Below are 71,741 nucleotides of genomic sequence, written 5' to 3'. Positions count from 1 at the left end.
GTGTTAGTTCGCTTTTTGTGTCGCTATAAATACATGAGGTTGGGTCATTTATGAAGAAAAGAGGTTTAATTGTCTCACAGTTCTGCAGGCTGTACAGGAAACATGGTGCTGGCATCTGCTTCTGTTGAGGGCCTCAGGAAGCTCACAATCATGGAAGAAGGTGAAGGGGGGCAGGTGCATCACATGGCAAAAGTGAGAGCAAGAGAGAGAGGGGGGCAGGTACCATAATCTTTTAAATGACCGGATCTTGCCTGAACTTAGAATGAAAACTCATTATTGTTGTGAGGACAGCACCAAGACATCCATGAGGGATCTGCCCCCATGACCCAAATACCTCCCACCAGGCCCCACTTCCAACATTGGGAATCATATTTCAACATGAGATTTGGAGGGGACAAACATCTAAACCATAGTACTTCCTGAGGGCAAAGCTAGTGCCTCAGACGACTGTAGACTGAGGAGTTATTTCCAGCGGGCCAGGGAGTTATTAACATACCGGAGGCAGCCGGACTAACCATGAAAATTTTCCACTCTGAGAGCAGGGCGCATTTCCAATTCATGCCTATCAGGATTCAATCATTTCTGTGAAAGTGATTGCTGTGTTTTCCATTCCTCCTTTTTTCCAATGGGGGCTTGATGGAAGTTACGTTGTTCTTGCTCCACTATTGGCTATTGGGCATCGTACAGTCATGGTTCACTAGACTATAAAGAACCACATTTGGACGCAATCAAAAGGGTTGAGCTATGCTTAAAGATCCTGGAATTTTAAGTTGGATGTAGGTGGTTGCCTCCCTTGGGAAAGGACATAGACATATGTTCTATGTCTGGGAAGGATGGGAATTTGCTAGCCAGAGGGGCAGACTGTGGTAGCAATTGTCATTTGCCCACCAAATCTTCTTCCTCCACAGTTATATGTAGTTAGAATGTAGTTTCCCAGGTGGGGACTGTATTTACCAGCTCTTCGTGCACCTAGACATGCCTTTTGTGGAAGTTCTCATCAATGGAATGTGAACAGAAGGGATGCAACTTCTGCCCCATTTGTTAAGATGAAATATTTGTCCCTCAACTGCTTTGACCTTTCCTGCTAACTTGGATGGCAACAACTAGAGCACCCTTGGCAGCCCTATGTTGAAGACAGAAAGCTGGGTACCAACATGTACTCTTATAAGAGTGAGGACTGAGCTTCTATCTTGTTTGAGCCATTGTATTTTTGGGTCCTTTTGTTAAAGTAGCTTACTGTCCCCTACTATACCTTAGAGCAGTTACTTTAGAAAGCTTGAAATTATAAACCCTTCCTCTGCTACTTGGACATGTAAATCTTTGACACAACAATCAGCACTCTGTAGAAACACACCAATCAGCACCCTGTGTCTAGCTAAAGGAATGTAAATGCACCAATTAGTACTCTGTGGCTAGCTAAAGGATTGTAAATGCACCAATCGGCACGCTGTAAAATGGACCAATCAGCAGGACATGGGCGGGGACAAATAAGGGAATAAAAGCTGGCCACCCCCAGCCAGCAGCGGCAACCCACTCAGGTCCCCTTCCACACTGTGGAAGCTTTGTTCTTTTGCTCTACACAATAAATCTTGCTGCTACTCACTCTTTGGGTCCGTGCCACCTTTAAGAGCTGTAACACTTACCACAAAGGTCTGTGGCTTCATTCTTGAAGTCAGCGAGACCAAGAACCCACCGGAAGGAGCCAACTCGGGACACATCTTGGCGACCACGAAGGGACTATTACCAAGCGGTGAGTACCATCGGACCCCTTTCGCTTGCTATACTGTCCTATTTTTCCTTAGAATTCGGGGGCTAAATACTGGGCACCTGTTGGCCAGTTAAAACCAACTAGCATGGCTGCCAGACTAAAGACATAGGTGTCAGGCTTTCTGGGAAAGGGCTCTCTAACAACCCCCAACTCTTTGGAGTTGGGACCATTGTTTTGCCTGGAACCAGCTTCCACTTTTCCTGTACTTCTGGGCTGAGCTGAGGGTCAACAGAGAGGAAGGCCTTTCAGCTCTGGGGTCCTGACAAAAAGTTGGTTGACCCTGTAGCCATGAGCGGAACTCCCAAAGTCCCATGCCCAAGCGAGACTCGCCCATCTATCCTATCTATCCTGATTCTTGCCTCCTGGGTCCTAACGCCTGTCAGACAAACTTCCTCTCACCTCTCTTATCTGAGGCTAGTCCTGCTTCTAAAAACCACTCCCTGTCTCTGGTGCTTTTCTAGTTTCTCCTATAAGAATGATTTCTAGTATGAACTTCAGGACTCTGTTCCCTTCTTTAGGCACCTGGGCTCACCAATCAGAAAGACATAATTTTTGCCCAAAGTGCCGTTGAGTGGGGAGACCAACTATCCTTTTAGGATCCCTCCTCAGACAAGCAGGCCTAACAAAGCCTATTCCTGAAGCTAGGATATGGGGAGCCTCAGAAATGATATCCTTCCTATTCACATGATGATAAGTGAGGACAAAAGACACTCTTCCAACCCTGGGAAAATCCTTTCCCTCCCTCAGGGTATGGCCTTCCACTTCATTTTTGGGGTATAACATCTTTATAGGGCAGGGGTAAGGTCCCAATACTAACAAGAGAACACTTAGGAGTCTAACAGGTTTTCGAGAATGTGTCAGTAAGGGCCACTAAATCCGATCTTCCTTGGTCCTCTTTGTGGTCTAAGAGGAAAATTGGGGTTTCTGCTGCTGCGTCAGTGAGCACAACTATTCTGATCAGCAGGGTCCAGGGACTGTTGCGGGCTCTTGGGAAAGAGGTTTCTGCTGCTGCGTCGGTGAGCATGACTATTCTGATCAGCGGGATCCAGGGACCATTGCGGGTTCTTGGGAAAGAGGGGTTTCTGCTGCATCAGTGAGCACAACTATTTTGATCAGCAGGCTCCAGAGACCGTTGCAGGTTCTTGGGCAAGAGGGGTTTCTGCTGCTGCGTTGGTGAGCGCAACTATTCTGATCAGCAGGGTCCAGGGACCATTGCGGGTTCTTGGGCAAGGGGAGAAAACAAACAAACCAAAACTCTGGGCAGTTTTTTCTTTCAGATGGAAAACACTCAGGCATCAACAGGCTCATCCTTGAAATGCATCCTAAGCTGTTGGGAGCAATTTGACCCACAAACCCCGAAAAAGAAGTGGCTCATTTTTTTTCTGCACTATGGCCTGGCCCCAATATTCTCTCTCTGGTGGGGAAAAATGGCCACCTGAGGGAAGTATAAATTACAATACTATCCTGCAGGTTGATCTTTTTTTTAAGAGGCAAGGCAAATGGAGTGAAATACCTTATGTCTAAGCTTTCTTTTCATTGAAGGAGAATCCACAACTATGCAAAACTTGCAATTTACATGCTGCAAGAGGACCTCTCAGCTTACCCCTATATCCTAGCCTCCCTATAGCTCCCCTTCCTAGTAATGATAAGCCTCCTCTAATCTCCCCTGCCAGAAGGAAATAAGCAAAGAAATCTCTAAAGGACCACAAAACCACCTGGGCTATCAGTTATGTCCCCTTCAAGCTGTTGGGGGAGGGAAGTTTGGCCCAACCAGGGTACATGTCTCTTTCTCCCTCTCTGATTTAAAGCAGATCAAGACAGACCTGGGAAACTTTTCAGATAATCCTGATAGGTATATAGATGTCCTACAGGGTCTAGGGCAAACCTTCAATCTCACTTGGAGAGATATCATGCTATTGTTAGATCAAACCCTGGCCTTTAATGAAAAGAATGCGGCTTTAGCTGCGCCTGAGAGTCTGGAGATACCCGGAAAGGTACAAATTCCCTACCGTTCAGCAAGCCATCCCCAGTGTGGATCTCCACTGGGACCTCAACTCAGATCATGGGGACTGGAGTCGCAAACATCTGTTGACCTGTGTTCTGGAAGGATTAAGGAGAATTAGGAAAAAGCCCACGAATTATTCAATGATGTCCACCAAACTCAGGGAAAGGAAGAAAATTCTTCTGCCTTCCTCGAGCGGCTATGGGAGGCCTTAAGAAAACATACTCCCCTGTCACCCAACACACTCGAGGGTCAATTGATCCTAAAAAATAAATTTATTACCCAATCAGCTGCAGATATCAGCAGAAAGCTCCAAAAGTGAGCCCTGTTCCCTGAACAAAATCTGGAGACATTATTAAACTTGGCAACCTCAGTGTTCTATAATAGGGACCAAGAGGAACAGGCCAAAAAGGAAAAGCGATATCAGAGGAATCCGCAGCCTTAGTCATGGCCCTCAGACAAACAAACTTTGGTGGTTCAGAAAGGACAGAAAATGGAGCAGACCAATCACCTCGTAGGGCTTGTTACCAGTGTGGTTTGCAAGGACACCTTAAAAAAGATTGTCCAACAAGAAACAAGCTGCCCCCTCACCCATGTCCACTATTTCGAGGCAATCACTGGAAGGTGACTGCCCCAGAAGACAAAGGTTCTCTGGGCCAGAAACCCCCAACCAGATGATCCAACAACAGGCCTGAGGGTACCCAGGGCAAGCGCCAGTTCATGTCATCACCCTCACTGAGCCCCGGGTATGTTTAACCATTGAGGGCCAGGAAATTGACTTCCTCCTGGACACTGGTGTGGCTTTCTCAGTGTTAATCTCCTGTCCTGGAAGGCTGTGCTCAAGGTCCATTACCATCCAAGGAATCCTGGGACAGCCTGTAACCAGGTATTTCTCCCACCTCCTCAATTATAATTGGGAGACTTTGCTCTTTTCACATGCCTTTCTTGTTATACCTGAAATTCCCATACCCTTATTAGGGAGGGACATATCAGCCAAAGCTGGAGCTACTATCTACAGGAATATGGGGAACAAGTTACCCATTTGTTGTCCTCTGCTTGAGGAGGGAATCAACCCTGAAATCTGGGCATTGGAAGGACAATTTGGAAGGGCAAAAAATGCCCGCCCAGTCCCCAAATCAGGCTAAAAGACCTCACCACTTTTCCTTATCAAAGGCAATATCCCTTACGGCCTGAAGCTCATAAAGGATTACAGGATATTGTTAGACATTTAACAGCTCAAGAATTAGCAATCAAATGCAACAGTCCCTGCAACACCCCAATTCTAGGAGTACAAAAACTGAATGGTCAGTGGAGACTAGTGCAAGATCTTAGACTCATCAATGAGGCAGTAATTCCTCTATATCCAGTTGTACCCAACCCCTATACCCTGCTCTCTTAAATACCATGGGAAGCAGAATGGTTCACTGTTCTGGACCTCAAGGATGCCTTCTTCTGTATTCCCCTGCACTCTGACTGCCAGTTTCTCTTTGCCTTTGAGGATCCTACAGACCACACGTCCCAATTTATGTGGACAGTCTTGTCCCAGGGGTTTAGGGATAGCCCTCATCTGTTTGGTCAGGAACTGCCCAAGATCTAGGCCACTTCTCAAGTCCAGGCACTCTAGTCTTTCAGTATGTGGATGATTTACTTTTGGTTACCAGTTTGGAAGCCTCATACCAGCAGGCCACTCTAGATCTCTTGAACTTTCCAGCTAATCAAGGGTACAAGGCATCTAAATCGAAGGCCCAGCTCTGCCTATAACAAGTCAAATATCTAGACCTAATTTTAGCCAGAGGAACCAGGGCCCTCAGCAAGGAACGAATACAGCCTATACTGGCTTATTCTTGCCCTAAGACATTAAAACAGTTACAGGGGTTCCTTGGAATCACTGGTTTTTGCCGACTACGGATCCCTGGATACAGCGAGATGACCAGACCCCTCTATACTCTAATCAAGGAGACCCAGCGGCAAATACTCATCTAGTAGAATGGGAACCAGAGGCAGAAACAACCTTCAAAACCTTAAAGCAGGCCCTAGTACAAGCTCTAGCCTTAAGCCTTCCCACAGGACAAAACTTCTCTTTATACATTACAGAGAAAGCAGGAATATCTCTTGGAGTCCTTACTCACACTAGTGGGACAACCCCACAACCAGTGGCATACCTAAGTAAGGAAACTGATACAGTTGCAAAAGCCTGGTCTAACTGTTTACAGGTAGTTGCAGTGGTGGCCATCTTACTGTCAGAGGCTATGAAAATAATACAAGAAAAGGATCTCACTGTCTGGACTACTCACGATGTAAATGGCATACTAGGTGCCAAAGGAAGTTTATGGCTATCAGACAACCACCTGCTCAGATACCAGGTGCTACTCCTTGAGGGACTGGTGCTTCAAATATGCACATGTGCTGCCCTCAATCCTGTCACTTTTCTCCCAGAGGATGGAGAACCAATCAAGCATGACAGCCAACAAATTACAGTCCAGACTTTCGCCGCCCGAGAGGATCTCTTAGAAGTCCCCTTAGCTAATCCTAACCTTAACCTATACACTGATGGAAGTTCATCTGTGGAGAATGGGATATGAAGGGCAGGTTATGCCATAGTTAGTGATGTAACAGTACTTGAAAGTAAGCCTCTTCCCCCAGGGACTAGCACCCAGTTAGCAGAACTAGTGGCACTTACCTGAGCCTTAGAAAGGGAAAAAGAATAAGTGTGTATACAGATAGCAAGTATGCTTACCTAATCCTACATGCCCATGCTGCAATATGGAAAGAAAGGGAGTTCCTAACCTCTGGAGGAACCCCCATTAAATACCACAAGGAAATCATGGAGTTGTTGCATGCAGTGCAAAAACCCAAGGAGGTGGCAGTCTTACACTGCCAAAGACATCAAAAAGGGGAAGGAGAGGGGAGAACAGCAGCATAAGCAGCTGGCAGAAGCAGGGAAAGACCAGCAGAGAGCAGGAAAGAAAGAGAGAGAGAGGGAGAGAGAGAGAGAGAGAGAGAAAATCAAGGAGAGAAGGAAAGATGGAGAAAGACAGAAAGTCAAAGAGATAGAGAGGAAGAGACAGAGACAAAGAAGGAGTCAAAGAGAGAAAGAGATAGAAAGTCAAAGAGAAAGAGAGAAACATAGTAAAGAAAAAACAGTGTACCCTATTCCTTTAAAAGTCAGAGGAAATTTAAAACCTATAATTGATAATTGAAGGTCTTTTCTGTGACTCTATAACACTCCAACACCACCTGGTTGTCAGTGTAAACAAAGGCATAGCCTGAAAGCAGTGAGGCCACTGACAACCCATAGCCTTCCTATCAAAAATCCTTAACCTAGCAGGTTTCCTAACAGGGGACCTAATATTAATTATCATACAAAGGTCCGACCAGAGCTAGGGGGAACTCCCTTCAGGACAGGACTGATAGATGGTTCCTCCCCAGTGATTAAGGGAGAAAGACATAATGAGTATTCAGTAAATGATAAGGAAACTCTTGAATAAGCAGAGTTAGGAAAATTGCCTAATAATTGGTCTGTTGAAATGTGCTTGAGCTGTTTGCACTCAGCCAAACCTTAAAGTACTCACAGAATCAGGAAGGAGCCATCTATACCAATTCTAAGTTAATATGGACTGAAGGGGTCTTATTAATGCAAAGAATAATTGAAATCCCAAACCTACAAGGTTTTCAACAAAAGTAAAGTTTGCTAAAAGTTAACAGTGTACCATGTATTATCCTACTACCACACACTCTCAAAGGATTTCTCAGACAGTTTGCAAGAAATAACAAAATCTATGCTTATTCTACAATCCCTAATAGACTCTTTGGCAGCAGTGACTCTCCAAAACTGCCAAGGCCTAGACCTCCTCACTGATGACAAAGGAGGACTTTGCACCTTCTTAGGGGAACAGTGTTGTTTTTACACTAACCAGTCAGGTATAGTATGAGATGCCACTTGGCATTTACAGAAAAAGGCTTCTGAAATCAGACAATGCCTTTCAAATGCTTATATCAACCTCTGGAGTTGAGCGATATGGCTTCTCCCCTTTCTAGTTCCCATGACAGCCATCTTGCGATTACTCGCCTTCGGGCCCTGTATTTTTAACCTCCTTGTCAAAGTTGTTTCCTCTAAGATCAAGGCCATCAAGCTACAGATGGTCTTACAAATGGAACCCCAAATGAGCTCAACTAACAACTTCTACTGAGGACCCCTGGACCAACCCACTTAGGCCCTTTGACTGGCCTAAAGAGTTCCCCTCTGGAGGACACTACAACTGTAGGGCTCCTTCTTCACCCCTATCCAGCAGGAAGTAGCTATACCAGTCATCGCCCAATTCTCAACAGCAGTTGGGGTGTCCTGTTTAGAGGCGGGATTGAGAGGTGAAGCCAGCTGGACTTCCTGGGTTGAGTGGGGACTTGAAGAACTTGTCTGTCTAGCTAGAGAACTGTAAATGCACCAATCAGCGCTCTGTGTCTAGCTAGAGGATTGTAAATGCACCAATCAGCACTCTGTAAAAATGTACCAATCAGTGCTCTGTGTCTAGCTAGAGGACTGTAAATGCACCAATCACACTCTGCAAAAACGCACCAATCAGTGCTCTGTGTCTAGCTAGAGGACTGTAAATGCACCAATCATACTCTGCAAAAACGCACCAATCAGCGCTCTGTGTCTAGCTAGAGGATTGTAAATGCGCCAATCAGCACTCTGTAAAAATGCACCAATCAGCACTCTGTGCCTAGCTAAAGGACTGTAAATGCACCAATCAGCACTCTGTAAAATGGACCAATCAGCAGGATGTGGGGGGGGGGACACAAATAAGGGAATAAAAGCTGGCCACCCCCCCAGCGAGCAGAGGCAACCTGGGTCCCCTTCCATGCTGTGGAAGCTTTGTTCTTTTGCTCTTCACAATAAATCTTGCTGCTGCTCATTCTTTGGGTCTATGCCCCATCTAAGAGCTGTAACACTGCGAAGGTCCGAGGCTTCATTCTTGAAGTTAGCGAGACCAAGAACCCACTGGAAGGAACCAATTCCGGACACATGACCACCAAGAACTGTCTTCTCAAGGACCTGGGGGTTTGTCTCTTCAACTGCAAACATTCAAGGAGGTGCTTCTCATTCTCATTCCCAGTCCCTATGGCTACCTTGCTCTTACACCACTGCTTGTCATGAAAACAGAAGAATTATGTGTCTCCTCTGGATAAGCATGGATTAACACACCCAGGTGGCCTAGTCGCAGGACCAACCACCTCTTCACACTCCTCAGTGCCTTTCCCTTAGCACACCACAGCCTCTAAAAAGTTTCCAATCTTTTGTTTCAGCAAAGTTGTGTTCAGTTCATGCTGGACCCACTTCCCTACTGCAATAGTTTTCATTAAATAAAATCTAATTTACTGCTTTAATGAGTGTCCCACTTAAAAATTTTTTTTTGACAGTAAGCACATGAAATCATTATTGAATTAATAAATTTAGGTTCTACATAGGTGTAAACAGCTGGGGAGAGTTTCATTATCTTTTTTTTTTTTTTTTTTTTTTTTTTGGCGGGGTCTTCCTCTGTCCCCCCGGCTGGGGGGGGGTGGGCGGGTCCCCGCTCCCTGCAAGCTCCGCCTCCCGGGTGCCGCCATTCTCCTGCCTCAGCCTCCCGAGTAGCTGGGACTACGACCGCCTCGCCCGGCTAAGTTTTGTATTTTAGTAGAGCGAGTTTCACTGTATTAGCCAGGATGGTCTCGATCTCCTGACCTCTCGTGATCCAGCCCGTCTCGGCCTCCCAAAGTGCTGGAACCCAGGCTTGAGCCACAGCGCCCGGCCTGAAGTTTCATTATCTTGAGTGTTTTTTTTTTTTTTTTTTTGAAGGAGTCTGGCTCTGTTGTCCGGGCTGGAGTGCAGTGGCGGATCTCCAGCTCACTGCAAGCTCCGCCTCCCAGGTTCGCCATTCTCCTACTCAGCCTCCCGGTAGCTTCTGGGACTACAGGCCGCCACCTAGCCCAGCTAGTTTTTTAGCCATTTTAGTAGAGGCGGGGTTTCACCGTGTTAGCCAGGATGGTCTCGATCTCCTGACCTCGTGATCCGCCCGTCTCGGCCCCTCCCAAAGTGCTGGGATTACAGGCTTGAGCCACCGCGCCCGGCCATTTTGAGTGTTCTTTTGGGATCTCCTCTCCCAACCTCCAAGAAGCTGAAAGATTGCTTAAGTTGTATTTTCTTTCAAAATCTCTAACTATGAAAGATGACAATTATGTCCAAGTTATCCACAGTACCTTCTGGATTGAACTAGTCAGCTTACTGTGGATATAGAAAGCTATCTAAAATGTCAGAGCTCTAATTTCAATGTCCTGGTTTCTTTTCTTTCTTTTTTTAACGAGACAGGGTCTCGCCTTGTTGCCTGGGCTGGAGCACAGTGAGTGGCAAGATCAGGGTTAATTTAGCCTCAAGCAATCTTCCCACATCAGCCTCCTGAGTAGCTGAGACTATAGGTGCCATGCCACCACGCCCGGCTAATTTTTGCATTTTTAGTAGAGACTGGGTTTCGCCATGTTGGCCAGGCCGGTCTCAACTTCCTGGGCTCAAGCTGTCCTCCCGCTCTGCCTCACAAAGTGCTGGGATTGCAGGCCTGCGCCAAGGCGTCCGATTTGATTTCTCTTTTAAATATGTGTTTTTGGCCGGGCGCAGTGGCTCATGCCTGTAATCCCAGCACTTTGTGAGGCTGAGGCGGGCGGATCACAAGGTCAGGAGATTGAGACCATCCTGGCCAACACGGTGAAACCCCATCTTTACTAAAAATACAAAAAATTAGCCAGGCGTGGTGGCAGGCGCCTGTAGTCCCAGCTACCCGGGAGGATGAGGCAGGAGAATCACTTGAACCTGGGAGGCAGAGGTTGCAGTGACCCGAGATCGCGCCACTGCACTCCAGCCTGGGTGACAGAGCGAGCCTCCTCTCAAAACAAAAAACAAAACAAAAAAACCAACCAAAAAAACCCAAAAAACAAACGAAAAACACAAAACAACAACAAAAATAAATCAAAGATGTTTTTTCTCCCTATGTATTAAACACTTAAAAACATTTTACCATTTCTATTTCTGGGTCAATGCCAAAGTTCAGTTCAGTCCAGAAAGACAAGTGGTTTTGGAGAGGGTGTTTGGTTCCGCCTTGCATGCGAATTCCCACACAACCCTCTTCCTCCTTTCCTCCTTCGGGCAGCGTCCAGCAGGATTCCGCTGTTCCTCCAAAATCTTTGTCAGGAGAGTCATCCTGACAGTACTTTTAGGAAGCCCATAGATATCAGCCACAACCTGTGACTTTCAGGGTCAATTGCGTGTCAATTCGCACGTCCATCCAGAACCTGCGGGGACCACGCCCCCACGCTCCCTCCCGGCCTTTGCCTCAGCCCCTCTCCGCCTCCAAGGGTGTCACGTGCCAGACTCGGGCTGGAAGACATTGCCGCCATGTTGATTTCTGGCGGCGCTGGCTGGGGGAAGGGAGAGGGTGGCTGACTAACTAGCTACCCGTAGTTCCGGCTCCTGTGCGCAAGTGCGGAAGTGCGCTGGCCGGGAGAGTGATCGGTTTCCGGTCAGTGGTGCGGGACTGAGTACCCGGAGACGTGTATCGGAAGGTGGGCGGCAGCCATGGCGGAGAGAAAACCTAACGGTGGCAGCGGCGGCGTCTCCACCTCCTCGTCGGGCACTAACTTACTTTTCTCCTCCTCGGCCACGGAGTTCAGCTTCAATGTGCCCTTCATTCCAGTCACCCAGGCCTCAGCTTCCCCGGCCTCCTTGCTCTTGCCCGGAGGTAATAAGGGGAGGGCGGTCCCGTGTTTGGTGGAAGGCGGGCGGGGGACGTGCTGTGACAAGGGTCAGACGGGAGATATTCCTTTTGCCTCCAGCTACCCTCTCGATAGCTTGCCAGGATCATTAGTGACCAGGTTTGAGTGGGTCGGGGGCTTTGGGGTCTTGGAGGCGGCAGGTGATGCGACTTGCTCTTCATTGCAGAAACCCACTGTTCCGAGTTGTCCAGAGTGCTGGACATTCATTCGTACACTGGCATTCCACAAATCTTTGCTGAACACCCATTGTTGTTACGCCAGGTGCTGGCAGGGAATGCAAGTAAACAGTGGCCCTCTCCTAGGGTACAGTAGTCTATCTCCCACTAGGAGACTCCTAGGATACGGTAAGATACCTCCTAGGATGGACTGTGCCCCTCTCCTGGGATACGGTACACTGTCTCCTACTAGGAGATTGTTGTGATACAGTAGGATATCTTCTAGATTACAGTAAGATATCCTGTAAGATGGACGGTGCCCCTCTTCTAGGAGAAACATGTAATATTTGTGAAGTAGACATATAAAATGCATTCCTCATCTTTTTTTTTTTTTTCGAGACGGAGTCTTGCTTTGTCGCCCAGGGTGGAATCCAGTGGCGCGATCTCGGCTCACTGCAACCTCCACATTTCGAGTTCAAGTGATTCTCCTGCCTCAGCCTCCCGAGTAGCTGGGACTACAGGCGTGCATGCCCTGCTAATTTTTGTATTTATAGTAGAGACGGGGTTTCACCATGTTGGCCAGGATGGTCTCAATCTCCGGACCTCAAGTGATCCGCCTGCCTCGGCCTCCCAAAGTGCTGGGATTACAGGTGTGAGCGCCTGGCCAATTTTCGTCTTTCAAGACAATCCATCACTTCTTCCAAGAAACTTTTTCTTGTTCTCTTAGGCTCCCACTCCTATGTGCACTCCTAGCTCTTTTTTCATATTTGTATTATTGTCCAGGGAGATTGCTTTTTGATGATAATGTAGCATAGCCCAGAGCATGGTGTTCAGGAGCACAGACTGTATTCCAGTCCTTGCCCTGCCAGTAGCTTGCTGTGTAACTGTAGGCATTTTAGTTTACTTCTCTGTGCTTCAGTTTCTATATATGTGTAGCCTCACAGAATTATAATTAGAAATGCTTTAATTTTTGAAAAGCACCAAGTATACTGCCTACCAGACAGTGTGATTTAATGTTTGTGAAATAAACACACCTGCTTCTCCATTTGGACTGCGGTCTTCTTCAGCAGCTATGACCTAATTGCCTTTTTATTTCCAGGATGTTGTTTAGGGCCTAGTAAGTAGATCCTCTTCGAATACTGAGTTTGCAGTGAGTAATTTATTCTTGTTTGAAGGACTAAAGACAGTTTCATGGAGAAGCGAGGACAGGCACGCTGCGAACAGCTGTACATAAAGGTTCCCCTGCCCATGTGTTAATGTTTCTTCTTGACGCTGGTCACTACCTGACATGTACACATACTTGTTTATTCCACTCCACTAGGATGTAAGACCATGAAAGCAAAAACTTAGTTTTATTCACGATTATATTCCCACTGCGTAGAATGATGTGTGGTATGTAGTAGACCAGTTATTCAGTGGATGTTTGTTGAATGAGTGAAAGGATGGGAGTCAAAATGATGTCTCAATTTGACCTGTGGTTGAAAGGTTAGGCGTTGCTGTCTTTGGTGAAGAACCAGCATCGTTGGAGCAGAATGCTGTGAGAGGATGCAGGAATAAATAAGGCTTTACCTGGGGTTTTCTAATCATCCTCTGCACCATTAAAGTTGTTTGGTTATGTCCATCTTCCTTGCTATGTAGTATTTGGTTTGTGTGTCACTGAATTCATGCTAAACATTTTCATTGTGAAGTCTAGTATAGCTATACCTGTCTTTAATGCTCTTGTTTCTTGGAGACAGTCTGTGTGTGTGTGTGTGAACATTAATAGTTTTTAGAACTAAAATTCATCTCTAAAAATCTCAGAAACCCATTCAGAGAATTTCCAGAGAAAAAGAAGAAACAGTCTCCTTGGAAGCAATAGTTAATCATATAAGTGAAAGAGACACAGGAAGCAATTTCATATATTCAACAGACATGGAAGGCCTGGCACAGTGGCTCACGCCTGTAATCCCAGCACTTTGGGAGGCTGAGGTGGGTGGATCACCTGAGGTCAGGAGTTCAAGACCAGCCTGGTCAACATGGCAAAACCCCATCTCAACTAAAAATACAAAAATTAATTGGACGTGGTGGTGGGCGCCTATAATCCCAGCTACTCGGGAGGCTGAGGCACAAGAATCGCTTGAGGTGGATGTTGCAGTGAGCTGAGGTCATGCCACTGCACTCCACCCTGAGCGACAGAGTGAGACTCCATCTCAAAAACGAAACAAAAACAAAAACCAGACATGGATTGAGCAGTTTCTATTTGCCAGGCACTGTTCCAGAAGCTGGGAGACACGGAAGAGCAGACAGCCCTGCCCTCAATGACTGCACAGTATATATGTATACACACACCCACCTGTGTAAGCAACTGTGATACAAGTTTAGAACAGTTAGAAAGAGGGATTGATAGATGGCTGTGAATGCTGTGGGTCTCAGGCTGGCTGAGCTGGGGAATGGATGTCCCTTAGGCCTTCAGGGCCTCTTAAGGGAGGTGATGCTTGAGCTGAGTGTTGAAGGATACATAGAAGTGAGGGAATCTGGAGAGACAGGAATATGTGAAGTCCGAAGGTGTGAGAAAATCTGCAAGTTTGGCAGGAGTTAGTGGTTGGTGGAATGGGACAGGGATGGAGCTCATCCCTCTCTCCTGTCTCTTCACCTTTGTCTCCTCTCCCGTGTGTCCTCTGCCCCCAGTAGATCACTTTGACTAGAGTGTGGACAGTGGAGTGGCCTCGGTGGTCTATGGGTCACATATACCATACTCAGGAGGAGTTTGTAGTTCATCTTGTTGGGTTTTGGGAGCCTTTGAAGGATTTTCAACAAGGCAGTGAAATTAGACGTGTGTTTCAGAAAGACTGGAGTTTTCTCTAGTTGTACTGGAATAAGGTTGACTGTAGCAAGAGGATTCGGCTGGGAGGCATAGTGAGAGGCTGGCAGTGGCGATGGCAGTCTAGCCCGAGTCAGCCACATTGGGTGTGAGGAGCAGGGAGCAGATGTGTGAGATGTGTAGACTACACACTTGTAGAGACTCACAGAAGACCAGAGTGTCAGCTCTGTCTGTCAGCACAGAGGCCCATTTTTGTTTAGTTTTAGACCCAAGACTGAGCTCTGTACCTGGCACATAATGCATCCTGAGTAAATATTTCTTGAATAAATATTTGAATGATTAAATGAAGGGTATGAGAGAGAGGGAGGAGTCTGAGAGACTTGAGGTTTCTGGTTTGAATGTCTGAATGGATGTTGGCAAACATCGGTGGATATAGTGAAATACAGAAAAGGGAGCACGGAGGTGGGTAGTTAAGATAATAAACTCTGTTTGGGGCTTACTAAGCATGAGGAATATGTGGCTGAATCTGCCAAAAACATTGAGGAAGTAGTTGGAAAACAAGTTCTGGAACACATGACAACAGTCTGGGTTTGCGATAGAGTTGGGAGTGTCACAGATATAGAAGTGCCTATTAAAGTTGTGGCTTTAGATGACATGTGTCCAAATGAAATGAGAAAGGGCCCCAGAGGTGAGGGCAGCAGTATGTGGAGAGCATTTCATTTGTAGTTGATGCTGATCAGAAAAAGTTTCTTGGATCAGGTTGACCTCAAGTTTTTTTAAAGGATGAAAGATACTACTGAGGTTTTTTTTTTTTTTTTTTTTTCTTGCTTGCTTTTAATTGTTGGGAATGAATTAAGAAATACAGGTAAGTCCAAATGAGGGTCACTGACCTGAAAAGAGGGGTGGGAGCTGGAAATCTATCAGAGAAGTGGAATGATACAGACTGACACAGGGCCTCGTGCAGCAAGGGATATTTTATTTTTAGTTACAAAGAAAATATCAAGAGGAGTATTTTGAATAGTGGAGTATTTTAGTTAAACTGATGTGTGTGAATTATGAGAGCTCAAGAAGCTCTAGCCCTAGTCTCAGCAGAGGTCAAGAAGCTTGGAGTCCAGAGCTTGGAAGAAGGCTGCCTTTTGGCAGGTCTCCAAGGGCAGGGACCAGAGTGTGCCTGTGTGCTGTGAGTGAGTCCAGCCCTCTGATGGATTCCATGCCTCCAGCAAGGAGGTAAGAGGGAATGAGGCAGGGGCAGGGAAGATTAGGAGGAAGAAGATGAAAGCTACAGGCTAGTGAAAATAAAAGTTTAGTAAGGAATAATAGGTGGACTTTTGAGGTGATGTACAGGGAAAATGCTTTTATTTTACAACTTGGAAGTAGAACAGAAGCTAAATTGGAATTGTTAACACCCACAGTGAACATCAGGTTGACAAAGGGATGGGAGATCTTCCCTTGGTTAGAAAGTGACCTTTTCAGCAATTTGGTGTTCTAGAATAAGTGTGTGGTAGTACATGATTTTAGGGAATGGCAATTAATGGTTGACCTACTTTGCCTTGGGAATACAAATACCGCGTGTTCATTTGTACAATAAGTGCTTTGTAGGTAAGATTCCTGACACACCCCTTCTTGTTAACAGAGTTATCTTTAGTCTCTCGTTATCACTATAGAAATAAAATTATGCGTATTTGGGTAGTAGAGTAATAATTGCATTATTTCTTACCAAGAAAAACATAAAAAATAATATGTAAGGCCGGGCATGGGGGCTCATGCCTGTAATTCCAGCACTTTGGGAGACCAAGGCAGGCAGATCACTTGAGGTCAGGAGTTCGAGACCAGCCTGGTCAACATGGTGAAACTTCATCTCTACTAAAAAAAGAAAAAAAATACAAAAATTAGCTGGACAGGGCGGTGGGCACCTGTAATCCCAGCTACTTGGGAGGCTGAGGCACGAGAATTGCTTGAACTTGGGAGGCAGAGGTTGCAGTGAGCTGAGATCGCGCCACTGCACTCCAGCCTGGGCAACAGAGTGAGACCCTGTCTCAGAAAAAAAAAAAAAAGTAAAAATAGTAAGTATAGATTTTGTTTCTATTTTTAAAAACTTCTATATACAAATATATATTTACAAAATAAATAACAAATAACTTTGTATTTATTTTAAAAGTATGGAAGGGTATGTAGCAAAATGTTAACTGTTAATAGTGTGATGGTCTCTGGGAGGTGGGCTTATGAATGAATTATAATTGTTTCCTCTTATGTTTTCTTATTCATGTTTTCTAGTTTTTCATTTCTAAAGAGCAAGTTTTCAAAGAAAAAAAGAAAAAAACTGTTTTTTTTTTCTGTAATGCAGAAATAACAAGTTTGAAGAACAAATAAGGAAGTATAATTGCTAGCCCTTCCTTATAGAATCGTATCTGCGGAATGATAGAGTACCCTTTAAACCACATGCTCTCTTGTTCCATTTCAGAGGATTCCACAGATGTTGGTGAGGAGGACAGCTTCCTTGGTCAAACTTCTATTCACACGTCTGCCCCACAGACACTTAGTTACTTCTCTCAGGTATCAAGCAGCAGTGATCCTTTTGGGAATATTGGACAGTCACCATTAACAACTGCAGCAACCTCAGGTGGACAATCAGGATTCCCCAAGCACCCGACTGCTCTCCCTTTTACAACTGGATCCCAAGATGTCTCGAATGCGTTTTCACCATCCATTTCGAAGGCTCAACCTGGTGCTCCACCTTCCTCACTGATGGGAATAAATTCTTACCTGCCTTCTCAGCCAAGTAGTCTCCCTCCTTCACATTTTGGGAACCCACCCCAAGGAGTTCCCCAGCCAGGATACAATCCATATCGCCATACCCCTGGTAGCAGCAGGGCTAATCCTTACATTGCACCGCCCCAGCTGCAGCAGTGTCAAACACCAGGCCCTCCTGCTCATCCGCCACCGTCTGGACCCCCTGTTCAGATGTACCAGATGCCTCCAGGATCTTTGCCGCCGGTATGGAGACATGATTTTGTGTCCTACTTATTAACTCTGTTTCTTCTTTCTCATCTGAACCTATGTTTTAAAAAACATTTCACATCTTATAATCAATATGATGACAAATTAGTTTCAGAGGGTATTCTTTGTAAGCTACATGAAGTAAACATTATCTTAAAGATAGCTTATTGGATGGCTCATATTTTAGTGTGTATTACTTGTTTATTGAAGTAGTAATTGATTTTAATGAGTTAGCTACATGTCAGTATTTCCAGATTTTAGAGTAAGGTAAAAATAATAAGTGTTGTCTAGAGACATAGGAGATGAAGCAGTTATTGTCTTAACAGACCACTAGTTTCTCATCTTTCAGTTACACTAGTTAATCAAAACAGTCAATTACAGGGACTAAAATTGATTACTTCAGTAATTTCTTTTTATTTATGGAGTTTAGATCTAGATCAGTCAAACTCTAGGGGGAGTTGGTGGAATAACGTATGCATTGGGTACATTTTATGAAATTCCCTTATGCATTTTTCCCAACTAATTTTTCATTTGATTTCCAAAGAAAAATCAGTGGAATTAAACAAAAAGAGAAATGATTAAAAAGAATTAAGAACCCATTTCGGTGTGGTGGAGATAGCAGTATTGTGATCAGAATGTAACTAACTTCTCTGTTAGAGAATGGACTCTGTTTTATCATTTTGTTTAAATCATACCAATACACAAATTTTTGACAATGTTGGATTTCGGCATTCTGAAAAGTAACCAAATTCATAGCATGTGGTATATAGTTAGTATTTTTGCTAACTATAACGAACTAATTATAGTTTGTTGCTTAAAATTTTAAAAAGGTTTTTAGATAATAATTTAAAAAATGATAATTTCAAACTTGAAAAGTTGCAAAAATAAAAATAGTACAAAGAGTACTCTGATATCCTTCACCAGGTTTACGTATCATTAACATTTTATCCCATATGTTTTTTAATTTGTGCCTGTGCACACGCTGGTATATGTGAGCCTTCTCCCTTTCCCCCATGCCTTTCTCCCTCCCCTTCCTCCTACTTCTCCTCCTGCCCCTCCCTATTCCCTTCCTTTCCCTCATTGTTTTTTTCTTTTTCTGTATATATGCAGTTTTGGGGGGAACATTTGAAGGTCAGTAAAATACATTATGATTTTTTACTCCTAAATTCCTGGTGTACATTTGCTAAGCATAAGGACATTCTTCTATATAACCACAGCGCAGCTATGGATCTCAGGAAATTGAGTGTTGACATAATACTTCAAAATGGTTTTTTAGAAATTACGTGTATGGGCCGGGCGCGGTGGCTCAAGCCTGTAATCCCAGCACTTTGGGAGGCCGAGACGGGCGGATCACGAGGTCAGGAGTTCGAGACCATCCTGGCTAACACGGTGAAACCTCGTCTCTACTAAAAAATACGAAAAACTAGCCGGGTGAGGTGGCGGGCACCTGTAGTCCCGGCTACTCGGGAGGCTGAGGCAGGAGAATGGCGTAAAAACCCGGGAGGCGGAGCTTGCAGTGAGCTGAGATCCGGCCACTGCACTCCAGCCTGGGCGACACAGCGAGACCTTGTCTCAAAAAAAAAAAAAAAAAAAAAAAAAAAGAAATTATGTGTATGTATGTATATATACGTGTGTGTGTGTACATATGTGTATATATATATATTTTTTTTTTCTTTTTTTTTTGAGGCCAGGTCTTGCTCTGCCACTCAGGCTAGAGTGCAGTGGCATGATAATGGCTCACTGTAGCCTCGAGTTCTCAGGTTCAAGTGATCCCCCTACTTCAGCCTCACCAGTAGCTGGGACCACAGGCACGTGCTGCCATACCTGGCTAATTTTTTTTTTTTATGTTTTGTAGAAATGAGGTCTCACTATGTTGCCCAGGCTGGTCACAAACTCCTGGGCTCAAGCAGTCCTCCTGCCTTGACCTCCCAAAGTTCTGAGATTATGGGCTAAATTGTATATGTTTTTGAGACTCGGTCGCACTCTGTTTTCCAGGCTGGAATACAGTGGCACAATCACAGCTCACCTGCAGTCTCAAACTCCTGGGCCTCAAGTGATCTTCCTGCCTCAGCCTACCAAAGTGCTGGGATTACAGGTGTGAGCCACCACACCTGGCCCAAAATGGTGTCTAATTCAAACATTTACAAATAAGTATAGTCTGATTTTAAAATCGTTTTTGTAGAAAATTTGGAAAATGCAGAATATTGAATTTAATAAAAAATGTCTGTAGATAATCACTGTTTTCATTTTGTTATATGTCCTTTTTTTGGCAAACATCATAGAGTACCTGTGGTTTCTATAACCTATTTTTTTTTTTTGTGAACATACTTTAGATGTTACTAAGATTTTTTCTAAAACATTAATTTTTCTTTTTCTTCCTTGTTTTTTTTAAAGAGATGGGGGATCTTGCTCTGTCACCCAGGCTGGAGTGCAGTGGTGTGATTACATTCCACTGCAACCTTGAACTACACTTCAGCCTCCGGAGTAGCTGGGACTACAAGTGTGCCCCACCATGTCATCTTTAGATTTTTTTGTAGAAACAGGATATTGCTGTGTTGCTCATGTTGGTCTCGAACTCCTGGCCTCAAGTGATCCTCCTTCCCTGGCCTCCCAAAGTTCTGGGATTATAGGCGTGAACCATCGTGTCTATCCTCTAAAACTTTTGTTTTTGTTTATTTACTTTTTTTTTTTTTTCCAGCTATCTCCTGCAGAAAGGATATAAGACATTTTTAATGGCTCTGGACGATCTAGCATTTGAGTGAAATATTATTTAATCAGGCTTCTGTTAGGCATTTTTATTATTTCCAGTGATTTCGTATTTTATTTTATTTATTTTTTTGCAAACATTCCAAATTTATTAATTACGATTTTATAATCAATGTTATTGAGGTATAATTTACATATAGTAAAAGGCATCCGTTTACAGTGTACAATTCGATTTATTTAAAGTGTACAATTAGCTGAGTTTTGACAGTTGTACACACTGATTCCCTATTTTAAATAACCTTTTGGTGTACATCCTTGTGGGTAAATTTTTATTTTTATTTTTTATTTATTTTATGAGACAGAGTCTCGCTTTGTTACTCAGGCTGTAGTGCAGTGGTGCAGTCTTAGCTCACTACAACCTTCGCCTCCGGGATTCAAGCGATTCTCCTGCCTCAGCCTCCCAAATAGCTGGGATTACAGGCCCATGCCACCACATCCAGCTGATTTTTGTATTTTTAGTGGAGACAGAGTTTTACCATGTTGGCCCGGCTTGTCTCGGACTCCTGATCTCAGGTAATCCACCCACCTCAGCCTCCCAAAGTGGCAGGATTACAGGCGTGAGCCACCGCGCCTGGGATATTTGTTATAATTCTATCTTTAGGATAAATTCTTAGAAATCGAATGAGTAGATCAAGGAATAGGCATATTTTAAAGGTTAAATAGGCTGGGCGTGGTGGCTCACGCCTATAATCCCAACGCTTTGAGAGGCCAACGCAGGCAGGTCATCTGAGGTTGGGAGTTCGCAACCAACCTGACCAATCTGGAGAAACCCTGTCTCTACTGAAAATACAAAATTAGCTGGGTGTGGCGGCGCATGCCTGTGATCCCAGCTACTCAGGAGGCTGAGACAGGAGAATTGCTTGAACCCGGGAGACGGAGGTTGCGCATTGCGCCATTGCACTCCAGCCTGGGCAACAAGAGCGAAACTCCGCCTCACACACACACAGGAAAGGTTAAATAAATCATGGAAGAAGTATTGCTAGATTGATTTCTATAAAGGTGTTAGTTTACTTTGTTCTGTGAGAAGGTCTAGTTCACCTTGTAATTGATTTTTTTTCTAAATTTTTAAATTTTTAATTTTTGTGGGTACATAGTAGGTGTATATTATTATGGGTTACATGAGATATTTTGATACAGGCATGCAATGTGTAATCATCACATCAGGATAAATGGGGTATAGGTATCCCTCCCCTCAAGCATTTTTCCTTGATTTGGGGTTTTGTTAGGTTTAAAAATTCTTCTTAAAATTGCTTTGGGGTCTAGTTATTACACTAAATAATTGTCCAGATATACATGTAGGATAATTACTACTAACATCAGTTTGGTTGTGAAGCATATTCAGAATTCTTTTGGACAAGCATGACAGTCTTAACTTTGCCGTCCCCTCCAGGTTCCTCCTTCAATGCAGTCTCCAGCACAGCAGCAGGTACCTGCCAGACCTGGAGCTCCCTCTGTTCAAGTGCCACCTCCTTTTCTACTTCAAAACCAATATGAGCCTGTTCAGCCCCACTGGTTTTACTGCAAGGAGGTAGAATACAAACAACTGTGGATGCCTTTTAGTGTGTTTGATTCTTTGAATCTTGAAGAAATCTATAATTCAGGTAAACATTGGTCATGCATTATTCGTAATCTGATTTTAGGAAGAGAAGGAATGAGTATTTATCCATGATGTATTTTCTGTGAATGTCAAATTCTTTGATCCTTATAGACCCCAGACTCTGTACCTTAAGATGATGATATTAATATAAGTCCTGAGTTACTAGGGTAAGATATTTGAAGAAGTGTTTTAATAATTTACTTTGTAGTTTAAAGGTATTTTGAATCAGAGAACTTGAGCAGTTCATATAATCCAGGTTTCAATTTTTCTGTTTCCCTCATTCATTTGTAGTTATGGGGGCATTTATAAAGGGCTTTCTGTGGAACTCTCGATCCTGGAGATGCTCTGTGAAAAAAGTGTTCCCTGGTCAGATGAGTTTGGAAATGCTGCTCACTGTATCTAGGTTTGAGAGAGATGGTGTGCAGGAGTGCGTTAATGCTTTGAGAAGTCCTGCGGTGTAGAAATGTGTTTCTTTGTTTATCCTGGTATTATTTGATCGTGGACTTAAAAGTCACCTATTAATGGCCTTTAGAAACATATTCCATGGAATACTGTTGTACGTAGATATTGTTGTTCTGATTTAAAAAAAAATCCATCAGTTCTTTGAATTATGTTTTTAAAGTTTGTCTTGACTATTTCTTTTCTACTTAAGAAGAGTCATAATTTTGAGCAGCACAGATTAATCTTAAACTTCTATTTTTAAATAAAAATGAGCTTAGTTTTTTGTCTTTAAAGACTGAGTAGTCACCATATTCATTATTTGTTATTTTATTTTTATTTTCTTGAGACAGAGTCTCAACTCTGCTGCCCAGGCTGGAGTGCAGTGGTGCAATCTGGACTCACTGCAACCTCTGCTTCCTGAGTTCAAACAATTCTCCTGCCTCAGCCTCCCAAGTAGCTGGGATTACAAGCATGTGCCACCACACCTGGCTAATTTTTGTATTTTTAGTAGATAGAAGGGTTTCACCATTGGCCAGGCCGGTCTCAAACTCCTGACCTCAAGTGATCCACCTGCCTCGGCCTCCCAGAGTGCTGGGATTATAGGCATGAGCCACTGCGCCCAGCTGATTATTGATTATTTTAAAATATGCCTTGCAGCAGTCAGGAAAAGTGTTAATTTTGTTCTCTAGTTCAGCCAGATCCGGAGAGCGTGGTTCTTGGCACGGATGGAGGGCGCTACGATGTTTACCTCTATGACCGAATAAGGAAGGCTGCCTACTGGGAAGAGGAGCCAGCTGAAGTGAGACGCTGTACTTGGTTTTACAAGGGGGACACAGATAGTCGATTTATTCCCTATACTGAGGAGTTCAGTGAAAAACTAGAGGTATGGGAGCTTTATTTCTTTATGAGTTTCTTTAAAAAAATGTAGGTCCTATATACATTGGTGAGTAACATTGACAGTGAAGCTGACTTTATTTACAAGACAGCTTGTCTTGATGCTGTTCACGGAGAAGATTACTTTTTAAGTGGTGTCATCACACATGAGGTGCTAATCGTGGCATCTGTGTCTAAAGATAGAATATGGTTTACAGAGGTACATCACAGATCTAATAAGGTGCTTGTGTCAAGCCTTCAATAGAACCTAGGCTGCTGGGATTTGTTGTTGATAGAAAATGCCAAGCATATGGACATTTTCAAATTAATATTCAGTAAAAGGCTTGAAATTAACCTCTGATTTGTGAAAATAAATAAATAGAATTGGAAGAAGTATCATGAGCCTTATTAGCCATCTTAAATCTGTAATTTCTTTGTATAATTGTGTTAAATGCTTGTGTTAATTCTACTTAAGAGTTGAATGTTAGATATTTGAAATACGTTCAGTGAATTCAGTTGCATAGATGGGAAATGAGATACAGAATGTTTTAGTTAACTTCTGGCTGGGTGTGGTGGCTCGTGTCTATAATCCCAGCACTATGGGAGGCCGAGGTGGGCAGATTTCTTGAGGCCAGGAGTTTCGAGAACAGCCTGGCCAACATGGTGAAACCATGTCTCTACTAAAAATACAAAAACTAGCCAGGCATGGGGGCACACGTCAGTAGTCCCAGCTACTCGGGAGGCTGAGGAGGAAGGATCACCTGAGCCAGGGAAGTCGAGGCTGCAGTAAGCTGAGATCATGCCACTGCATTCTAGCCTGGGTAATGGAAGTGAAACCCTCCCTCAGAAAAAAAAGAAAGCATATATTTATATATGTGCATATATGTGTGTGTGTGTATATATGCATGTATAGATGTATATATAAAGAAAAAAGTGTAAAGGAATGCTGATATCTATAGCTTAATTTTAGACATAAAGACGTATTGTAATTTTTGGTACCTTTGGTAGGCCCCTACGAAGCTATCATGTCCCCAGATTAAATGTTTAGTTTTACTAGTTTGAAGCTGAAGTATATATTTTCAAGTCCAATCTGTGTCTGAAAGTCTACACTTTATCTTAACTGTATTTGATTTTATATGGGTGACATAGACTTTTGAGGCAGGATAGGTATCCACATACCGACCATTGCAGCAACACATGGCTACCTAGGGAGACCTTAGCTTTTGTTCGGCTTCTTGCAGGAAACTCAAACCAGATCAGGGAAGAGACACAGAAGGTTAGGAAGTGAGAAAGCCAGTAATAGAAAGGGAATAAGATACATATTGCTCAGCATCCCGTTGGTGATCCTGTCCTGTCAGAGCACTAAGACAAAACAATGGAAGGGTTGGAGACAGAGAACACCTTTAATTTGATGAAGACATGATTGTCTACGTGGAAAATCAGAAGAACCTCTAGAAATATTATTAGCACCAATACAAAAGTTTTTTGCAAGTCTGTGTATATAAAATTAACATACGTAAGTTAGTAACATTCCTGTGCCATCAAAATAACCAACTAAAATCGAAAAAGAAGATACTACGTATTTATAACAGAGAGACTATATATTTATAAAACTACAGGCAATGTAGGAAAAAAGTCCAAGCAAAGTACCCATGAACTTTATGGAGATAAACTACAAAACAGAATTGAAGAATGTAAAAGGCAACCTCAACAAATGGAACTAGGTTGGGCATGGTGGCTCCTGCCTGTAATCCCAGCACTCTGGGAGGCCAAGCTGGGTGGATTGCTTCAGCTCAGGAGTTCCAGACTAGCCTGCACAACACCGCAAAACCCCGTCTCTACAAAAAATACACACACAAAAATTAGCTGGGTGTGGTGGCCCATGCCTGTGGTCTTAGCTGCTCAGGAGGCAGAGGCAGGAGGATTGCTTGAGCCTGAGATCTTGAGGCTGCAGTGAACTGTGATGGTGCCACATCACTTTAGCCTGGGCAACAGAACAAGACCTTGTCTCAGAAAAAAAAAAAAAAAAAAAAAACGGAGCTAAACATTATGTTCAAGTAGGCACTATCATAAAAGATATCAATTCTTCCCAAATTATCTGATAAATTTTAGGCAATCCCAATCAGAATTCACATCAGGGTTTTTTTTTGTTTGTTTTTGTTTTTTGGTAAAATTTGCAAGCTGCTTCTAAATTTTTTGTGGAAGATCGAAATGTCAAGGATAACCAAGACCATTTCGACAATGGAATGTGGAATCTTTACCAGATAATACTTACTATAAAGCTGTGAATTGAAAGGGAATATGAAGAAGTGAAAATTATTTATTTTTTAAACAAGGTCTCATTCTGTCCCCCAGGGTGGAGTGCAGTGGCACGATTTCAGCTCACTGCAACCTCCACCTCCTGGATTCAAGTGGTTCTCCTGCCTCCGCCTTCCAAGTTGCTGGGGTTACAGGTGCCGCCACCATGCCCAGCTAATTTTTGTGTTTTTAGTAGAGGCAGGGTTTTACCACATTGGCCAGGATGGTCTTGAACTCGTGACCTCAGGTGATCCACCTGCATTGGCCTCCCAAAGTGCTGGGATTACAGGTGTGAGCCACCACACCTGGCCTGAAAATAATTTTTAAGATGGTGAAAGTTTTCTTTCTTTACTCATTGTTGTTTGTGGCCTTGCTTTTAGAAATTATAGATTATATTTAAAGTTTTTTTTTTTTTTTTTTATCGAAGAGAAGGGTCAGAAGTACAGAAGGCTAGGCTGGGCATGGTGACTCACTCCTGTAATCCCAGCACTTTGGAGGCTGAGGCGGGCTGATCGCTTGAGGTCAGGATTTCGAGAGCAGCCTGGCCAACATGGTGAAACCCTGTCTCTACTAAAAATACAAAATTAGCCGGGTATGGTTATGCCTGCCTGTAATCCCAGCTACTCAGGAGGCTGAGGCAGGAGTATCGCTTGAACCCGGGAGGTGGAGGTTGCGGTTAGCTGAGATCGTGCCATTGCACTCCAACCTGGGTGACAGAGTGAGACTCCACCTCAAAAAAACACACAAAAGTATAGAAGACTGATGAATTGTTACAGAATGATTGTCCAAGACACAAAAGGAAATACTTCTATTTTCACATGATTGTCAAATACTCACTGTCACTAGTTTTAAAAAAAGACTTTGTAACAATTGTTACTTGTCAATTAAAAAAACAAATGAACAAAAAAAAAGGACTTGTGGATATGCCAGAGGCCCCGCCTTACTTTGTGTTGAATCTCTCCTCAAGAGGTCCTCAGACTTGTGCTTTATAGAAACTAGAATAGTATGATTGGCTCTCAGCATCCACAGGTTCCACATCTGTGGATTCAACCAAATACTCTGAAAATATTTAGAAAACAACAACAATAAAAATAACACAGGCTAGGCACGGTGGCTCACGCCTGTAATCCCAGCACTTTGGGAGGCTGAGGCGGGCGGATCATCTGAAGTCAGGAGTTTGAGACCAGCGTGGCCAACATGATGAAACCTTGTCTCTACTAAAAATACAAAAATTAGCCAGATGTGCTGGTGCATTGCCTGTAGTGCCAGTTACTCGGTAGGCTGAGGCAGGAGAATCGCCTGAACCCGGGAGGCAGAGGTTGCAGTGAGCAGAGATTGCACCACTGTACTCCAGCCTGAGCAACAGAGCAAGACTCTGTCTCAAGAAAATAAAAAATAAAAATTACAGTGTAACTATTGATATCCCATCTACATTTTATTAGGTATTATAAGTAATCTAGAGAGGATTTAAAATATAAGGGAGGAAGTATGTAGGTTTTATGCAAAAACAATGCTATTTTATATAAAGGACTTGAACAGCGGGGATTTTGGTATCTTTGAGGGGTCTTGGATCCAGTTTTCCAAGTCACTCTGTTTGTGGTACTTTGTTAATGCAGCCCTAGGAAATGAACAGATTGCCTAAAACTTGGTTTTCTTCATTATATAATGGGGATCCTATTATTTAGGAGTGATTGAGAGTAATTACTTGAACTATATGTATAAGGTGATAAAAAATAATGTTAACCAGTCAGGAGATGAGAACTGCTGTTACTGTTATTTTTATCACGATTATAGTTATCGTTTTCCTCCATACTTTCAATGTGGTATAAATTTGTCATATTGGAATATATGTTGTTTCCCCCATTATAGGCTGAATATAAAAAAGCTGTAACCACTAATCAGTGGCACCGAAGATTAGAGTTTCCAAGTGGAGAGACAATTGTTATGCACAATCCAAAGGTAATGATGCTATTTAAAATATTAAGATACTAAGTTCATTTTAATATTTTTCTGTACGTGTTTGATAAATTGTTCATTTTTAGTAACTTCTACAGTGGGAATGTTTTTATAACAAATGCATTGCTTTTAAAATAGTTTCTTATATAAACAAATATGTTTCTATGATTCACATTGATCATAGAAACAAAAACACAAATTTTTCGTAGGGCAAGGTTCATGCCTGTGAGAGGCTGAGACAGGTGGAATGCTTGAGCCAGGGCGACAGCAGAACCCTGACTCTATAAAAAATAGAAAAATTAGCTGGGCAGGGCTGGGCGCGGTGGCTCAAGCCTGTAATCCCAGCACTTTGGGAGGCCAAGACAGGCGGATCACGAGGTCAGGAGATCGAGACCATCCTGGCTAACACGGTGAAACCCCGTCTCTACTAAAAAAAAACGAAAAACTAGCCAGGCGAGGTGGTGAGTGCCTATAGTCCCAGCTACTCGGGAGGCTGAGCCAGGAGAATGGCGTAAACCCGGGAAGCGGAGCTTGCAGTGAGCTGAGATCCGGCCACTACACTCCAGCCTGGGCAACAGACAGAGACTCCGTCTCAAAAAAAAAAAAAAAAGAAAAGAAAAATTAGCTGGGCATAGTGGCACGTGCCTGTAGTCCCAGCTACTCGAGAAGCTGAGGTGGGAGGATTACTTGAACCTGGGAGATTGAGGCTGCAGTGAGTCATGGTTGTGCCCCACTGCCCTCCAGCCTGGGTGACAGAGCAAGACCTCATCTCAAAATAAAAAGTAAATTTTTCTCAGGCTGGGTATGGTGGCTCACACCTGTAATCCCAGCATTTTGGGAAGCCAAAGTGGGAAGATTGCTTGAGGCTAGGAGTTTGAGACCAGCCTGGGCAACAAAGAGACTCTATCTCTACAAAAATTAGCTGAGTATAGTGATGTGCACCTGTATAGCTACTCGGGAGGCTGAAATGGGAGGATCACTTGAGCCCAGGAGTTTGAGATTGTAGTGAACTGTGATCACTCTCACTCCAGCCTGGGTGACAGAGCAAGACTCTGTCTAAATAAATAAATAAAGTATTTCTTACGAAGTTTCTGTTTATGGCAACATGATAACTGGAGTGTAGTATGCACTGTAGAAGTTGCTTGATAATTTTTATCACTTGATCAGAAGTTGGCGAGCTTTTTCTATAAAGGGCCAGAGACAAAATATTTAAGGCTTTGCAAGTTACCTGTTCCCTGTTGCAGCCACCAGCTCTGCCACTGTGGTGTGAAAGCAGCCAGAGACAATGTATAAACCAATGAGTATGATATTTTCAATGAATCTTTATTCATAAAAACAGATGGTGGGGCACATTTTTCCTGTGGGCTGTAGTATGCCTGTCTACCCTTGATGTGGTTTGCTCTAACCTTTCAAGTAAAAATGTGTCCTTTTTCTTTTTCTTTTTATTGTCTTTATGAATTTATCTTGTTTTTAAAAAAATATTGATTGCTGGTGTTCTGATTCTTTCATTTGCCAACCTTAATTTCTCTGAGCTCCAAGTTCCTCACCTGCAATAATGATCTCCCAGGGTCATATTTTAGATGAAGTGAGGTAATTTATGCAAAAGCATCTGGCATGGGGTTCAGCACACAGTAGTTTCTGAGAACATAGGCTTTTTATTTATTCATTTTTTTAATAGAAAAGTATATAAAAAAACTTACAATCCAACTACTTCTGTAGTCCTTATTGATACTGAAATAAAAATAAAAACATTCATTTGCCAACAAAATGTGAACAGTTTAAAAGGACATTAAATGAAAAATAAAAGCCTCCTATCTCTGCCTTCCTCATTTCTCCTCTACATAGTAACCATCTTAATCTTTTTGTTTTTTTAAGAGACAAGTTCTCACTCTCTTACCCAGGCTGCAGTGCAGTGACCAATCACAACTTGCTGCATCCTCGAACTCTGAGCTCAAGGGATCCTCCTGCCTCAGCTTCCCAAGTAGCAAGGGCTACAGGTGTGCACCACCTTGCTTGGCCAGTTTTTAAGATTTTTTTGCAGAGATGGGGTCTTGCTATCTTGCCCAGGCTGGTCTGGAACTCTTGGGCTCAAGCCTTCCTCCTCCCTCCGCCTCCCAAAGTGCTGAGATTACAGGTGTGAGCCAACGCGCCTGACCTTTTTTTTTTTAGACAAATATTTTGCATACTACATCAAGTATATATTCTTTTTTTTTTTTTTTTAAAGAAAATTTTCTATGTGGTATAGGGCTGAATTTAATACAGTTGGTTTAACAGAATGTATTTCCTAAAAAGTGGTAGGGTTTTGTCATTATGTTTTTGTCGTTGAAATTGAAATTTTATTTTAATTGGAAATCTTAGTATTTAAAGGATTTTGCTTTACATGTTTTTATAAGACAGACTCCTCAATTGCGGGTTACTTGTCCTTGATTTCTTTTTTTGTTTCTATTTTATTATTATTATTTTTTGTAGAGATAGGGTCTCTAACTTTGTTGCCCAGGCTGCTCTGGAACTCCTGAGCTCAAGTGGTCCTCCTACCTTGGCCTCTCAAAGTGTTGGGATTACGGGCATGAGCCACTGCACCGGGTCTGTCCTTGATTTCTTTTGTGTAAACCTGGAGTTTTATTTAGCTTTTCTTTTTGTTTATTTTTGGTTTTTTTTCGAGACAGGATTTTGCTCTGTTGCTCAGGCCAGAGTGTAGTAGTGCAAACACAGCTCATTGCAGCTTTGACCTCCTGGGCTCAAGTGATCCCTCTGCCTTGGCCTCCTGAGAAGCTAGGACCATAGGCATGCACCACCATGCCTGGCTAATTTTTAAATTTTTTGTGGAGACGGGGTCTCACCATATTGCTCAGGCTTGTCTTGAGCTCCTGGGCTCAAGTGATCCTCCCACCTCAGCCTCTCAAAGTGCTGGGATTACAGGTATGAGCCACCATACCTGGCCTGTGTTATAAGTTTTTAAATCAAGGTGTAGTATTTCTAATTTAATTGTATAATTTTCAACATAAGCATTGGAAAGATATCGATTTGCTTAATTTTGGTGGTTAGTGAACACTAGCAAGACTCCTTTAAAGTTTGTTTTGGGGGAACAGTACTCATAATTTATAAGTCTCCATACTCTGAGGTGTAGCTTATTATGTATTAAACTACTTAGCATGTAGTGGAAAAGAATTTGTTAATGAGCTTTGTCATAATTCTGTTGCATCTTGAAGGTTATTGTTCAGTTCCAGCCGTCCTCAGTGCCAGATGAATGGGGGACCACGCAAGATGGACAGACAAGGCCCAGGGTTGTAAAGCGTGGAATTGACGATAACCTTGATGAAATTCCTGACGGTGTGTATAGTTTGTTTAGAACTGAGGTCTGTTTTAGTCCTCTCCATTTTAGCATCATTCTTTAGAATGATGAAGAAAGAAACACAGTTATTAGAATTCCCTGCCACAGCGGCCATAGCATGCAGAAATCAGCCAGTTTGGCGCATATCTTTTTTTTTTTGAGACAGGGTCTCATTCTGTCGCTCAGGCTGGAGTGCTGTGTTGTGAATAAACACGGCTCACTGCAGCTTCAACCTCCTGGGCTCAAGTGATCCTCCCACTTCAGCCTCCTGAGTAGCTGGGATGAAAGGCGTGTACCACCACTCCCAGCTAATATTTCTATTTTTTGTAGAGATGAAGTTTTGCCAGGTTGCCCAGGCTTTTCTCAAACTCCTGAGCTCAAGGTGTTTGCCTGCCTCGGCCTCCCAAAGTGCTGAAATTATAGGCGTAAGCCACTGTGCCTGGCCATATCTTTCTTTTTGATTTTATTACTTTTGTATCTTTATTTTTTAATGGATGCATAACAATTATACATATTAATGGGGGTATATACCTGATATTTTGATAAATGTATACAACGTGTAATGATGAAATTGAAGTAAGTATAGTATGTCCATCACTTCAAACATTCATCATTTCTTTGTGTTGGGAACATTTCAGATCTTTTCCCCTAGGTATTTTTCTTTTTCTTTTTCTTTTCTTTTTTTTTCTTTTCTTTTCTTTTTTTTTTTTTTTCAGACAGGGTCTCACTCTGTTGCCCAGGCTGGAGTACAGTGGCGTGATCTCGGCTCACTACAACCTCCACCTCCCAGGTTCATGTGATTCTCCTGCCTCAGCCTCCTGAGTAGCTGGGATTATAGGCGTGTACCACCACGCCCAGCTAATTTTTGTATTTTTAGAAGAGATGTGGTTTCACCATGTTGGCCAGGCTGGTCTCAAGTCATCCACCTACCTCAGCTTCCCGAAGTGCTGGGATTATAGGTGTGAGCCACTGCACCCTGCCTCTCCTAGGTATTTTGAAAGACACAATAAATTATTTTTAACTGTTGTCACCCTACTGTGCTATCTAACAGAAGTTATTCCTTCAACATACCTGTATGGTTGTACCCATTAATTGACCTCTTTTTATCTTTACTTCCTCTCGACCCTTCCCAGGCTCTGGTAGCCATCATTCTGCCCTTACCTCTGTGAGATAAACTTCTGTAGCTCCTACATATGAGTGAGAACATACAGATATATCTTTATCTTTAAATTTGAAATTCTGTTAAAATACATAAACCACATAGCATAGATTCTAAAATATGTTTTGTTGTGGAGAAGCACTTTGCTGGTTGGAACTAAGGTTTGGCAACGCTTTTAAGCTTGTGTTTTTACACCTCACTGGTTTGTGTTACTCTGGTGCGGGGATTGCAGGCTTTTTCTGTAAAGGGTCAGATAGCAGATAGGCTTTGCAGGCCATATGGTCTCTGTTACAGCTACTCAGCTTTGCCGTTGTTGTGTGAAATCAGCTGAAGACTGTATGTAAACAAATGGGCATATCCATGTTCCAGAAAACTTTTTTTTTTTTTTTTTTTAAACGGAGTCTCACTCTGTTTCCCAGGCTAGAGTGCAGTGGCGTGATCTGGGCTCACTGCAACTTCCACCCACTGGGTTCAAGTGATTCTTGTGTCTCAGCCTCCTGAGTAGCTGGGATTACAGGCACCCACCACCACGCCTGGCTAATTTTTGTATTTTTAGTAGAGACAGGGTTTTGCCATGTTGGCCAGGCTGGTTTTGAACTCCTGACCTCAAGTGATCCACATGCCTCTGCCTCCCAAAGTGCTGGAATTACAGGCGTGAGCCACCACACCCAGCCCATAAAACTTTATTTATTTTATTTTTATGTTTTTCCTTGAATGGTTTCACTTTTGTCAAAAACTTTATTTATAAAAACAGGTGGCTGGGCCTGGTGACTCATGCCTGTAATCCCAGCACTTTGGGAGGCTGAGGCAAGTGGATCACCTGAGCTCAGGAGTTCGAGACCAGCCTGGCCAACATGGTGAAACTCTGTCTCTACTAAAAAAATACATATATAAAAATTAGCCGGGCATGGTGGCAGGTGCCTGTAATCCCAGCTACTCGGGAGGCTGAGGCAGGAGAATCACTTGAACCTGGGAGACGGAGGTTGCAGGGAACCGAGATCGTGCCATTGCACTCTAGCCCAGGCAAGAAGAGCGAAACTCTGTCTCAAAAACAAAACAAAATAAACAAGACAGGTAGTGGGTAGGATTTGGCCTGTGGGCCATTGTTTGGCGTTGCCTGCTTTAGTGTATATGCTTTGGTTTCTTCTATACTATTATTTAAGAATGGATTTTATTTTTACAATTACATACACTTTATGTTTATTGAAGTGTATGTAAAATGTATGTTTGTTATAAATCAATACTTACTATGAAATCTGAGTAATCTCCATGTGGGGCTTAGTGTCCTGGGCAGTTGTGAAGCCTCCGTAGATACAAACGTGCTGTTCATCATGTGCTAATAGCATCTGGGAAGAGAGAGAGCCTGCTGCCTTCACCTCTTGTTCTAGTTCGCTTTTATTTGCTGAGAGGGACAAACTGTTCCTCTAATTTGATAGGGGTAATGAGACTTATTCTCTTTGAAGGGTCATGATTTTCTTTGGCAAGTTTGTGATGACAAAAGAGATATCTAGAATATCGCCATTGGGAAATCCAAACAAATTGCCATCTTTTATGTATGTTTAAAAATTTTTTTAATAGGGGAGATGCCTCAAGTTGACCATTTGGTGTTTGTGGTGCATGGCATTGGACCTGTGTGTGACTTACGCTTTAGGAGCATTATTGAGTGTGGTAAGTGTTGGGCATATTGTATTTCATGGGATGATCTGAGAACTAATGGAAGGGCTTTGGAGTATTTGTTTTTAGGATAGTTCCCAGCTGTGTACTACTTGCTGAGGGAGCTGTAAGAGGAGATTTAAATGGTCAGTGGGAAATACTAAGTTGTACTTGATTTGCTCTTGTGACACATGTGACTCATAAAATCCCAGACTCTGAGGAATTAGAAGGGATCTTGCTGACAGCCTTTGCCTGAGCACCTGCAGCAGCGAGGAGCACCTCTGCATTGAAGGGATTTATAGTCAGTGAGTTGGGAGAAGTTGTTTAATGGAAACGTGAATCTGCCTGGTTGACTTAAATTTTTGAAGTTTTATTTTTATGTCTATATAATAATAGTTGGTATTTATTGAATATTTGGTATATGCCAAGTATCTTAGATGTCTTGTCATTTGACCCTCACAAATAAACCTTTGGGGTATAGGCGCTGTCACTGTTATCGCCGCTACTGTGACTCATGAGGAACTGAGGCCCAGGGCAGTGGGGGTTGGGGGTGAAGAGGTAGGTAGGGGTGGGGGTGAGTGAAACTCTCCCTTCTCACAGTCAGTAGGGCCTGGAACCTGGAGCTGGCAGTGTGATTCCAGAGCCTTTCCCCAAGGTGCCGTGCTGCCTCCTCCCAGCAGTGGTGGTTGAACTGATTCATCCCAAGCATCTATTCCTCTGCAATAATGGAAAGTTGAAAAGAGCTTCCCAAAAGTTACTTATTCCTTTCTTTTTAAAAAATTTTTACTAATTCTCTTATCCTCATTTTTTTCTTAAAAAAAAATGTATCTTTATGTTATTAAAAATACTGGCATGTTTGAGGTAACTGCTGACTAGCTATCAAGCTAGGAGAATTTAATTTATTTTCTCTGTTTTTTTTTTTTTTCTTTTTCTTGAAGTGGATGATTTTAGGGTGGTTTCTCTCAAATTGCTGCAGACACATTTCAAGAAATCTTTAGATGACGGGAAAATAAGCAGAGTGGAGTTCCTTCCAGTTCATTGGCATAGTTCTTTGGGTGGGGACGCCACAGGTGTTGACAGGTTTGTGGATTTTGATAACTTGTTTTTCAAATTAGTCAAATTTAAATTTAAAATTTAAACCATAATATGAAATAGTTTATTGTAACTTCAATCAATATGTTTTTTAAAATTGTATACTTCTGACATGTGATTAAATATTGGCTGTAAAGTTTGCACACTACTTTTCTCTCTGTGTGTGTGCATTCCTCTTGTAAATATTTAAGAGAATCTAAGAAATTTTAGCTGGTTTTAAAATACAATTTTAATCTGTAGCGGTTTAGACAGGGGGCTGTCCTTTATGTAGTAAGATGCCTAATGGCCTTTCTACTCAACCAAAAATGTCTCCAGAAATTGCCAGATGTCCCCTGGAGGGTAAAAATCACCCCTGACTGAGAACCACAGATTCAGAATATTGTTTCTCATTGGAGATGCTCTTGTTGGGACAATTCTTTGCTGTCGCAGTGCAGACCACTTAACTTCCTTAGTGTAAAGACCCCTCAGTACTAGCAGTGCTCACCAGGCACTGTGACAATTAAAAATACTCTGCCCAATTTTGAATGCTCCCAACTGAGAATCGTAAATACAGGTAATAGTTATGCTGGCACCTGTCTAGATTTTAGTGAACGCCGTAATGTTTCAGGGTACATAGTTTAATAAAACTATTTCTACAACAGCATTTTATCTATGTTAGGCCCTATTGTAAGGGTGTTTTCTTTGTGTGTATTCCTAAATTTCATTTTGGTCATTCTCAAATTTGGAAAGATTTTTCGTTCCATGTAGCTCTGTTTTTTCTGTTTGATATTCTCTTTAGTCCTTTTGACCCGCAAGTTTTGTCAGGTGTCCAGATTTGCAGTTAACTGGAAGAAAAATGGAAGAGTAATCTTCCCTCTTTAAAAATAAAATAGAAATCTTTGCATATGACTTACATAGCAACTGACTCTTCAGAGAATGCCACGATTCATAGTATAGTTATAGGCACAAATAGCTTAAAAAAAAAAAAAGAAATTATTTTTGAGGCAACATCTCACTGTCACCCAGGCTCTGGAGCACACTGGCATGATCATGGCTCACTGTGGCCTTGGCCTCCTGGGCTCAAGTGGTCCTCCCACCTCAGTCTCCCAAGTAGCTGGGACTACAGGCGCAAGCCGCCTTGCCTGGCTAATTTTTAAATTTTTTGTAGAGATGGGGTCTCACTGTGTTGCTCAAGCTGGTCTTGATCTCCTGAGCTCAATCGTTCCTCCTGCCCTAGCCTCTCAAAGTCTCTACCACGTATGACAGCACACATTTTTTTGGCTTTATTTTTATATTTTTAATTTTTTTTCGAGGTGGAGTCCCGCTCTGTTGCCCAGGCTGGAGTGTGGTGGCACAATCTCGGCTCACTGCAACCTCCACCTCCTGGATTCAAGCGATACTCATTCTTTAGCCTCCCAAACAGCTGGGTCTACAGGTGCGTGCTACGACGTGTGGCTAACTTTTGATTACAAAAGAATTTTTTTTTGAGATAGAATCTTGCTCTGTCGCCCAGACTGGAGTGCAGTAGTACAGTCTCGGCTCACTGCAACCTCTGTCTTTCAGGTTCAATCAATTCTCCTGCCTCACCCTCCTGAGTAGCTGGGATTACAGATGTACACCACCACAGTTGGCTAATTTGTGTACTTTTAGTAAAGATGGGGTTTCGCCACGTTGGCTTGGTTGGTTTTGAACTCCTGACCTCAAGTGATCGACCCACCTCGGCCTCCCAAAGTGCTGGGATTGCAGATGTGAGCCACCGCATCTGGCCTATCTTGATTTATTTATAATGACTGTCTACAGAAACAACTCATATTTAGTCTGTGGGGTTTTCTTAGTGTATTTTCAGGAGTCAAAAATCTAAACTTTAAAAAATCTGTAAATTTAAGGTAGATGCTGACTGAATGTGCTGTATTTTTCTTTTTAAACAGGAATATTAAGAAAATCACTTTGCCAAGTATTGGTCGATTTCGTCACTTTACCAATGAAACTTTGCTAGATATTTTATTTTATAACAGCCCCACCTACTGTCAGACTATTGTGGAAAAAGTAGGAATGGAGATAAACCGTCTGCATGCACTGTTTATGAGTCGGAACCCAGACTTCAAAGGAGGTGTCTCTGTTGCTGGTCACAGTTTAGGTAAAACTGTCAAATATTCACATTTTAAATACAATTTTTGTTGAGTTATAACTGCTTTCAGTATAGGTGATATTGTTAGTGCAAAATTAAGAATTATATATTTTAAGTTTCAGAAAGGGTAGAAATGAATGCTTTGAGTTTAGATTCTGCCTTTTCTATATTCATCTCTAGTATTACTGAGGGAATGCTACGTATTTTAATTTATGCTGCTGTTTGATAAAATAAAATTATTAATTATCAGGTCTTGAGTAATATGTAACTTCTGTATGACTTTTGACTATAGACATTGAAAAAAGAATTTATTTAGTGTTATAAAAGCACCTACTACATTATAAGGCAAAATGTTTCTTTTTCTTAGGTTCTTTAATATTGTTTGACATCCTGTCTAATCAAAAAGATTTGAATTTATCAAAGTGTCCTGGACCTCTTGCTGTTGCTAATGGAGTTGTGAAGCAGCTACATTTTCAGGAAAAGCAGGTATATCTGTGCATGGCCAATTAACATTTTGATTTAGAGTCTATGGAGCTGAACAGTTTTCGAAAGTCTGAACTGTTTCCTGAAACATTTGTTTGTTTGTTTGTTTGTTTTAATGAAGGCTTGCTTGGTTGCTTGGGCTAGTCTTGAGTTCCCTCCTGGCCTCAAGTGATCCTCCTGCCTTGGCCTCCCAAAGTGCTGGGATCAATAACTCTTCACAGAATCCCCAAATTCAGAGTACAGTTATAGGCCCAAATAAAATAGCTACCGTGTCCAGCCCTGAAACTGGTTTTACATATTAAAGTACACCGAGGTTTAGAAATGGAATGGAATCATGGAGCTCATTATTTGAGTTTCTCACTCTTCTTTATGGATTATAAATTTAAATATGAAAGTTTATGATTTTTAAAAATGTAAATTATAGGAAATGGAGACATGAGTGATTTATTAAATTTATATACTTTTCAGAATATTCAATTTTTTTTTTTTTTGAGGCAGAGTTTCACTCTTGTCACTCAGGCTAGAGTGCAATGGTATCTCGGCTCACTGCAACCTCTGCCTCTTGGGTTCAAGTGATTCTTCTGCCTCAGCCTCCCAAGTAGCTGGGATTATAGGTGCCTGCCACCACGCCTGGCTAATTTTTGTGTTTTTGGTAGAGACGGGGTTTCACCATGTTGGCCAGGCTGGTCTTCAACTCCTGACCTCAGGTGATGTGCCTGTCTCGGGATTACAGGCCTGAGCCACTGGGCCTGGCCAGAACATTCAAACTTTGAATGGCAAAGTACTGTACCTAAAATTATGATTTGTCTATAGAGCAAAATTGTTTCAGATTTTTCGTAGATAAGGAGTTGTTATATGGGAGTTTTTCTGAGCTTGTAATATTTTTTACTTTTTTTTAAAGTTGCCTGAAGAGCCAAAGCTGACTATGGATGAGTCATGTGACCTTGATGTTGAAAATGAAGAAGTCCTAACTTTGCAAGAAACTCTGGAAGCACTTAGCCTCTCTGAATACTTTAGCACTTTTGAAAAGGAAAAGATTGATATGGAATCTCTGGTACTGATCATAGTTTGCTTCACTTTGTTTGAAATTGTTTTTCTTGTGTATAGATTGAAAATTAAGAATAAACACTTTTATATCAAAATACATTCCAGAGTAGACAAAGACTGAAACGGTTTAAAAAATTGAAAAACACAGAAGAATATTTTTTATAATCTGAAAGGCTTTTCTAAGTATGATGCAAAATCCAGAAGCCATCAAAGAAAACAATTGTGTAACAGTAGACACCATAAACAACATCTAAAGGCCAGTGATACATTTGCAACACACATTATAGACAGAGGGCTTGCTTCATTAATATTCAAAGCTTCTACAAATCAGTTACAGAAAGACCATCATATCAGTGTGTTACGTAAATAGGCAAAGAATATAAACGTGATTTGCAGAAAAGGAAATATCAGATAGTTTCTTCGCACGTGGAAACTCATAAGAGAAATGGAAATTGAAAGTACAATGGGATTTTTTTTAACTTACCAGTTTGAAAAAATAGGAAGTTTGATAATATGCTGTGTGGCCAGGATGAAGGGAAGTAGGCATCGTGATATATTGTTCGTCAGACTGTAAATTGGTACAGACTCTTTGGAGGGCAGTTTGGCAATATCTTTAAGAATATAAAAATTACCCTTTGCTTTATCAGTTTCATTGCCAGGAATATTTCCTATAGAGAAATATTCACACAAGAATATCTACAAGGATACTCACAGCAGTATTTGCAATATAAAAGAATATTAGAAACACCATTGGTGTTGAGGAGTAGGGTGCTAGTGAAATCATTTATGGTGCATCCACATAATGGAGTACCCTACAGCTGTTGAACGAATGAAGCAGTGTCAGAGATACCTGTCTCTAAGATACATTTACATGAAGAGAGCAAAGTTCAGTACTGTGTGCATAGTAGACCACACACACAGAGAAAAACATGTAGGGGTGCTATGCATACATAAGACATCTCTTCAAAGAGCGAATTTCCACAGTTGCTGCTGAAAGGAGAATTGTATGGTTGGGACAGCAGTGGAAGGAAGATATTTCATCGTATGCTTGACTATATATAGCTTTGGAATTTTGTATGACATACATGTATTTTCTGTTAATTAATAGAATGATTTAGGTGTGGAGGCCTAAGATTTTATAGCCTAAAGCAATGCATGATTTAAATACGAAATAATTAACTTTTAAAAAGTTGAGTGGCTCTTAGATTGCTTTAGATGATGTGGTTTCTTTATGATTTTCATATTCTCATTTCAGTTCTTCTATCACTAGATTGATTAATGTGCTTGTCTGTTTCCTTTTAAAGCTTATGTGTACAGTTGATGACCTGAAGGAAATGGGGATACCCCTTGGACCCAGAAAGAAGATAGCTAACTTTGTAGAACATAAAGCAGCCAAACTGGTAAAGTTCACCTCTGACTCAAGAAAAACTAAAACTCGTGGTGTGACCAGCTGGTTTATGTTGTAGAAAATGTTGATACTGCTATGGTTAGGTAAGCTAGTTTGCTCCCTACCTAGGGCACAGTAAGGGAGCTGATGGAAACCCAGACTTAGGAGTCAGTCAGAGTTGAGCTTAAGTCCACATTAGGCTAAGTGACCATCCTGGTTTTCCTGGGACTAAGTTCCTAGGATGAAGGGCTTTCAGTTTTAAAATGGATATTTAAGGTTTTCCTGGTGCAAAAACTGGTTAAGTTCTGACAAATAAATTCTCAGCTCAACCATTCATTAACTACATATTAATGAGCAATTTTTATTTGGTTTTATTTGTTTGTTTATTTTGAGATGGGATCTTGCTGTGTTTCCCACTGCTGGTCTCAAACTCCTGGGCTCAAGCTATCCTCCCGCCTCAGCCTTCTGAGCATGAGTGATTTTCTTAATTTTTTTGATCCTTTGTTTTCTTCATTTCTAAAATGGAGGTAATAATACCTTCCTCATAGGGTTGGAGTAAGGATGAAATAATGCCTGCAAAGCTTAGCACCAAGTAATAGCTTACTTTCTTTCTTCCCAGTCCTTCTCATCTAAAGAGATGAGGCAAAACATACACACTAAAGTCTCATTACACACTAAACGGCAAAAATTTTTAACAATACAAAACAAGGCAACAACTAAAAAGCATTTAAAACTAGAACAACTGGAAAATTATACTTGTTTTATTAATTTTAATTTATTGATCAAATTAATTTTACAGAGGTTTTCTAATTAGAAAAATTAGATGACAGGGTGGCTGTCTTATGTTTATTGTTACTAACACGCTCTTTGATGATCCTTCCATCTTTTGAATTTCTATAGTTCTATTATTTTACTACCTATTTGGAACTTAACCTACGTCATTTCTTTATATGGAAAATGACTATAAAGTCATAGGACTGATTTTTTTTTTTTTTTTAGTGGTTAGCTTAAGGAATTAAGTCTTTCAGCATTTTATTGAATTGCTACCTCTTTTGAGTCAGGCACCGTGTTCAATTCTTGGGAGCCAGAGATTAACCAAGAGTGTGCTGTCTAGTTAGGGGGAGCGTGTTGAGCTCAAATGACAACATACCAGCCCCATAATAGCGTGCTGTGTGTGCTGTCCTGAGGCAGATGAGAGGTGGCAGTTCTGGCTTGTTGAAACAAGCATGGGGTTGGTGAGAGAAGACTTCCCCAAGGTGATGGTGCTTGAGCTTGAAGGAGGGGTAAGATTAGGGGAGACGGCCTTCTGGAAGCTGGCATGTTGTTTTCCTGTAGCATCAGGGAAACTGGAAACTGGGAAGGGCAGAGGGTTCCAAAGGTCCAAATGGCAGGTGTGAGGGCTTGGATTTTGTCTTGTAAGGGAGTGGTTCTCAAACATGTTCTTATGGCCATGAAAGTCATGGTGTTTTTAAACAAACATTACAAAATACTGACCTGCTTATTCTATCACAAGTTATGATTTAGCACCAAATCATCTGTGTAGTCTAAATTTTAATTTTAACTTTTGGGTTGTGGAGAGTTTGCTTGGTCACAGTGCACAGATGAAGTTGGAAAGGTGTGAAGTGGAGGTGGCTGCAATCTTACATAGTAGTAATTGTAATTGTACCGTGACTGAAAGAGAGATGGTAGGGTATAAGGTAGGAGGTGGAGAGGAAGGGAGCAACTCAAAAGACGTTTTAGACATAGACAAGCAGTATTTGATTAAGTGCTGAGAAAGGTTATTAGTTTTGGCCGTTAAGAGGTATCTTTCGTGTCATTTTTCTTGTATGTTGAATTGTTCTGTAATTCCAGTTTACAAAGAGCTTTTCATCTCATGTGAGCCTCACAGCAACCCTGTTAGTGTGAGTAGATCCCCAGGCGTCTGTCTCTGATGAGCACAGTAGTCAAACTGAGACTAGGACTCAAGCGTGTCAGTGTTGTTCCTGTATACAGGCTGCATGCTCCATACGTAAAAATGCTTGTCTCTGTGTATACATGTTTATATATCAGTGAAGCAAAAGCCTGTAAAAAAAAAAAAACAAACAAAAATAAGAAATGAGCTTTGTGTTCAGGCCCTATACCATGTTCTTAATTTATTCTGTAATGAAAGGGAAAAAAGTAGAAAAGGATTCTATAGTTCTTGAAGAATTTGTAGGAGACTGGTTTATGAACTGCAGTTGCTTAGATATATAAATTATGGCATTTATAAGAATGTTTTGAGGCCGGGCGCGGTGGCTCAAGCCTGTAATCCCAGCACTTTGGGAGGCCGAGACGGGCGGATCACGAGGTCAGGAGATCGAGACCATCCTGGCTAACACAGTGAAACCCCGTCTCTATTAAGAAATACAAAAAACTAGCCGGGCGAGGTGGCGGGTGCCTGTAGTCCCAGCTACTCGGGAGGCTGAGGCAGGAGAATGGCGTGAACCCGGGAGGCGGAGCTTGCAGTGAGCTGAGATCCGGCCACTGCACTCCAGCCTGGGCGGCAGAGCGAGACTCCGTCTCAAAAAAAAAAAAAAAAAAACGTTTTGAAAAAAAAAAAAAAAAGAATGTTTTGAAATGAGCAAAAATCTATAGAGTGATATTATTTTTTAAATTAAAAGGTAATTGCCTTTGGATGAACCATGAAACTTTCTCAGCTGAGTTGCCATTGATTGCTCTACATTTCTTACAGATAACAAGGTGCTACTAGATCAGTACAAAAGTAATATGGTGTGTCCTGTTGATTTACTGTAACTGAAATAATGGGACCAAAATTAGCGATTATTTTATAGTAAGGAGATCAAATATTTGTGATATTTGTGACTATGCACTTTTTTTTTCTTTTTAAAGCATCTTAGTAATTTTCATTTGAAAAGGAATTGTTTCTAGTGTTGGGAATATTGATAGTCAAGTATGTATATGTTGGTTCAGTGTTTTTTTTTTTTTTTTGAGAGGGAGTCTCGCTTTGTCTCCCAGGCTAGAGTGCAGTGGCGTGATCTCGGCTCACTGCAACCTCTGCCTCCCAGGTTCAAGTGATTCTCCTGATTCAGCCTCCCAACTAGCTGGGATTATAGGCACCTGCCACCACGCCCAGCTAATTTTTGTATTTTTAGTAGAGGTGGAGTTTCACCATGTTGGTCAGGCTGGTCTCAAACTCCTGACCTCAGGTGATCCACCCGCCTTGGCCTCCCAAAGTGCTGGGATTACAAGAATGAGCCACCACGCCCAGCCTATGTTGGTTCACTTTTAAACACTGTTGGTTCACAGTTTAAAAATTACTGCAAAATTTTGAACAAAACAACTCTTGGCAACAGGACAGTTTCTGATCTCCTCAGACAGCTCTCAGCAATTTAGAATGTTTTATGAATTTGACGGGAGGCATTCCTGAGTGAGAAAGCACTCAGAAGTGAGGAACCCTGAAAATGTTCCTTATTTCGGATTTTAGGCTTAATTTTGTATTGCCTCCAAAGGGCAGAGATAACCCAGCCTTCTAAAACACTGATGGAGGAAACAGTTACAAGCTGGCTAAGAGTTTTCTTTTTTATAGATTGCCTTTTCAATTAACCAGTTAGACTTACTTTCCTATTTCCTGGTGTTTGGAATTCAATAGTAGATAAGATCATTTTGGCTAGCTGTGTTATTTAGGCACTGTTAATAGCTGTTTAAACAGAGACTAACACTCAGTCATTCATAGCCTAACTTGTGTTATTGGGAAGTAAACAACTCCCCCTCCCACCCAACTATTTAAATTTCTCCTGTGTTACTGTTGCTGCTGTATTCAGGGCAAATTACAAACCAGTGTGAATGACTTTTCGCTCATTATAGAGATAACACCGTTTTTTTTTTTTTTTTTGGTCCTGCTCTGTCACTGAGGCTGGAATGCAGTGGTGGATCTTGGCTCACTGCAACCTCCGCCTCCCAGTTTCAAGCAAGTCTCTTGCCTCAGTCTCCCGAGTAGCTGGGATTACAGGTGCATGTCACCATGCCCGGGTAACTTTTTTGTATTTTTAGTAGAGATGGGGTTTTGCCATGTTGGTCAGGCTGGTCTCAAATTCCTGACCTCAAATGATCCACCTGCCTCGGCCTCCCAAAGTGCTGGGATTACAGGCGTGAGGCACTGCGCCCAGCTGAGGTAACACCTTATGTAGATGCTCCAAAGTTTTGTTTATTTATGGAAATGCATAGATCTTTTAAAAAATTATTTATTATTTTTTGAGACAGGGTCTCATACTGTCACTCATGCTGGAGTGCAATGGCGCACACATGGCTCGCTGCAACCTCCACCTTCTGGGTTCAAGCAATCCTCCCACCTCATCCTCCTGAGTAGCTGGGACTTCAGGCATGCACCACGTGCCCGGCTAATTTTTCTGTTATTTTTTAGAGATGGCATCTTGCCATGTTGCTCAGGTTGATCTTGAACCCCTGAGCTCAAGTGATCCACCCACCTCAGCCTCCCAAAGTGCTGGGATTACAGGCATGAGCCACTGTGCTGAAATGCATAGATCGTAAGTGTGCAGTAGGGTAAGTTTTCACGATTGTATGCACTTGCATCGTCACTGCCTAAAACAAGAAATTGAACATTTCTGTGTTCATTTCTATGTTTTGTGTTCATTTCTATTTCATGAGAGAGCTCAGGTAGCTCCCTCGTGCTTCTTTCTAGTTAACTCCTCCCACCGCAAAACCGCTCTTCTGATTTCCTTCAATACGGAATAGTTTACCTATTTAAAAAATTCATGTAAGTAGAATGAACAGTATGTATTCTTTTATACTTGGTTTCTTTTACTCAAAGTAATATTTTTGAGATTTGTCTAATGAGAGCCAATACTTAGTTGTAACTGTTTTGCTATATTTTCTTTGCTTCTTAATTATTTTTCTTAAGAATTTTCAGCTGTAGACATCATGACATTTGTTCCCTAAATATTTAGTATGCATTTCTAAAAAGGACATGTAAAAATTTTTTTTAATTAAATATTTTTTTTTGAGACAGGTCTCTCTCTGTTGCCCAGGGTAGAGTGCGGTGGCACGATCACGGGTCACTGCAGCCTTGACCTTCTAAGCTGAAGTGATCCTCCCACCCTAGCCTCCTGAGTAGCTGGGACCACCGGTGTGCATTACCAGACCTGGCTAATTTTTAATTTTTTCTAGAGATGGAGGTCTCTCTGTTGCTCAGGTTGGTCTTGAACTCCTGGCCTCAAACTACCCTTCCGCCTTGGTCTCCCAAAATGCTGAGATTACAGGGGTGAGCCACTGTGCCTGGCCTGTACATTTTTTTTTTTAATCAACTGAAGCAAAAGCTGCAGGGAATAAAAAGAACATTTTTTAAAGTAATCACAAGGTTGTTACTATTCCTGAGAAGTTGCTAATCATTCCTTAATACTGAGATAGCACGTTTTGTAATGATAGCTGAGAGCTGAACCTTTCCTCATGATTATGTTATTAAATTTTGGTATTTTACAGAAAAAAGCAGCGTCAGAAAAGAAGGCGGTGGCGGCCACTTCTACAAAAGGACAAGAGCAAAGTACCCAGAAGACTAAAGACATGGCTTCCCTCCCCTCAGAATCTAATGAGCCAAAGAGGAAACTTCCAGTTGGTGCTTGCGTGTCTTCGGTGTGTGTGAATTATGAATCTTTTGAAGTTGGTGCCGGACAGGTAAGTTTACGTATTGACTAGGGCTACATAGTTCATGTTGAAATCATACACCTTTATCACGTGGCTTGGCTTTAAGTTCTTTAAATATTTATTTAACATTTATTTGGGATGTGGAGAAAATTGATTTTCTCTTAGTGAAAATTTTTTTCTTCTTCAACAGTGCTCAAAATAAGGGATTAAATGCATACAGAATGTGTTGTCTAACTTTTGAAATTGTCTCTATTTCAATTTTCCCACCACTCGTACTTTTATAGCATCAGTCTGTTATAGCCACTAACAACAGAAGTGGCCATAGTTAAAAAATTATGTTCAGAATATACTTCAGTTTCTATGAGAGCAACTTGGCTGCATTGACTCAACTTATGTTTCCTAGTACTCATAATTCTTCCCTTGGGGAAAAAGTCTTATAAAAATTGACCAATGCTGCATTTAGTAATATGCTTTAACATACTTATATCACAGTGGCTTTTAGAATTATTAAAAGCCTTTTAGACAGTGTTACTGTCAGGATATTTATAGTTGAGTATGTAAAGATGCATTTCTGTAAGTGAGTTCATGAAGGTACAAAATGAAATTGGATGTTTTTTTTTTTTTTTTTTTTTTTTTTTGAGACGGAGTCTGGCTCTGTCACCCGGGCTGGAGTGCAGTGGCCGGATCTCAGCTCACTGCAAGCTCCGCCTCCCGGGTTTACGCCATTCTCCTGCCTCAGCCTCCCGAGTAGCTGGGACTACAGGCGCCCGCCGCCTCGCCCGGCTAGTTTTTTGTATTTTTTTAGTAGAGACGGGGTTTCACCGTGTTCGCCAGGATGGTCTCGATCTCCTGACCTCGTGATCCGCCCGTCTCGGCCTCCCAAAGTGCTGGGATTACAGGCTTGAGCCACCGCGCCCGGCGAAATTGGATGTTTGATTTGTATTAACAGTGAAGTTTTAGAGGAATATATTCTTATGTAAGTAAATACTCCTTTACAACTTCATTTTCTTTTCTTTTTTTCCTTTTTAGAGACAGTCTTGCTCTGTTGCGCAGGCTGGAGTGCAGTGATGTGATCATAGCCCATTGTAACCTCAAAGCAAGGTTTTGGGGTTTGGGTTTAAGGGACACCTCCTACCTCAGCCTCCCAGGTAGCTGGGACTGTAGCCATGCACCACCACACCTGGCTAATTTTTTCATTTTTTGTAGAGACAGTCTTACTGTGTTACTCAGGTTAGCCTTGAACTGGCCTCAAGCAATCTTCCTGCCTTGGCTTCCCAAAGTGCCAGGATTATAGGCATGAACTACTGCATCGGGCCTACAACTGCATTTTTAATGACTGCTATAATCAGTAATGACTAATTTCACTGTTTGGAGAGATAATGACTTATTCTTATTTCCTTATTATTGAAGGTATTAGTTTCTTAAGGTGCCATAACAAAGTTCCACAACCTGGGTGGCCTTAAACATTAGAAATTTGTTGCCATACAGTTCTGCAGAGCAGAATAGATAGGGCGGTGGCAGGACCATTTTCTCTCTGAAACTTGGAGGGGAATCCTTTCGTGTTTCTTCCGAGCTGCTGGGGATTTGCTGGCCATCTTTGGCAGTTCTAGGTTTATAGATGCATCCCTCCAGGCTTCGTTTTTATGTTGTATTCTCCTTATCTCTTAATAGCATCTTCCCTCTGTGAGTGTCTGGCTGGGTGGCCAAATTTCCCCTTTTTATGTATCAGTCAGATTAGGGCCACCACAGTGATCTCATTTTAACTTGATTACCTTTTTAAATACCCTATTTCCAAATAAAGTCACATTATGAGGTATTGGGGGTTAGGACTTCAACATAAATGTTTTGTAGGGACACAGTTCAACCCATCATATTTAACATGTAGGCAATTTCTACTTTTTACTCTTTTAAGTTGTCTAGTAATGAACATTTTAAAGCCAGTTTTCTGTGCACATTCTTTATTTCTTCTTCCAGTTAAGTTGGTAGACATAGGATAGCTGGGCCAGATGATGGACACAGTCCCTTCCCTGGGGGAGACATCAATCTGTATTCTCACTGGCAGTTTAGAAGGTTGCCTGTTTCCTCTGTCCATTGCCAGTACTGGTATTATCATTTTCCTTTAAAAATATGTAGTAGTTTCACTTTGACACCTTGATTCTAAAGAATTAATTTTTTGTGTGTATTTTCATGCAATTTTTTTTCTTTCTTGTTAGTACTTCTTACTTTCTTTTTAGTATTTCATTTACGTTTCTGATAACCCCATAGGGAAAATGGTATCACACTGTATTTCTTTGAGCACTAGTGAGGTTATTTTCTCATGTTTTTTAGACATTTTTCTTTTGTGAAGTGTTGAATTTACCTGTTTTTCTATTTGTTTTCTTTTTTCCTTTACTGACATTTATAAAATATTTACATATTAAGGTTATTAGCTGCTTGTCATGTATGTTATACATATTTCTTCCAGTTTGTGATTGTTCTTTCTTTTTCTTCTTTTTGTTTGCTGGAACAAAACTGTCGAATTTGCAAATACAAGGGCAAGCCTAGGAATGTGAAGTCTAGACTTTGTTAGAAGGGGCAGCTTAGTGTAGTAGAAAGACAATTGGATTTGGAATTAGAAGTCCCACATTTAAGTCCGCACTCGACCACTCACTGGCTCTGTGTTCTTGGGTGAGTCATGTCACATATTTGAGCTTCGCCATAGGCACAATGGTTCTTGCCTTGCCTCCCTCTTTCTGTGTACCTCTGTTGAACACTTGGATTATGCCATTCATTGTGCTTCACTCTCAAGATACTAAAGTAAAAAGACACATTTCCTGCTACTGAGAACCAAATGAAAGAGCTTTGCAAATTGTACAGTGCTATTCAGATGACTGTGTTTTCTCTTGGAGAGGCTACGTGTAAGCTACTCAAAATGTGCTCTTTCAGGACAAATCATTTTCTGATGGAAAGAAACTTAACTGGAGAGGATGATAGTTATAATAACAACAGAAGTAACGCTCATTGAGTGCTTAAGCTGTGCCAAGCTCTGTGCTAACCACTTTATGTGGATTAGGTTATTTATTTTTCAATCACATGTGAGCTTGGCATTGTTATAATCCCCATTTTATAAATCAGGAAACTGAAGTGGAGCAGAGAGAGGTTAAGAAACTTGCCCAAGGTCACACAGTGAATGAAACCATGATTCAGACCCAGGCAGTTTGAGTTTAGAAGTCTAAAGTTTTAACCATATTTATAACCATAATAAATATAGTAATTCTTATAGACTATTATGCTGTGCTAGACAATAAGTAAAAGTATAGCCAGAGGATATAATAGTCTATAAAGATTTTAAAGATAAATTTTTTAGTACTTTTTTTTTTTTTGAGATGGAGTCTTGCTCAGTCACCTAGGCTGGAGTGCAGTGGCGTGATCTTGGCTCACTGCAACCTCCGCCTCCCAGGTTCAAGCGATTCTCCTGCCTTAGCCTCCTGAGTAGCTGGGACTACAGGTGCATGCCACCACACCTGACTAATTGTTCTATATTTTTAGTAGAGACAGGGTTTCACTGTGTTAGCCAGTATGGTTTCCATCTCCTGATCTCGTGATCTGCCCACCTCGGCCTCCCAAAGTGCTGGGATTATAGGCATGAGCCACTATGCCCGGCCTGAAAATTCAAAAGAATTTTCTACTATGTGACATTGGAACAATCATCTTTTATTGTTATTTGATTCTTTCCAGGTTTCTGTTGCTTACAACTCATTAGATTTTGAACCAGAGATATTCTTTGCCTTGGGGTCTCCAATTGCTATGTTTCTCACTATTCGAGGAGTTGATAGGATAGATGAGAATTACAGCCTTCCTACCTGTAAAGGGTTCTTCAATATTTATCATCCGGTGAGTAATTGAATTTACTTTCTTTTTTAAAATCTTTTTTTCTTTTTTTAACATTTTTTACTTTTTTATAGAGATGGGGTCTTACTATGTTGACCACGCTGGTCTCAAACTCTTGGCCTCAAGTGATCCTTCCATCTCAGCCTCCCAAATTGCTAGGATTATAGGCATGAACCACTGTCCCTGGCCTTTTACTTTCTTTTTTGAAGAAGAAGATGAAGAAGCTGTCCTCTTTATCCTAATAAATTCTCATATTCTTATTTCTTGGGAATTAATACCTATCTTAATTTTATAAGATTCAGCTCTGTGTTCTAAGAGGTATAGTCTGACACTTTCCAATAAACTTATTTATCAAAAACCTTTGTTCAGGGAAATAATTCTTTTGCTTTGCTTGCAAAGTAATCTTACACACAAACTAGAAAATCTTTTCATAAGTGTCAGTATTTGAATAAGGTGTGGAGAAAAATAAAAATCTCTGGTTTGCCATGTATCCATTTTCTTACCCAGTGAAGGCATATAATTCAAAACAGCTTTCATAAATTTCTTTTATTTATTCATAAATTCTTCTATTTATAGCTTGATCCAGTGGCATATAGATTAGAACCTATGATTGTTCCAGATTTGGACCTAAAAGCTGTTCTCATTCCACATCACAAAGGCAGAAAAAGACTTCATTTAGGTAAAAAGCAAATACTATAAAAACTTTTTTTCCTGTCATTTGTAATCTGTAATGAATTATGAAAATTTTGACACTAAATCGTCTCTGAGAGAATTAATATTATTTAAGTGCCTACTATGTTCAGAACTTTTAAACTAAGAATTTGGAAGAGCTTTAACAAAGTTACAAATGAATTCTTTCTCTTTGATGGCATTCTAATTGTCGAGGTAATTAGGAGTAGGGAGAAGTTGGTAATAAGGCGATAAGATGCATAATTAGATTTTGATAGAGTTTGGTTATAAGTTTTGGAATTAGGAAGAAGAAGAGTTTTTAAAGTAATGACCAGACCTTCAAGAAAGAAACTTGATGTTGTCTAAGTGAGCTGTTATTTTCTTGCTAACTAGACACACTTTTCTGGTAGAAAAAATTCATTAAACATAATGGATTGGTGATTCCAAGTAGAATTAGGTTTCTCTCCTTCCTGTTAATGGTGTATATTAACCCTACATTTAAAAGTTTGGGTGGAAGGGATGGGAGGGGTAGAAGAGAAGGAAAAGTGATCGTGCACTCTTATGTGAAAGTGTTTTTTTTTTTTTGTTTTGCTAACATGCGTTTTAAAAATATTGAACTCTTTTTTAGTTAAAATAAGACATGTGTTTGATAACTTAGAGACCTTGAATTCACACATGATTATTAGACAACAGTAGAAAAAGTGAAGAGCAGGGGTTTCTTCATTTCTAATTTGGAGTTTAAGTTGTGGTTTTATCAGAATGTTTAATTCTCCACTTGAACCTGGGAGGTGAAGGTAGCAGTGAGCTGAGATCGTGCTACTGCACTCCAGTCTCCATGAGACTCCGTCTCAAAAAAAAAAAAAAAAAAGAATCTTAAATTCCCAAAACCACTTCCTGTTTACGGATTAGAAAAACAGTGATTTTTAAATCTCGTAGGCCTCTTTTTATTTTTATTTGTTATTTAAAATAGAGACAGGGTCTCACTATGTTGCCCAGGCTGGTCTTGAACTTCAGACCTCAAATGATTTTTCCATCTTGGCTTCCCAAAGTTTCGGGATTACTAGTGTGAGCTACTGTGTCTGACCCTGGTGTTTAAACTTACAGTAAAAAAAAAAAAGGGGGGGGGAAGCATAACAATGTGCTTACTTTTTTTTTGAGTTGGAGTCTTGCTCTGTTGCCCAGGATGGACTGCAGTGACGCGATCTCGGCTCACTGCAAGCTCCGCCCCCCGGGTTCCCGCCATTCTCCTGCCTCAGCCTCCCAAGTAGCTGGGACTACAGGCGCCCCCCACTATGCCCTAATTTTTTGTATTTTTAGTAGAGACGGGGTTTCACTGTGTTAACCAGGATGGTGTCGATCTCCTGACCTCGTGATCCGCCCGCCTCGGCCTCCCAAAGTGCTGGGATTACAGGCGTGAGGCACCACGCCTGGCCGAATGTGCTTGTATTTTTATGGTATTTGAACTTCTTTTATTTGGAAAGAGGAAATTTATAGATTTTGGCTGGATCAAGTTTAGTCATTAAAAACAAAAAAAACAAAAAACAGAATAAGACTCTCCATGACATTTTAACATCTTGGTTCTTGGCTGAGGCACTCCATATATTTGACATTTAAAAGAGGAAGAAGCAGTCTTATCCTGTCTGAGAAGAGTGTTAACTTGTAATTTTTGTGAGGCAGAAGTTTACCCAGTGACTGATTAACTTGTTGTGTCATCTTAATCTCTTTAGAATTGAAAGAAAGTCTCTCTCGTATGGGATCTGATTTGAAGCAGGGTTTTATTAGCTCTCTCAAAAGTGCTTGGCAGACGTTAAATGAGTTTGCCCGTGCTCATACCTCTTCAACCCAGTTGCAAGAAGAGTTGGAGAAGGTGGCCAATCAGATCAAAGAAGAAGAAGAAAAGCAAGTAGTTGAAGGTAAATTTGACATTTGAGGCATTTTCTAATACAAATGTTTTATATGAACATAATACTTAAAAGTTATATGATGATGCGTTTCCTTTCTAGACTTTTTGGTTAAATTATAGAAGCTCTTTAAAGGAAAATCTGTTAAGATAAACTGTACTGTCAATTGCATTACTTCAAAACCCATGCCATCTTTTTTTAGTGGGTTTTTATCTGATAGTTACTGAACTTTTCCCTCTGCAATTTAAAAATTGTATTGAGATTCCTAAGGCCAGAGTGGAATATCTGAGTTGAGAACTTATTTAGTGTTTGCATTTTAAAGACTCACTCTGAGTTGTTTTTTCCTGATAGTGTTGTTTAACTATGTTACAGACTTGACATACAATGTGAAAGTCATTGTGCCATGATGTTTTTTGACTTTTTCAGATTCTAATCCTATTTCCTTTCTTTCTGCAATGCTTTCTCACCCCTTAATCTTCACAACTTCTCTCAGCTTGTTGGCTCTTTCTCCTCTCTCTCGGGTAACCGGCCCCTCTTCCCCTGACTCTTTGGAGAACCAGGAGTGAGCCTGGTAGCTCCTCAGGTTGCTACCTGTGTCAAGCAGTATTCTCATTGAGCTCAGAAAGTCAGCTAAAGTCAAAGGATAATGATTAAGTGATTGACTTTGATATTGAAATGGTTTAAATTCTAGCAGAAAAGGTTGTTGAAAGTCCAGATTTTTCCAAGGATGAGGACTACTTAGGAAAGGTTGGAATGCTAAATGGAGGCCGCCGAATTGACTACGTTCTCCAAGAAAAACCAATAGAGAGTTTTAATGAATATCTTTTCGCTCTTCAGAGTCACTTATGCTATTGGTAAGTGTTCTTAAATTTGGTAACATTTGTGTGGGCTTTTGGTGCTACCACGTGTAGCAATTTTAGTTTTAGTGAGATTCTTTTACTGATACTATGTGCTATGAATATTCATTTGAACTCCTATATATTCAGAATCGTTATTTTTCCTCTTTAGTTACCCACAAGATGGCAGTATGTCATCTGCTTTTGACCAAAGACCCTTGGTTCTTGCACAGCTTTTGTGGGAATGCCTTTCACAGTGGGAGTGGTAGGGACTTTGAAATCGGTCATTCTTTCCTGTATCCCTGTCACCAAGGAGAATTGCAGCACAACTGTTTAGGAGCTAATCAGTATCCATCTGGTTTTTAAGGACAGCTCTGAGATTACACTGCTTTATTTATTACATTGAGATTACATTGCTATCATTTGCCCTTCTTAGATAGAGTTGAATAGAATAGAACCTGCATTTTCCACCATTGTGCGTAGAAGTTAATTTCTACTAATTGTCTCTTAAGTAAATATGCTTTTCCTTTTCATAGGGAATCTGAAGATACTGCTCTGTTATTACTTAAAGAAATTTATCGAACAATGAACATTAGTCCAGAACAGCCCCAGCATTGATCAAACTTCAGTTTTACTGTGTGAGTTTATTCCTTATTGAATGTATAAATTCTGAATGTTTGCATTCTCAAATCTGTTGTGTGGAGTTGATGTTGACTGATTTTGCTTTTTTCTGTTTCCTCTGAGTTTTTGTTGTCGTTTTTAAAAATTTACAATAGAGACATTAAGGAAGATAATTGGTTTATAATTTACACTTCTGATTTATTACAGTCTTCTTTCTAAATTTACATAGAATTTGAGTTCATTTATTTTTAGTTTCTTTTTAAAATAGATTCCGAAGAATATCAGTTAGGAATTCCTTTGGCTGCAGGTTCACAGAACCCAGTTTACAATACATTAAACAAATAGAGGTTTATTTTTATTCTGTAACAAGAAGGGTTCCTCTGTTGAATGACTTCACCAGACACCCAGAGTGCTCACATCTTCCCACCTGAATGTTGGCTCTTGCTGCCTCCTAGTTACAAGATGCCCCCATAGTTGCAGATACCATGCCTATATTCACAACATAAATAAGAGGGAAGAGGGGAGAGGGTAGTACTCCTCACATCTGTCGCTCTCTTAATTAGGGAAGCAGAAGCTTGTCCAAAAATTTACTCATACCTATTGACTAGACCTGTGTCTAATGTCCAATATCTCCAGTCTGTATGAAAGATTGTAGAAGTGATATTTTGAGCATTCCCAATCTTTATAGGGGGAAAGAATAGAGAAGGAGGTTAAGTCTGTGATGGGTCGGCCGACCTGCAACTCAGTGACACTCTGTATTCTTAACTGTCCTCCTGAGACACCAGATACCTGTTTTTCCTTACTAGATTATGCATCACTTTTAAAAATAACTAATGTGTTTTTTACAAAGTTAGAAATTTTAAAGCCTTTGAAAGAACCAGATACAAAATGCTGAGCTCTAAGTTACTGAAATCAAAGGAAGTTCCTGCCATTTTTGGTTTTCTAATTGTAAGTGGTAGATGAACATTCCTTCAGCCTCATCTTCTGCCTCCTCGTCTTAGAGAGGTAACTACTTTTAGTAGGGTTTCCTTAGAGAAATTTTTTTGGTTCCATTTCCAAAATTAAACTTGTAACAAAGTAAAAGAGAACTAAAGTGTAGGCCAGGCATGGTGTCTCACGCCTCTAATCCCAGCACTTTGGGAGGCCAAGGCCCGCAGATCACCTGAGGTCAGGAGTTTGAGACCAGTCTGGCCAACATAGTGAAACCCCGTCTCTACTAAAAATACAAAAATTAGCCGGGTGTGGTGGCGGGTGTCTGTAGTTGGGAAATTCAAGGCCAGAAGTGAAAGATTGCTCTCCCATAACTCACCCCCAACCTCCCTGCCTGAGGCAACCAGTGTTCCAAGTTTTGTGTATCCTTCCAGATATCTGTTAACATATCACACACACTTTTAAGTTTTTCTTTTTTAAAAGACAAAAGAGGCTGGGCGCGGTGGCTCACGCCTGTGATCCCAGCACTTTGGGAGGCTGAGGCAGGTGGATTACTTGAGGTTAGGAGTTCAAGACTAGCCTGGCTAACATGGTGAAACCCTGTCTCTACTAAAAATACAAAAAATTAGCCGGGCATGGTAGTGGGCGCCTGTAATCCCAGCAACTCAGGAGGCTGAGGCAGGAGAATCGCTTGAACCCAGGAGGTGGAGGTTGCAGTGAGCTGAGATTGCGCCACTGTACTCCGGCCTGGATGACAGAGTCCATCTCAAAAAAAAGACAAATGATAGCAAAATTGACACACCATTATTACCTTTGTATCTTTGAGATTGTCCCATATCTATCCATCCATCCATTCATCCATCTGTCTGCCCATCCATCCATTCATCCTTCTGTCCAGTATCTGTTGAGCACCTTACTTAAGTGCCAGGTGCTATTTTAGGTATTGGGCTTCACAGCAGTGGACCAAAACCTCTGCCCTCAAGGACCTTTTTTCCTCTAATGGAAGGCAGACAGCACGTGGACAATTGAAATGTACCACATGGTAAAGATTGAGCAGCTGGACAAGGAGGAGAGGAATTCATTTGGGGTGGGAGCAAGTTGTTATTATATATGAGATGGCAAGGGACCCCCTTCACGGGCAAAGTGTCATTTGAGCAAGTGAGCCAGGTGGATATCTGGAGGAAGAAGACCATTTCAGGTGGAGAGAAAAATCTGGATCAGACCATGAGAGTGACCTTGTTCTTTTTATGTATTCTATTGACTGTTGCACCATATTTGCTTAACCAGTCCCTACTCATGGGCATTTCAGTTATTCTAATCTTTCATTAGTAGGAACAGTACTACAGTGATACATGATATTTTAATAGTTGCATTTCATTCCATTTTATAGTTCTTGTATTAAAATACTTAATTTTGGCCGGGCGCGGTGGCTCAAGCCTGTAATCCCAGTTATTGAGGTTGAATGGCGATTTGTTGTCAGAGAATGAGATTATCCTCTGAAGCATCGACGGCCAAAACCCCTCGCTCTCTACTAAAAAACACAAATTAGCCGGAGCAGGGTGGCGGGCGCTTGGGAGTCCGGCTGGAGGCTGAGGTGGAGACGAGCGGAATCGGGAGGTGAGTTAGTGAGTTGAGATCCGCCACTGCACTTCCACCTGTTTACAGAGCGAGACTGCTCTCACAAAAAAAAAACAAAAATGGAAACAAAACAAAAAACTTAATTTTATTTATTTATTTATTTATTTATTTATTTTTTTTTTTTTTGAGACGGAGTCTCGCTTCTGTCACTTCAGGCTGGAGGTGCGGCCGGATCTCAGCTCACTGCAAGCTCCGCCCGGGTTCCCCATTCTCCTGCCTCAGCCTCCCGGTAGCTGGGACTACAGGCTCAGCCATCTGCCCGGCTAGTTTTTGCATTTTTTGTAGAGACCAGGTTTCACCGGGTTAGCCAGGATGGTCTCATCTCCTGACTCAGTGATCCGCCTCGCCTCGCCTCCCAAAGTGCTGGGATTACAGGCTTGGAGCCATCATACCGCCTAATTTACCCCATTGTTGAGTGTTAGGTGATTTTCCAAATTTTCTCCATTATAAATAACTCTGATATGTAGTTTTACATACTTTTTGCCCATCTCTGCTTTGGATACATTCTTAAACGTAGTGTTCTTATTTCTGAGAATATTGCATATTTTTAAAAGATTTTTGGCCGGGTGTGGTGGCTCATGCCTGTAATCCCAGCTTGAGAGGCCGAGGCAGGCAGATCACTTGAGGTCAGGAGTTTGAGACCAGCCTGGCTGACATAGTGAAACCCCATCTCTACTAAAAATACAAAAAAATTAGCCAGGTGTGATCTCACCTACTTGGGAGGCTGAGGCAAGAGGATCACTTAAAACCCAGGAGGTGGAGGTTGCAGTGAGCTGAGATTGCGCCACTGCACTCCAGCCTGGGCAATAGTGCAAGATTCTGCCTCAAAAAAAAGAAAAGCTTTTTGATCCCTACATTTTGCTAAATTGCATTCCAGAAAAGTTGCTCAGTTTTCATATTTACCATCAGTATGTAAAGGCCAGTATTCTTGCACTCTTGGAAACAGTGGGTATTACTAATTTTTTTTTTTTAATATATATTTTTTGAGATGAAGTCTCACTGTCACCCAGGCTGGAGTGCAGTGGCACATCTCAGCTGACTGCAAGCTCCGTCTCCTGGGTTCGTGCCATTCTTCTGCCTCAGCCTCCCGTGTAGCTGGGACTACAAGTGCCTGCCACCATGCCCGGCTAATTTTTTGTATTTTTTTAGTAGGGACAGGGTGTCACCATGTTAACCAGGATGGTCTTGATCTCCTGACCTCGTGATCAGCCCACCTTGGCCTCCCAAAGTGCTGGGATTACAGGCGTGAGCGCCCGGCCGGTATTACTGATTTAAAAATTTGTTTTGCCAATTTGGTAGCCAGAAATTGTTATAATACCATTTTTACTTACTTTTCTATTACTAGTGAAGTTGAGCTCTTTGGGTGTATCTTAACTGGCTGATTATGTTTCTTTTGTCAGTTGCCTGTTCTTGACCTTTATGCATTTTCTTGGAGGTATGGGGTAGGGTCCTTTTCTTTCTTTTGGATTTATAAATATGATATTTAAGGATATCAGCCTTTGTCATTTTCTTTTAGTTCTTTTTTTTTTCTTTCCCATTTGGCTTTGTAATTTAGAAGAGTAAGGTGTAGAAAACAATTTAACTTTTTTCTTACATAATCATTTCTGTCTGTGCCATATATTGAATAATGTACCCTTTTGTCATTGGTTTGATGTTTTTATCATATGCCAAATCTTTTGCTGCTGTTTGACATTTTAATTAATATTTGTTTCCTAGGCTTTCTCATCTCTTCTAGCGATTTATTTGTCTATGGTACTTCATTGATTTCAAGTCATATATTTTCCACATTTTAACATCTTTAAATTTGTAATGCATCTTAAAATCAGCTGCTGGGGCTGGTGCAGTGTCTCCTACACTGTGGGAGGATTACTTGAGCCCAGGAGTTTGAGACCAGCCTGGGTAACATAGTGAAACCTCATCTCTTTAAAAAAAAAAAAAAAAAAAGAGAAAATTTAAGTCAGCTGTTGTCTTAACGGAAGCTGAGTTCTTTATGAGAAGCCATACATTTTCTTTTTTTTTTTTTTTTTTTTTTGAGACGGAGTCTCGCTCTGTCACCCAGGCTGGAGTGCAGTGGCGCGATCTCGGCTCACTGCAAGCTCCACCTCCCGGGTTCACGCCATTCTCCCGCCTCAGCCTCCAAGTAGCTGGGACTACAGGCGCCCGCCACCACGCCCGGCTAGTTTTTTGTATTTTTAGTAGAGACGGGGTTTCACCATGTTAGCCAGGATGGTCTCGATCTCCTGACCTCGTGATCCACCCGCCTCGGCCTCCCAAAGTGCTGGGATTACAGGCTTGAGCCACCGCGCCCGGCCGAGAAGCCATACATTTTCTTCTGCTGGTTACTGGGGGAAGGGCTTTACCAACCTGCCTCTGCTTAAGCTAATTTCTCTGCTTGAGATTTTTTAGGACTATGCTGATAGTGTGAATTCAGCACCCAAAATTTGCAGGGATTATCAGTTCAGATATCGGAGTTTTTATTCCCATTTTCCATTGTCAAGGAAGAGTAGTGCAGGCCTCTTTGCCATCCCTTATGCATATAGTTGCTTGTTTTTATCCCGCACTGAGACTGTAGATGTTTGGTACCCCCACTTTTTGTGAGGGCTTTTCCTTTGAGACTTCCTTTCTGGGCATCTTTTTATGGTACATAACAGTGAAGTGTCACAATCGATGGTGTCTTAGATTTGGTGAAATACGGTGTTTTAATAATTGTAATTTTATGCATAATATCTGGCAGTAGAAGTTCTCAGTATACCATAGTTTTCGCAATTATCCCGAGTGAAGTTGGAAATAATTTAAGTTCCCCTGACGCTCTCTCCCCCAACAAAACAAAGCAAAACAAACAAAACCAAAAGAATAGTAATTCTAGGATTTTGCCATCACCTTTTATGAAAAACTCAGCAAGAACCTTCTATTTCACATATGATTCGTTCACTGTAATTGTTTTATTTATTTTTTCCTATACTTGGCTGTAAAATTTAGTCAAGAATTTAAGTTTCTAATACTGTACTAATATCGTAAGATAATCCATTTAAAATGTTAACAGTCATTCTATACATGGTTCATTCAAGCTTAGAGCAGTTTTGCTGAATGGTTGTTTTATGTTTATGTCCTTTTAAGGATTGTTCTTTGAAAAGCCTCAAATTGGCCAGGCGTGGTGGCTTATACCTGTAATCTTAGCACTTTGGAGACTGAGGCAGGCAGATTGCTTGAGTTCAGGAGTTTGAGACCAGCTGAGCAACATAGCAACACCTCGTCTCTACTAAAAGTAAAAAAAAAAAAAAAAATCACTGGGGGCATGATGGTGTGCACCTGTAGTCCCAGCAGCTTGGGAGGCTGAGGTGAGAGGATTGCTGGAGTTTGGGAGATTGAGGCTACAGTGAGCTGTGATCGTGCCACTGCACTCCAGCCTGGATTGTAGAGTGAGACCCTGTCTCAAAAATAAATAATTAAATAAAAATTAAAAAGCCTCAAGTTAACATGGCAGATAACTAATTTTATTTTTCATTAATATTTTATTTTAGCCGGGCGCCGTGGCTCACGCCTGTAATCCCAGCACTTTTGGAAGCCGAGGCCGGCGGGTCATGAGGTCAGGAGTTTGAGACCAGCTTGGCCAACATGGTGAAACCTTGTCTCTATTAAAAATACAAAAATTAGCCAGGCATGGTAGCATGCGCCTGTAGTCCCAGCTACTCGGGAGGCTGAGGCAGGAGAATATTTTGAACTTGGGAGGTGGAGGGTGCAGTGATCCAAGATCGCGCCATTGCACTTCAGCCGGGGCGACAGGGCGAGACTCTGTCTCAAAGAAGAAAAAATAAAATACCTTATTTTAATTTTTCGAGAAGGGGTCTCACTCTGTCACCCATCTTGGAGTGCAGTGGTGTGATCTTGGCTCACTGCAACCTCTGCCTCCTGGGCTCAAGTGATCCTCCTAACTCAGCGTCTCGAGAGGCTGGGACCTATAGGTGTGTGCCACAACGCCCGGCTAATTTTTTTATTTTTTGGTAGAGACGGGGTTTCCCCAGGTTGCCCAGGCTGGTCTCAAACTTCTGAGCCGAGATGATCCCCTTGCCTTGGGAGATGATCCACTCGCCTTGGCCTGCCGCAGTGCTGGGATTACAGGAATGAGCCACAACACCTGGCCATAACTAACTTTAAATTGTGTCTTTTACTCTCTGTACTGGCTTTGCTATGAAGATTATCATGCTGGTTAATCTTACTGAGTGTTTCCTGGGCACTCTTGTCCCTTTGGAAGGCCTGTCTGAGGACTTGCTCGCAGGCTGTGCTCTTTGGAGGCGGTTTGCAGTGTTTGTCAGTAAAGCTGAGCACTGGTGGATTGTCCGTTCTTTTTTTTTTTTTTTTTTTTTTTTGAGATGCAGTCTTGGTCTGTCCCCAAGGCTGGAGTGCAGTAGCGCGATCTTGGCTCACTGCAAGCTCCGCCTCCTGGGTTCATGCCATTCTCCTGCCTCAGCCTCCTGAGTAACTGGGACTACAGGCGCCCACCACCATGCCCGGGTAATTTTTTGTATTTTCAGTAGAGATGGGGTTTCATCGTGTTAGCCAGGATGGTCTCAATCTCCTGACCTCGTGATCTGCCTGCCTCAGCCTCCCAAAGTGGTGGGATTACAGGCCTGAACCACTGCACCTGGTCAGTTGTCCATTCTTTTGCTTAAGAAAAGACAATGATGCATTATATTTGACTGTAAATTTGTAAAGTTCACTTATGTTTTTGTTTTTGTTTTCTTTCCTCTTTTTAAGATTTTCTTGTCTGTACAGAAAATCCCAGTACAACTTCTAATGCTGAGAAAATCCTCAGAGGACGTTCCCACTTTGCTCCTGTGATGGATGACAGAAGAGCGATTCATCAACAATTGCTCAGCCACAATCCTCGGATATAGGGATTCAAAAGACAGTACACAGAACTAAGACAGTGAAAAAAATCAGTACCACATTTGGACAGTATCGGTGAGAAAACGTAATTATAAAAATGATGCCATGACAAATTCCACAGATCAGTTTAGTTGTATAGTTGTTAAAGTTATATGTGATATCAATGAAGAAATATTTGTAGCATGTAAACGGTTATTTCTGTTTCTTAAGAAGTATTATTAGTGGGCTATTAAACTTGAATTTTTCTTTTTATTAATGCAGTATGTTTTTTTTTTATTCAAGTATGAACTTGTTGAGAAACTATAGTAATATGATTTTTAAGAGATTTATGTTCTACTTTAAATGTGAATTGTACTTCTGAGCTGCCTTAATGCAAGATCATTTATATTTGTTAAGAGGAAATAATCAAGATCACTCATATCCCAACTGAATCTGAGGTTTTATAAATCTCTCAAACTATTGCTGAGAGCCTGATTGTGGAAGGAAGTGAGATGCACCTTATTTTCCAGAAGTCCTGTGAAGCGCTCTCCTAGCATATCCATTTCCAGGAGGAGAAGTGAGCAGATGAGAGGTTTTCCATTTTGTCATCCAAGGTAGCTCTGCAATTGCCTTGTTGCTGAAGTTCCAATAATGTGAAAACCAAAGTAGAGGTTTTTTTTTCTTCTTCTTTTTGCTTTGTATTAATTTCACTTATACCAAAGTGTTTGAAAGTATGAAATGTATTGCTTCTGGGCTATATAAGGCTACTTCACGACAAGACTGCTTTGTAATATTTCATTTTGTTTTACTATAAATTCAAATTATCTAAATATTTTCCTAATACTACATGGGAATGCTGATTTTCTTCTTTTGTTACGTAGCGGAAATATTTTGCATTGTTTACATAGTTCTCATGGAACATGGAAATTTTTGAAAGTGATATATGATACACATTTTTTGTGTATATATTCTAATTAGTGTGAATAAAGCAGTAACATTAATGCATTTTTTTAAGCAGCAAACTTCTGTATTTCTCTTGTCTTCCTTAAAAGTATCCCCATGAACTCAGTGTTTATTCCCTTTGTATTGTGAGTATCTGCTTATATGGTCAATACATAGTGTTAGCATTGGCTCTTAATGGTAGAACTAGAACAGCAAAATTTTAAGAACTGTAACTGACTCCAGACAACATAGATTTCAGCCACCTCATTCTACAGCTGAGGCCAGGACACTAAATGCCTTTCCCAGACTGGGTAGTGGCAGATCTGGGATAGAATATGGTTTTCCTGATTCCCTTTCAGCCTTCATTTCTCTCTCTCAGGACTACTACTTTTTAATTAATTTTCACTTAACTTCCCAATACTGATGAAATAAAGAAAAGAGAGGATTATTTATATATATTTCAATAAAATCCAGTTTGATTTTTCAATTTACATCTGGTTTTGTTTGTGTCATTCAGCCTGTCTTGTTGGGCAGAGAAGGACCAGCGTTCGTAGAAGAAGCATATGGCAACTAAGTGGCAGCAGTCTTGCCCTTTCCTTTTAATACTTGAGGAAACAGAAAATAGAATTTTTGGGTGATTCTGCCTGTGGATATATACATACATACATACAGATATACGTATGTATGTATGTATTACTATTCAATCTCTTTTTTTTTTTTTTTTTTTTTTTTTTGAGACGGAGTCTCGCTCTGTCGCCCAGGCTGGAGTGCAGTGGCGCAATCTCGGCTCACTGCAAGCTCCGCCTCCCGGGTTCACGCCATTCTCCTGCCTCAGCCTCCCGAGTAGCTGGGACTACAGGCGCCCACAACCGCGCCCGGCTAATTTTTTGTATTTTTAGTAGAGACGGGGTTTCACCGTGGTCTCGATCTCCTGACCTTGTGATCCGCCCGCCTCGGCCTCCCAAAGTGCTGGGATTACAGGCGTGAGCCACCGCGCCCGGCCACACTATTCAATCTCTTAAAAATTAAAACAAAGAAACAGTAGGTCCCCTGAGGGCAGAGTCAATGAACATATTATTCACTGTTGTAACCACCTTGCAGGATTTCAGTCTATAGGTGAGAGTCCAGCTGCTAAGTGAAGCTTGACCTCTGCCTCTTCCTCAGGAGCAGCTCATCCCCTGACAACCTCCCCTCCCAGCCCCTAATCTGGTTTAATGCCCTCCTCTTCCGGAGATAAAGAAAGTCATGTCTCTAGTTATTCCAGAAATGTTTCATGTGTAGAGTTTGGCACAAAAATTTAAAGGCACCAGCATCTGAAATCAAAGGTGAAAGAGTCATCACAGTACTGATGAAGACACCCAGGCCTCGTCTGCTGTGTTAACGTGCTGTATGACAAGAAGAACCTGCTTTCCAAGTCTGCTGGACATGTGTGCTTCTTGAATCCAACCAGACAAGCATGTTTTCTCGAAACCACAGTATAAGACAAGGCAACTGCACAGATTCGAGTGATTTTTGAGGTAAGTATGTTATTGGAAAGGGGTGACCTATATAGAACCTTGAACATGAAAAGGAGGAGATGCCGCTATCTTGGCAGGGATGATCATGTATTTGAAATAGTAACTCACAGCATTTGGTCTCATGATAAGAGTACTGAAGATTATCCCAGAAAACCTAGGATGATGCTGGTATTTATAGTACCATTGTTTCAGGTTTTTATGACTTGAGGCATCTAACTATCTTAATGCTGTACTTCAGTGTTTACCAAGCAGCTTTCTGGTGGAAACTTGAACTGCAGACACTGAGTGTTTTGGTTTTCCTCTAAGTTATAGTTCTCATTGTAACTTAATAAGTTGGCATTCCGGCTTAGTTTGAGTCGGTTTCCCAGGGCTGGGTCCTCAGAGGAGAGTGGTTAGAATTCAGTTCGTCTTTGAGCTGGGTGCTGACATTGTGTTCCTGCTGTTGACTGTCTCCCTGCGGTGCACAGGACGGACTGTCAGCTAACCTGTCTTCATGACATTTCTGTAATACTTCTCAGGGGATTATCAGTCTTATCCTGGTATTTCACCTCCTAATTGAGCTTACCAAAACTTAATCGCATACTAAAGAGCTCTAGTGTCCACCTACTTTTATTTGTGTCCAAGCTCTATTTAGCAATGAATCCTTGGGCAAGATCTTTCCCCCAACCTCTCAGCAAAGTGTTTTTGTCTTGTTTTTGCTCAGTTTCCTTTGTCATTAAATTCTTCAACCTCATAGAAGAGTTGTGAGGATTAAACAGAAATATGAATAAAATACCTATCGTGGTGCTCAGCACACAGTGGGCACTCAGAATGTTAACTGATTATTACTACTGTTGTTCTTTTACCATGAGCACTTGAGTCCGGGGATGACCCAGGCCTTCATTCCAGGCCACCACCACTTCAGTCCTCCCAGGGTCGAGCTTTGGCCAGGTTTCTTGTGGTTGAGCCCTGCCAGGGAGAGCACCTTAGAGTCTGCTCACAGAGGCCTCTCAGATATCTGCAGAGGTGTCAAGTGCGTAAGTCTGCAGGAGGCACAGTCATTGGAAAGGGGTGAGGAGCTGTGGAACAGGTGGGCTAGGTGGCATGTGGGGAGGTAATGCTTACTTCCATGCAAGTCAGTGGGGCTCTTATATAACACTTTTGGATAACTTGTTTGCACTCTGATTCTCTACTTTAAACTCATTTTGGGATAAGGATCCAGAAAACACTTCTTTTTTTCTTCCTAAATTCTGCCCTCTTTTCTCCCTGATACTGTTTCCAGCGGTAAAACAGCAACTCTTGGCCTGGTGCGGTGGCTCACGCCTATAATCCCAGCACTTTGGGAGGCCGAGGCAAGCAGATCACGAAATCAGGAGATCGAGACCATCCTGGCTAACTTGGTGAAACCCTGTCTTTACTAAAAATACAAAAAATTAGCTGGGCATGGTGGCACATGCCTGTAGTTGCAGCGACAGGAGGCTGAGGCAGGAGAATTGCTTGAACCCGGGAGGTGGAGGTTGCAGTGAGCTGAGATCTCGCCACTGTACTGCATGCAGCCTGAGTGACAGAGCAAGACTCCGTCTCAAAATAAGTAAATAAAAAATAAAACAGCAAGTCTTGCAGATTTCCCAAATGTATTGGTCCCACAGAACAAAGAAAATAATGTCATGTTGTTAACACCAGTGGGAGTTTGGGAAATAATTCCGGCTCGTTATTTAATACTTCTTTCAGCTTCAGATCAAGTGAAATGAGTTTCATATATGAAATTGTATGATGACACATAAAACAGGCCAGTTATTGAGGACACATCCATGAGATAGTGGGCAATGCTACATATTTATTAGTGGTTGTGCTGCCATTCAGGTTCACGGACTGGTGGGATTGGTGTAGTTGGGATAACCCACCATGTTTTTCTTTCATTTCTTGTATTAAAGAGTGGCTTTTAAAAGACCTTACTATGGAATTTTCACAAATACTCAAAAGTATGGAGAATGGTACAATGAATCCCCATGTGCCCTTTTCCCAGCTTCAGTGATGGTTTTTGTTTTTTTTTTTGTTTGTTTTTTTTTTTTTTTTTTTTTGGGAGGGGGGACGGAGTCTCGCTCTGTCACCCAGACTGAAGTGCAGAGGCGCAATCTCGGCTCACTGCAAGCTCCGCCTCCTGGGTTCACGCCATTCTCCTGCCACAGCCTCCCGAGTAGCTGGGACTACTGGCGCCCGCCAGCACACCCGGCTAATTTTTTGTATTTTTAGTAGAGACGGGGTTTCACCGTGTTAGCCAGGGTGGTCTCGATCTTCTGACCTCGTGATCCTCCCGCCTCGGCCTCCCAAAGTGCTGAGATTACAGGCGTGAGCCACTGCGCCCGGCCAGTGATGGTGTCAGTGATACGATTTGGCTCTGTGTCCCCACCCAAATCTCATCTTGAATTGTTATCCCCATGTGTCAGGGGAGGGACCTGGTGGGAGGTGATTGGATCATGGGAGCTGTTTCCCCATGCTGTTCTCGTGATAGGGAGTTCTCACAAGGTCTGATGGTTTTAAAAGTGGCAGTTTTCCCTGCTCTCCTGCCACCTTGTGAAGAAGGTGCCTGCTTCCCCTTTGCCTTTCATCATAATTGTAAGTTTCCTGAGGTTTGTCATGGTTGTAAGTTTGCTGAGGTCTCCCCAACCATGCAGAACTGTGAGTCAGTTGAACTTCTTTTGTTTATAAATTGCCCAGTCTCAGGTAGTACCTTGATAGCTGTGTGAAAACAGACAAATACAGTCAGGGACCTAAAAGACAGGTAAAGAGGCCGGGCGCGGTCGCTCAAGCCTGTAATCCCAGCACTTTGGGAGGCTGAGACGGGCGGATCACGAGGTCAGGAGATCGAGACCATCCTGGCTAACCCGGTGAAACCCCGTCTCTACTAAAAAATACAAAAAACTAGCCGGGCAAGGTGGCGGGCACCTGTAGTCCCAGCTACTCGGGAGGCTGAGGCAGGAGAATGGCGTGAACCCGGGGAGGCGGAGCTTGCAGTGAGCTGAGATCCGGCCACTGCACTCCAGCCTGGGCGACAGAGCGAGACTCCGTCTCAAAAAAAAAAAAGAAAAAAAGACAGATAAACAGATGTGGCCAGGTGAAGACGGAAAAAGGACAGTGCACCTGTGGAAAGACACGAGGTGGGAAAGAGCATCACAACTTGGGCAACTGAAGAAATTAAGTTGTTAAGCACAAAATGCAGAGAGAGCTATATGAATGCGTTGAGTGTGATTTTCATTAAGCAGTTTTTAAAGAAAGCATTTCTAATGGTGCTTTTATTTTTGCAGCCACTTAATAACATTCACTCTTGTTGAAAGAAGCACAGTTTGGAATATTGGAAAGTGCTTGCTACCAGCTAAGATGCATTATTTTCCTATGCCGCTCAACACCTGTGCCCAGCTGTTTCTTTGAGGCCAATATGCTCCTCTTTTCAGGGTATATTTACTAGACAGGAGTTGTAAAACTATTTTGAAGAGCACTTCTGACCCCTCCAGCAACTTCAAGTGAAGGAAGCTGTTGTAGTTCCCTGGCTGTTACCTCCTGGAAGAGAGCTGGGGAGGGAACTCATGCGTTTTGGGTGCTGACTGTGTCTTAGGCGCTGCACAAGCTCTAGCTCTTGCGTGTAATCTTTACAGAGGCGATTGAGGGCGTTGTCATCGTTGTTTTACAGAGGAGAGAAGCAAGGCTCATAGAAGCTCGTCATCTTGCCGAAACCCACACAGTTAATGGCAGGGCAGAATAAAGCAAGCGTGCTTGTGCCTCAAACATAAAAATAAAGGGAAACCTCTACTATAGAAAGATGTATTTTCAAATACTTGCAAATTGCCTGCCTCTTGTTGCAAACACTTAGGCAGTCAAAGCCCATTTTATTTATTTTTTTTTTAATGTGGGAGTAAAGACCTTGTGTTAATGAAGATTCCCAAATTGTTCTAAACAGGATAAAGTCCAGGCGTAGTGGCTCATGCCTGTAATCCCAACCCTTTGGGAGGCTGAGGTGGGAAGATCACTTAAGACCAGGAGTTCGAGACCAACATGGGCAACATAGCAAGACCTTGTCTCTACAAAAAATAAAAAACCAAATTCGCTGGATGTGGTGGCACATGCCTAGTCCTAGCTAAGGAGGTCGAGGCTGCAGTGAGCTGTGATTGCGCCACTGAACTCCAGCTGTTTAATTAACAACAGGATCCAGATGTTTGTATAACTACCCTTTGAACTGAAAAGGGAAGAATACATGCAAGATGATCTATTTGTCTTCAAAAAAGAGTATGGAAAGTGTTGACCTGGGCTGTGTGTCTACCGAGTTTCTTAGTGGTCACTGCCGGCCTTGTTTTCCTTGGGTTGGTCCCCCTCCATCCTCCATTCTCTGGTTTTCCTTTAGCCGGGGCTGATGCCCATGTAAGATCCACGACTGCAGTCCGTCCGGAAACCTCTGCCCTTCTGGCTCATCCTTAAAAGTCTTCCCGGCTCCCCTGAACCATAGGAGGGGAGGAGCTGACTTCCTGTGTTCAGAATTCCCTGGTCTTCCCTGCCTTCCTCCAGCCTTTCTCCCAGCCGGACTTGCCTTTGCTCCCTCTGCGTGAACTAAGCTAGGTTATTCATTCCACTCTTTTGTCTCAAAGGACATTAAAGGGGAGGCAAGCCTAGAGTTCCCAGAACAAGCTTATTAGAGTGCTTCCTCTCCCTTTCTTGGCATCTGCAGCCCACTTCTGCCATGCTGTCCTCAACCTTGCAGCCCCTTCCCCTGACAAAATGGGAAAGGTGGAATTGCAGAGGGCACTGCAGCACAGCTGGGCCACGTGAACATCCGTAAGCTGAGGAAAGGGTGTGAATGACGGCTTTGCCCTCTGCTCCCCGGTTCCCATGGCATGCCCTGGTACCCGAGAGAGGAGATTCCAGCAAGCAGCCAGTGACACAAGGAGGTGCCCTTGTTCAAAACGTGCAGACATCTTGTGAGGTGGTTTTGCTAGGGTGGGAAGTACACATTTGCTCAAGGGCTTTGGATTTAGTGCTATTTTTTAATCAAAATAAAAAACGATTGGAAAGCTTTTCCCTGTGGAAAAATTTAAACCTTCCCCTCAAATCATTATCTTGTGTCAGAACACTTACTTTAGTGTCTTTAATACCCATGATCATTTTTACTAGATAGATTTTTCTGGATAGCATCCAGAAATTCTTAGTTTGAAGCGTCCCTTTCCTTTCATTATCATTAGAACTTTGGCAGTGCCTTGAAGTCTACTTCTAGCTTGTTTTCTTCCATGTGAGTCTGTGAGAGAGACAGAGATTTTATTTCATTCATTCAGCGTCGGGGTGGCACCTCTCTTCAGAGCCTCAGATTTGGAATAGACAGTTGTAGCGGAGGGTTGAGATTTTTTCTTGTTTTTTTTTTTTTGGAGTGGGGTAGAGTCTCACTCTGTCACTGGAGTGCAGTGTTGCAATCTTGTCTCACTGCAGCCTCCGCCTCCTAGACTCAAGTGATTCTCGTGCCTCAGCCTCGTGAGTACCTGGGACTACAGGCTCGTGCCACCACACCCAGCTACTTTTTTGCATGTTTAGTAGAGATGGGGTGTCACCCTGTTGGCCAGGTTGGTCTTGAACTCCCGGTCTCAGGTGATCCACCTGCCTTGGCCTCCCAACGTGCTGGGATTAGAGGTGTGAGCCACTGCGTCCAGCCAAGATTTTTTCTTGATGCCGTGTCTCATTTAATGCAGATACCTTTCAACTAACTTGTGTAAAAATTCGTTTTCTGATACCACTTTTCATTTTTGAACACATTTTAGAATCCAGCCAAATACTTCTACATTTTTGGCCCTTTTCCAAATCAGTTTTGTCAGCATCCGAATCTAGTTTGACTGTGACCTTGGATGACTGTGTATGGACTATCTCCCTCTGCCATCACTTTTTATTGCCCGGGTCCTATGGAGTTTTACCCTCTATATAATCAGGATAATTTTGTTAATGACAATAATAGTCTGTTAACCTCAACTGTTGTCAAATATAGTGAGTTTTGAATTGATTTTGAGACTCAATAAGAAAAAAATTAAGTCTTCTCCAGAAGAAACATGTTAAAATTAAGCTTAGTTTCAGAATCCCTGGGCATCTCTGTAGTCGAACCTGTGCTGCTTATGTGTAAAGAATTAAATTGAGTCTGGTGACTGGGTTTTAGAGCCATATCTGTCACTGCTTTCTTTGGTGCTGAGAGAAGAACATCAACATTCTACTCCGTGGCGTATCTGAGAGTTCTGGAAAGCATTCTCGAATTGTAGGAGGGATCATGGGGAGTCAACTGGAACTGAATTCCCACTTGCCAAGATCCAAAAAGAAATGAACATTTGAAAAGTTTTTATTTTATAGATGTTTACATTTGCATAGTATGAATCCCAACCAGCTTGAAAGTGGTCACTTTTTATGTTGACAGTTAAGTCTCCCATATTTTTAGCTGTGGAAGAAACTGCTCTACAGATTTTCTAATGGTGAACTTTTAGCAACTGAAAAACATGAAAAGGACATAAACAGACAATTCACTAGGAAAAAAAACCCAGTTGAAGAAGATGCTCATCCTCATTACTTATCTCAAACATATAAATTAAAATTTAAAAAGAAATGTCTTCTTTTTAACTGCTCATATTGTTAGATAAAAAGAGATGGACCCACAAGCTCATACATTGCTCGTGGGAATATCAATGGGTGCTTCTTTTCTAGAAAATGACTTGGTATAATATGTATCAAGAGCCTTAAAATGATCTGTATCTTTTAGTCCAATAATTGAACTTTCAGAAATAGAGTCTTTTTTAAAAAAATGGACAGGGCCAGGCACGGTAGCTCACACCTGTAATCTCAGCACTTTGGGAGGCCAAGGCGGGCAGATCACTTGAGGTCAGGAGTTTGAGACCAGCTTGACCAACATGGTGAAACCCCGTCTCTACTGAAAATACAAAAATTAGCTGGGCGTGGTGGTGTGTGCCTGTAATCCTAGCTACTTGGGGGGCTGAGGCAAGAGAATTGCTTGAACCCGGAAGGTGGATGTTGCAGTGAGCTGAGATCGCACCACTGTGCTCCAGCCTGGGTGACAGAGCGAGACTCTAGCTCAAAAAAAAAAAAAAAAAAAAGACAAAAATTTATATATGCTGGATTATTCTGGATTATTCATCATGGGAAGTTTATAGAGTGGAAACTTGGAAACATGTTCAGGGTGGCTAAACAAAATAGGATGGTCAGTTTGGGAAGAAACTGGAGGACAGGAGGGAGGATGCCTTGAAATGTCACAAATTTCTAGTTTTGGTCACAGGTGTCTTATCAGACAATAAAAACCCGTGGACATGTCTGTGCAAATCTGTTTATTTCTGTAACTAGGAAAACAACTCAAATGAATGCTGTGATTGGCAGCTTGGCAGCACCATCTGTGTAAGTCGGCACTGCAGACAGAGGCAGAATGCTGCCTGAAATAACAGGGTGGTCACTTGTATGTAAACATCTCCATTCTGGGAGACCAGTGGATATGCAGACATGTATAGCTTGAACTGTGGCTGGAGTGCAGACTCAGGAATCCACCAACCAGTCCCAGGCAATCTGAGAAGGGAGAAGGTGTGATCACGGTGGTAGATAATGACAAAGCCAGAACTACAGTCCCAGTCTCCTGAGTCCAGGTCCATTCATGTCCACCTCGAGTCCAAAACTGATTAAGAGCTTCATACATCATGTTGGTGTTTGTGGCACAGGAATGGGACAGGCACATTTTACAGGTAAGGAAACATTTTAAAAGCTGAGTGACTTGTTCAAGATCACAAAATGATTAAGTGGTAGAATTGTGGTCAGAGTAGAGAAAGCAAAAATTTTAAAATGAGATGAAGATCCAAAGTTTTACTTACTTTGTTTTTCTCTCAAAATGATTTTTTTTCTCAAAATAATAAAATTATTTTGTTAATGTTCTCTCAAAGTTTGGAAAAAATTTCTGAGTGTGTTGATCAAGATTCTAGTGGATTTGGAAGAGAGAGGAATATGTGATTATCTAAAAAAGGTGATCTCGGCTGGGCACAGTGGCTTATGCTTATAATCCCAGCACTTTGGGAGGCTGAGGTGGGAGGATTGTGTGAGCCCAAAAGTTTGAGGCTAGCAATACAGGGAAGCAGTATAGGGAGACCTCATCTCTAAAGACGTTTTTTTTTGTTTTGTTTTCTTTTTTAGACAGAGTCTTGCCTGTCGTCCAGGCTGGAGAGCTGTGGTGCAATCTTGGCTCACTGCAAGCTCCACCTCTCGGTTTCACAGCATTCTCCTGCCTCAGCCTCCCGAGTAACTGGGAATACAGGCGCCTGCCACCATGCCCGGCTAATTTTTTGTATTTAGTAGAGATAGGGTTTCACCGTGTTAGCCAGGATGGTCTCAATCTCCTGACCTTGTGATCTGCCCTCTTTGGCCTAGGATTACAGGCGTGAGCCACCACGCCCGGCCACAAATTTTTTTTTTAATTAGCTGGGCATGGTGATGTGTGTCTGTGGTCCCAGCTACTCAGGAGGCTGAGGTGGGAGGATTGCTTGAGCTTAGGAGGTCAAGGCTATAGTGAGCCATGATTGCGCCACCACACTCCCACCTGGGTGACAGAGCAAGACCC

The 71,741-nt window shown here is 41.9% G+C and overlaps 1 protein-coding gene across 3 annotated transcripts; it reads left to right on the top strand.

Annotated features, from left to right (window-relative positions):
• Positions 1-11,149: 11,149 nt before the first annotated feature.
• On the top strand, positions 11,150-62,113 carry SEC23IP (SEC23 interacting protein). Of its 3 annotated transcripts, none has more exons than XM_009215487.3 (19): positions 11,150-11,536; positions 16,987-17,519; positions 21,679-21,889; positions 23,016-23,209; positions 27,367-27,456; positions 30,663-30,783; positions 33,522-33,611; positions 34,535-34,676; positions 36,596-36,804; positions 37,163-37,281; positions 38,180-38,332; positions 39,630-39,725; positions 45,188-45,379; positions 49,067-49,222; positions 49,796-49,898; positions 51,616-51,801; positions 52,484-52,643; positions 53,162-53,263; positions 60,570-62,113. In XM_009215487.3, the coding sequence occupies exons 1-18, from the start codon at positions 11,374-11,376 to the stop codon at positions 53,241-53,243; spliced, it is 3,000 nt and encodes a 999-aa protein (XP_009213751.1). In that variant the 5' UTR covers positions 11,150-11,373; the 3' UTR covers positions 53,244-53,263; positions 60,570-62,113. The 3 variants fall into 3 exon arrangements, 2 of the variants coding, with proteins under 2 accessions (XP_009213751.1, XP_003904384.1); XM_003904335.4 differs by having other exon boundaries at positions 52,481-52,643; XR_652010.3 differs by lacking the exon at positions 49,796-49,898 and having other exon boundaries at positions 52,481-52,643.
• The last annotated feature ends 9,628 nt before the right edge of the window (positions 62,114-71,741 follow it).

Source organism: Papio anubis, chromosome 11, assembly GCF_008728515.1.
Source record: "Papio anubis isolate 15944 chromosome 11, Panubis1.0, whole genome shotgun sequence".
Classification (NCBI taxonomy): Eukaryota; Metazoa; Chordata; class Mammalia; order Primates; family Cercopithecidae; genus Papio; species Papio anubis.
This window is presented reverse-complemented; position numbering and strand designations above follow the sequence as displayed.

What these genes read in the sequence shown, in the direction of transcription:
- SEC23IP (XM_003904335.4), top strand. Translation starts at nt 11,374, where the DNA reads ATGGCGGAGAGAAAACCTAACGGTGGCAGCGGCGGCGTCTCCACCTCC. An exon ending in TTGTTATGCACAATCCAAAG is followed by an intron (nt 27,457 to 30,662) that starts GTAATGATGCTA and finishes TGCATCTTGAAG; the next exon opens with GTTATTGTTCAGTTCCAGCC. An exon ending in AACATAAAGCAGCCAAACTG is followed by an intron (nt 39,726 to 45,187) that starts GTAAAGTTCACC and finishes GGTATTTTACAG; the next exon opens with AAAAAAGCAGCGTCAGAAAA.